The 72,089-nt window shown below is 41.7% G+C and overlaps 1 protein-coding gene across 1 annotated transcript; it reads right to left on the reverse strand.

Annotated features, from left to right (window-relative positions):
- Positions 1–6,431: 6,431 nt before the first annotated feature.
- Positions 6,432–42,723, reverse strand: kcnk9 (potassium channel, subfamily K, member 9). The gene is made up of 2 exons (XM_070984820.1): positions 42,117–42,723; positions 6,432–8,454 (listed from the first exon to the last, which is right to left on the reverse strand). Exons 1-2 carry the CDS (start codon positions 42,721–42,723, stop codon positions 7,571–7,573), a joined length of 1,491 nt encoding a protein of 496 aa, XP_070840921.1. The 3' UTR covers positions 6,432–7,570.
- Between the last annotated feature and the right edge of the window lie 29,366 nt (positions 42,724–72,089).

A 72,089-nucleotide genomic window follows, 5' to 3' on the forward strand; every position in this document is an offset into this window, starting at 1 on the left:
TGCATACACCGTTTGAGATGTTTAAGCCAAGTGATGAGATTCAACCAAGCTTTTGCATTTTATTGCCCTCACTTATTAAATCAAAACCAGCCACAAAGAGGGAGATATGAAGAGAAGCACAAGTGTTAGGATTTGTTACCTTCAAAGAGACTGAATAGGGGATAAAGGTGCTGCAACTCAATATCAGAGAGATGTCCTTAATGTTGTCAGCATTCACTGGAGTTAAACTTTGATCAAATTCTCCCGCAAGCCCCAGTGTTGGTAATAGTTTTCAGGGTAAATATCTTCAGACAAGCTAGATAAGACAATGATATGATGTGTGTTGCCTGCAGGAGTATCTGCAGATCTTAATCACTTTCAGACAGCAGCTTGTTTTAAATTTTAGCTCCATCGCTCCCCCGTCAGCCTCATTTATTATATTTAGAGACAGACTGTCGCAGAGTTTTCCTGCGATGGATGAGACTCCTATTAGCGGGCAGTTGTGCTTCCTACAGTAGATCCATTTTTCATCAGGCAGACAGACTCAATCATCATTGAAAATCCCCTCTTCTCTGTTGTCTCACTCTCTTGCCTCAGGCACCCAAAAAAAGCAGCATGTCAGCACCTGCTTATTGCAAAGCTTCATCATATCATTGGTATGGTGGAGACGGTCCCGCTGCAGAACAACTTGGCTGTGCTTACATGATCATTTAAGATGCAAAATTACAGGCTTGACACCAAGAGATAGCCTTAACGCCCCTCTGCCACTGTTCTTATTGTGTTGCCCTCTGCGTTGCCTGACGTTCACAGCTGACAGTATAATTACTGCGGTGTGGGAAGGGATAAAAAGGGATGCTGCCTGCTCATTCTCCCACCTACTGAACATCCAGCTGCACGGGCTGCTTGGAAAGAAGAAGAAGGCAACTGGACAGCAAAAATCCTTTATCGGCCAAATTCTGCCAGAATTAGTGATATGTAGCATTTTGTGCCATAAGGTTTCTCTGACATGGGTTTTTGAAGACCAATTTGCCGTTACTTGTATGTTGCAACCATGTTCAGCACTTTCTTAGACCCTGGATATTTTAAGGCCATGATTCAAGAACAATTAAATGAATTTTCCACTTGAGTTACATACTGATACTCTTTTACCGGTGGATGGATCTAAATATGACGGCATGTGAAAGGAAACAAATGTGAGTTCCACATTTTGGGAAAAAAAATTGTCAGATTGATGAGATGATTGATCACTCATATATACTTGCTAACACTCGTTTTTTCACTTTTACAAGTTGAATAAAGGAGATTCAATGTTTTATTTTGTGAGCTTTAAAGGGGTTTGAAAGCAGATATTGTTACCTTTGGACAGAGCCAGACAAGCGTTACAACCCAATTCCAGTCTTTATGCTAAGCTAAGCTAACTGACTGACTGATGGGGGTAGTGGTATCAATATTCTATTCTAATTCGCAGCAAGAAAGCCAAAAAGCATAGTCTATTGACCAAAATTGCAAATTATTCCAGAGACGTGAAAATAAAGGTTTGATAAACAAAACAGAATCATAGTGATGGTTTGCATAATATTATCTTTTTTTCTCTTGTGGCTAAGAGTTTAGCTCGCTTTGTATTCATCAGCAGATACCGTGGGCGGTCAGGCACCCTGAGCTAGAAATGTTATTAGGCCACACACAGCTCTGACTTTTAAAAAAACTCTTGCAATCTTGAGAAAATATTATTTTTGGAAATGAAATAAACCCCAAAAGGTACTTTGAATTACTTATTAAACTATGAGTTAATTCAAAGTTGATCTTGTTACCTTTTTTAACAATGTATGAAATATTTGTGAACTTGTGAATGAACTTCCCAGTGGAGCAGATTTTAGGAAGAAGACAGAGGTTTTCAGAAGGAGGCTCATCATTTTTATTCAAGGGTGTTATGGCTTCACCCAGGCCGTGTAAACCCAGTGAGTCATCCACACCAAATCATGCACACACACGCACCAAAAAAAAAAAAAAGAAAGAAAGAAAGTAAGAAAGGAAAAGAAAAAAACATAAAAATGTTATGTAAAATGTTCATTTCACTCTGAACAATTCTCAACAATCTCTTTTCTGGGTGTTGAAAAGAGAAGGGACCCATACTGGAGTGTACTGTACAGACATCAGTTTCAAAAATGTGACAGAAGACGTCGGTCGGTTCAACATGACCGTCAAACCACATGGATGTCAACAAGATGGGATATAATCTCCTGTAAGGAATATGGTACATGGTATTATTTGTTCATCAGACCTACAGAAGAACCTATTGCAAAGGATATTTCACAAATAGAAGTTATGGAACATAGCCTTTCTATTACATTGTATTACACAGATAGTAGTGCAATTTGTGTCTCCTTGTCCCTGTCATAGGAAAACATGGCACTATTGACAGAGAAATGGCCTGCACATACTGCCACATGCAGTAAATGACGCCTGGAAGCCAAGCACGGCTACGTGCGCAATGCCGAAAAACAAACGACAGCCAGTAACCATCAGAAATCAGTTCACCTTCGTGCTGTTTGATGCCATGTGGCAGGGAACCACGAAAAAAACAAAATGTCACACTCTTTGTCTGTTGAGGGCAATGGTGTGTGTGGCTGCTTCTCCGCGCCATCTGTGTTATAGAGTAACATTCAGTCAAGGACCATCAATATGACATGTGGCATGATGGCAGACAAATCTGAGTAATATGTGTGTGTGTGTGTGTGTGTGTGTGGGGGGGGGGGGGGGGGGGGGGGCTATGAAAAACTATCCAACTTGTAGCTCATGAAAAGCAAATGAGTCCATTTCTTTGCTGTTGCCTTTCAGAAAATATACACTATGGCTGATACATTCCCCAAAATGTTGCTTGAAAAAGTTTGACTGTGGATTGAAGAAGGCAAACAACACTCATCACCGTCAGTGACGCTGACTTTAAGTAGATATTCGCTCAACCCTATCAGTATTAGACATGTGTGAAAGGATGATTCCTTTACAACTTGGTTCTTATTTTTGCACATTTGGCCATCTTTCTTAATGGCTATGAAAACACTGTATTGACTAATGTAACAGCTGAGACCTGAGAACAGGGCGACACTACTAAAACTTAGTCCAGTGAGGCAGAAAATGAACAGCCACGTCATCAAGGAAGTGTAACAAGCCAATAGTTTACCCAGATTATCTAAATCACTGTTTTGGACGTCAAACCCAAAGTGCTATCATCCAAAAAGTGAGTGGTAATCTCATTGCACAGGAAAACTGTGTACACATCAAACTCTGGTCACTCAAAGCTGAACCAGGAAGTTGATCTGTAAACGGTGATAGATGTAAGTAAATTTGGCGAAACTGGAGGTTTATTCGAAGGACAACATTCTTCTATACTTTTCTTACTGTCAAACCCTATGACAAGACCAAACAAACAATTTGCTGGTCTGTTTGTAAAACCAATTTATTCCTACTGAAAATATAAATCTTTAAAGCTGCACAACTCAATATTTTTTTTCAAACAATGGATCAAATGATTACATGGAATGTGAACGGGATTGCAGTGATGTGTTTTTTAGTCTATTTTGAATAAATGTTTTGGTTTTATCGGCCCCCTCTCAGCAATCTCTCACCTTTTTCCTGTGAAAAAAAGCTCACATAACCCCACTGTATGCTACCTGCCCAGCACCAAACAGCATGCTGACAAGGTCAGCGACTAGCTATGAACAATAGCAACGCAACGGAGCAAGATCATTTTCTGGTAGAGACCAAAACAGAGGTAAAAATAGAGTGAATATTGGGCTTACATACATACGTAAGATCTCCAGATGCATGACTCCAAATAAAATGGAAATGTAAACTGTGTAAGATGATAATATGTCAGTGTTCACAGCTGGTTCTGCTGCCCTCAAGTGGCCAAAAAGAATCAATAGAAACCGCTTTAAAAACAGGTAGTGTAATGGCTAAGGGATTACCTAAAACAGCTGGGCTTCAAACAGAAGCATTTGTTTGGGACTATGAAGGGATTAATACACATAATTATCTTTAAACATGTCTAATGCTCTGCCTGCTTATGTTTGTTGCGCCCTCTGGCTTCTTATTAGCAATGTTGTGATGTTCCAAAATCTCAGCAATTACTTTTATGAGTATAATGTTATTATTACTGACAAGAATGATGGCCAAAACTAGAAGAAGAAAGAAGACCCAAGTTGCTATACACTGGAATAATATTTTAAGCTATTTGAAGATTATGCCTTTTAAAATTGAGTGATGCAGTCTGCTTTGGCGTTGGGTGTGTACGTGGTTACAGAGGGTAGGTTTAACATCAGATGTCGATTTTCCTCTCCTCATATGACTTTGTTTGTCAGGACTTAGATCTGTCAATACATTAACCACATCTGCTCTTTTATTAGCCCCACAGCCAGACCTCCATAATCGTCCATTAGGTTTGCTAAAGCACAAACAAATCTGCAGCCATCATATTTCAACGTGCCCATTCCGACAGAAACACTGACTACTGTTTCTTCAAGGCACGTATGCTAATGTGTAAAAATACATATGCATCTCAGCCATGAAAAGGCCTTTTTATTCCAAAGGTTGTTATAAACATATTGTACAGGATATTTAGATAAGCCGGTATAGTTCCAATAATGAAACAATGCTTTTAGGGCTTATCTCGGACTCCACGCCTGGTTATGTTTGTCACGACTGAATAGGATCCATGGCATTTCACCATTTGCCCAAACAGAGTGACATTCACCTTGTGAGGCATGCTCAGCTACGCAGGAAATTAATAGAAGCCTGTTAAACACTAGGCTGCAAAGAATACTGACGGTAATGTTTCCTGAAAGTCATGGTCCAGAAATTTGGTGCATGAATTGTTGGTTTCCAGAAATATTGATTGATTTTGAGGGATAGAACTTGCAAAGGGATTAAAATACCTCCCAGCCCTGTGTAACTTAAAAAAGCTCCCCTTTGCTGCAGTCTTTACAAATAATACATACTTAAATATACATTTACATCTTAAAAAGCATTTAGAAATGATGTTTATAGCTTTAATCCTGCTTAATTTAGGAGCTCAGTGTTAGTGAAAATGTTGTCGTTGACAGCTGTCAGGTCAGCTGTGGAAAAGTCGCATTGGGCTTTAAAACAGGCCTGTAAATAACACAAATATCCAGAATTGTTTAAAAATTTTCCAGCCTTGTGGCTCTCACAAATGTACCCTATAATGCAAACTGACTCCTGGTGTACACATCTGCATCTGCACAGGCCAATGAGATGATGCATCTCAGTTGCATTTCTCAGAAAATTCCTTCTATTTGGGAATGAAGATTTGATATGTACATTGTATTGTTTGGCCAATACACTTGCACTTCTGAGATTGTATTTGTTTTGGGAGAAAAAAAGGTGATTCATTCAAACATGAGAACACAGATTATTGTACAGTTTGAATGGAAAAGATTTTGGCAAAAGAAACAGCTTATGTTGTGAATCATTCTTAAAACTATTTTCCATTAAGACCCCTTTAAAGTTATTTTGAATGACTTCCCCAGTCATCATACAAAGTTCATGCACTTATCAGATCTTTCATAAAAAAAAGTCATCCCTGTCCCTTTTCTTCCTCTGATATTTTACAGAAACTGAAAGGATCATCCTGATGTTATTAAGTTTCTCTTATCTGTGATCTTCAGCTGTCCCCTCACATTAACTCATCCTCACTATTTCTGCTCGTTTCCGTGTTGGTGCGTTTATCAGGCTGTGTTTCCCTAATGGCTCCAAAGTGCATCCAAACCTCAAGAGTTGTCACTTTACATCAGCATGCTTTTCCGTCACAGCTCTCAGGGCTGCACAGTTAGATCTGAGCAGGGTTCGTCAGCAGAGTCAGGGTCATCTGCTACAGGCATGCATCACGTACTGTGCAGGACTTTGGAGCGAAATCATGCATGTCCCTTGATTAAAATTTTCACTGCTTATACAGCCAGCTGAAGTCATGTCATTGCACTTTGGAAGATGCTTTAAAGGAAAAATCCACCTTCTGATCCTCTTACACTGTCCTGTAGCATCAGACTATGATGCTCACTTCATTAATATGAGTCGTTTGATAATTTTCCAAGAACCTGTAAATTCACTTCCCTCCAAGCAGTTAATATGAGCTTCTTGAAAGATCTTGAGAGCTACCTGGCCATCATGTGTCAGTGATCACAGCCACAATACCACCCTAAAGGGGCACTCTAGCAATTATACACATGACATTCAGTTTACTTGTCATGGGAGTACTGCTCAGCCTGTGAAAACAGTTGTATAATGTTTCCGTTTGACAAAAGAGCCCTGGTGAAGTCAAAGTGATGTCATCAGGGTTATCTCAGGTTAGGCTTACAGTAAGTCTTGTGTTACTTAAACAAAGGTCTGAGTTACTGCAGGTGTAGGGATTGCAAAAAGAAGTGAGGGTCTAATGAAAGTTTCCATCAAGTTACATCATGGGAAGTGCACGATCCAATGTTTTTAGAGTTTGATCCATGCTAAAAGCCAGGACATCTCAGCCTCTGTTGCATCAATCTTGACCGTTCCTTTTAAAAATCTGTCTCTTGTGTGTCCCCCAATGTTATGAAATATTAAATCACTGACTGACCCCTGTGTTACATATCTTCAGCTGCATTGCATTCTGGTACATTAAAGTGAAGGAAAATTAAAAAAAACTGGTCTCTCTGCCTCTATGATTGCTGAATATTTGTGTAAAGTAGTTAATTTAGAGAGGAGTTCACTCTAATGATTGAACTGATTTGAATTTGAATGTCAATAGGATAAAACCAAATTTGGCATATGTGTTTAGCAGTGTAGCGTGGAGGGTGGATTTTCCTTTTGGTCCATTTTAACTCTCATTATGAAAAAGGCTTTGTGTGAATATGAATCTTTTGTGACCAGATCTGATTCTAGACTAGGGGATATCAGTAACAGCAGCATGATCCTTTGAATCCAAGACAAACAGACGCCCTTCATACAGTTGTTCTATAAACAGACTAAAGAATGTCACAAAACCATGGCACACTCATTAAATGACATCTAATGCACATGCTAACATTGGCAACAATATTTTGGCTTGATGTGTGGTGAAACCATTGCAATATATGATTGCTTATAGAAAACAATACCTGATGCTTTAAGTCATTTTAAAATCTCTGTCTGCAGTGAGGCAATGGAATAGTAGATAACGGTAAAAGTTTCTTCAAGTTAAGGTGAAACAAGCAAACTCCCTTTTGAAAAATAGCATTTCCCCAAGTGTGCATCATTTGGTATGTTACCAAAGTTAATATATCAATTTCGTACTGTAAATCTGAAATAAGGAAGGTCTTGTAGTTTGTGTAAATGGAGCAATCTCTTGAAAAAATAGACATCCATGCTTCATGCTTTGCATCCCATTGTGTCCACGCTTGCTGTTCTGCGCAGTGCTCTTCATCTGTCCCCAAGAATACTTTTTATATTACATACAACTAAAAGGGGAAAAAAAGTGCTGAAATAAGATTTGGTAAGGAGCAGCATTGGAAATGTTTGACCTTGTGTATAAAACATGGAAACTCATTTGTCCTGTCTATGTCAGGGTTTAGATGGATTTCCTTCTCCTCATGAGCTGGTGATTGTCTGTGAAGCTGTGAAGGCCCGGAGACACCGAGCTGATGGGCGAAGGGAAGAAGCTGTTTTTCAAGGTGCTGGGCGAGATCTCTTCAATCCTGTAGGAAACCGAGTGAAAGTACTGATTGGGATTCAGCTGTGAACTGAATGAGTTCTGATGGGAGAAGGCACAGCCCAGGCCTCCCATCCCTCCCCCAGAGCTGCCGAAGTCATGCGAGTGGTAGTGCATACAGGAGCAGACTGACTGCAAATCAGTCACTTCCGCCCGGTATGGCTCGCGTCGCCGCCGGCCCCGTGGCAGTGATTCGTCCTGGATATGGATGATCATGCTGTTCCGGTTGCCAGCCAGCGAGGCCCGTTCCTCGGCATCCCGCCGCTCGTCCTCGCTGTTCATAGTCAGGAAGCGGAGCACCACCAGGTTGAGGAAGGCCCCGATGACCGTCAGGCCCACCAGGATATACATGAAGCTAAAGGCCACATACAGGGGCTTCTTCTGGAGGGCCCGGTTCTTTTGTAGGGCCACAAAGTCCCCAAAGCCTATAGTTGTTAATGTGATGAAGCAGTAATAATATGACTGGAAGAAGCTCCAGTCCTCGTAATGGGAGAAGGCAGCAGCCCCGATGCACAGCGTGCCGACGCAGGAGAAGAACCCTACAGTCACCATGTTCTCCATGGACACGTCGGTGATGCTCATGCCGCAGCACTTCTTGATACGCTTCAGGAGGTACTTGACAAAAGTGTTCATCCTCTCACCCAGACTTTGAAACATGACAAGAGTCAGAGGGATTCCCAGGACGGCATAAAACATGCAAAAGGCCTTCCCTGCATCTGTCCCTGGTGCTGCATGCCCATAGCCTGAGAAGAGAGCAGACAAACAGCGGAAATTAGTAATGCAGAAATATTTTGCCTGGGTATTTGTGAAGCGGCGGTGGCGTCACAAGCGCTACCCGCTGCTCAAAAAGCCCCAGATCACCTTTTGTTTACAAATATGACCAAGCAAGAAATCTCTCTAAGAGTCTGCAAGCACTGCCAAAAGGGGTATTGAATAGGTGCATGCCACAGAAATGTGTCTGCTCATTAATCTTATTTGGGCTCAAAGATTATGGTGAGTGGGTCGTCCAATTAGTCAGAAGTTTCCGGTGAGGTAGAAGAGTTTGGAGGAGGGATTGGAAAGGAGTCATGGGGGAGCCAGTGAAGCTTTTAGCTTAATTAAACTTTATCTTTAGACCACAGGCTGCTGAATCACACATAAACAGACTTTTGAAAATCAACCTGTGGGGCTGACAATAGGGTTCAAACACGATGTTACATTCATTTTCAAATGCAGTATAAATGATTTGACATGCTTTGCAGGATATTTACAGTTTCTGAGGAGATTGCTGTATGAATGAAACCTGCTGCTTTTGAATATGCAAGGCTAAAAGAAGAGTGTCGTATTGATTATCTCTCCTCTACCACAGCCCATAACTGGGAGTATTAAATACCAAAATCATTGCCAAGAAACACCCACCATCAGTTGGCATGTATATCATTTCAACAACTGCCTTCCAAATGGAGACATAATATTTTTGGTGTACTGTATATCATTTTTTTATTTATTTATTTTGGATGTGTCCTGAGCAAGTTCTGTGTTTTGCGCTTTCAAATATTGATTCTGTGTTTTCCCATATGGCTTTCCACCCACTCGAGCATGTGTTTAGCTATGCACTTTAAAAACAAAACTCGACTCCAGCAATCTGATTTGCACTAGCAACCAGAGAACTTCGATTTGCATGTACAATGTGTGTTACTGAGGTTTCATCTGTGGAATTTAAAGAAGCGTACTGTTGGAGCAAGCACTACATTGTAAAGCTTTGAACGGCAGTTTTTTTTACTGACTTTGATATTAATTTATTTGTTAAATCAACTAAAACTTTGTTTACTTCAAGTTCCAGTGTTATTTTAAATGAATTCAAAGCTGTGCTATCATTACTTATCATATTAACAATGGGTCAAATGTGCAGGGGGTCACTTTTAAAGATGAACACACAGTGAATTAACACCCAATTCTTTAGTCCCTGGCTAATCTAGACATCTCTTTAGCTTCTTTTAGCTCATTGTTTTGGTTTTTCCACAAGCAAACTATTCTCTCCTTTCCCAAGCTCACTATGTACTCTCTGTTCATCACCAAATGGCAGACGGACAAAGCTGGTGAACATAGGCAGAGCAATTAGCAGCTAAAGAAGCATACATTTTCATCAAGAGCTGGTAGAGACCAAAACAAAGCTAAAAGGAAAGACAATTTAACAACTCACAGTCTCCAGAAGCATGACTCTAAATGAATGCTGATGTGTCTGTGTGTCTTTATCAGGTAATAATATGTCAATGCTGTGTTTTCAGCACATCCCAGTGCCCCCAATTGGATAATAAAAAATCAAGTATGCAGCTTTAAATTTCTCCAGGTAAGGTAAAATGATGTGAATGTAGAGGGACAAAATGGCCTCTGCAAAAACTAGTTGATCAGCAAATGTCCTGTTTTGTACTGAACTTTATTTGGGTTAAAGCTGTCCACAAACCCTGCTTTCTTCTTGTTTGATTAAAATTACCTGATACACAGTGTGTGTCATTTTACACAAGCAACTTAAAGTATAGATCTTTTCATTGATAAGATAAAAGCAATGGGAAACAGCATGAAGATTAGATCCACTTCAGCCTTGTTGATATCTGCTGCAAAAGAACAACAACAGAGTATATCTCAGACCAAGCTTTGGTGTCAAAGTGGCTAATTCAGAGTAAAATCTGTTGTCAAGATCTGACACTGACACTAATTCACGCCTGAAAGAACAAATGGTAGTGGAAGAAAAGTGCAAGCCTTATCTCCATGGCTAAACTCTTGTTGAAATATAATCTTGCTCATCCTATTTGCCCAGAACTTGATTGAACTTAACAGTCCAAAGTGTTACCAGTTGAAGCAATTTACATAGAGCTGTTAATGAGTTTAAGTAGCAGCTTCATCCATTCCACTAATCCTGCTTCCCCTGCCTGGTGTTGATCCTCCACAGCCTGTGCAGCAGTGATGTTACGTGACACATATACAACCACCTGTTGTCACATGACTGCAGTTTAGGTCACGTGATCACAACAGAGCAACCGCCATCTGCTGATGAAGAACATGAGATGCCTTAGAAATCTCCTGATGAAGTTTTTTTTTTTTTTTGGTCAAAAAACAAAAATGCTTCTTAGACAAAAACAAAGCAGAGAGGTGGATTATCTCCAGCACCTCAAGCTAGTTTCATTTTGAGCTCAAATGAGTCGGACGCAGTGGGCTGAATGGAGGGTGCACAGTAAAATCTAACCCACAATAGCATGCTCTGGAAAACAGAACGCACAAATGTTAAGTGTAGGTGTTTTTAAATGCGCTAAAACATGCAGAATCACTGACATTTGAGGTCTGTGCTAGAAGCTGAAGGATCAGCTGCAGGTCACCAGCAGCTCACTGTGTCGCTGGCGTGCGCTGACTCTAAATGAGCTGATTGAATTCCTTGACCAATGAGCGGCAACATGCACATTCTTTCCACATGCTCACACAAAGGGAGAGCGGCTTCAATAAAACAACATGAACAACCATGTTAGAAATATCTGAAACACATGAGTCATTGTTGCTCCTTCATACAATGCAGATAGGATATTAATAATAACTCCACCAAGCCAAATATAAGTAAATCTTTAACTCCTTTATCCTGATAGCAGATATGAGCAATTCATATAAATTGGCCTTCATGTTCCCACAGAATTTAATCTAATTCATGCAGGAGAAAAAAATATATATTTAAGAAGGTTTGCATATTGCTTGTGAAAAATCAATTTGGGTCAAAATAAACATTATGTGCAAGATGCAGCGAAATATGCTTATAGCATCCTAAAAAGTCTTAGTCAGTTATAATTACATCTCAGGACAGATTTGTGCTCTACCCAGACATCTGTCTTCTTCCCTCAAAATTAGCAAATTAATTGATATTGATTCTTATTGCTGAAATTTGTTCTCGCACGGTAATTAGGACATAATGAACTACAGTGGCAGCTGTGAAGAAATGACAGCTTTCATTTGATGTGTGCGGCCGTTCGACTGTGCAGACCACAGCTCTCCTCTGTAGATAATCATTCAACATGATGTTTTACACCCAAAGACAGTATATCAGCTAAAAAAAAGAAATATTTCTGCGCACATGAGTATTTTGAGGTTTAAATACAACTATTGCTGTTGACAGCCTCTCCTTGCTGCAGTCACACTGGAGTGTATTAGGTATCGATTCAACAGCCGCCACCCGCGGGGTCACCGCGCTTGTGTGTATTTCCTATTAGGTCTCGTCTTTTTAAGTTTAAAACTGGACAGTTGAGCGCCTAAGTGTCCGTGTGGTGACATTTGATAGCACTGCGATGTTCAAAGTCTGGATGTGTAAGTGATAACAGTGACAGAGGAATTCATGAAAGCATATTAAAAAGATAAAAAAAAACAGCCACAGTGATGTCATATCAGTTCGAGCTCTCATGCTTCAGCTCTAGCTCCCACATTGATTAGTGGCCTTACTTATTTCTGAGGTAATAAATACAGCATGATTAAGAGGGATTTACAGAGATGACCTGTCGACCTACAGAGCATCCTTGTGTGATCACTTGGAAAAGAAACCATCCGTGACATTTTTGTTTCAAATAATGTTAATTTGGCTGCTGTCTATCATCGACTGATAAAAGCCAGGAAAGCATTTCAGTTTGCTTTTCACTCTGAAAACTCTTCTTATTTTTTTAGACTAAACCTTCTGCTGCACAAGTTCTGATGCATTTCTCTTTTATGGAATGAATAACACACAGAAATGATTTCTTAGTCCTACATAAGTAAAAAGAAGACAGATTATTCAAGACTACAGCAAAAGTTGTTTGTTTTTCTCTTGAAGTATTTCTTTGATGTCGTTGATGGGATGTGTGGTTTTCTGTGGCAGAGCTGCGCTGTGTAATCTGTTTGTCCTGTTATAATGACTCTATTATCTGCTGTTGTCTTGGGAACAGACATATTTGCTCTGCCACACAGAGACCCGCCATGCACAGGTGCTTTTTGTGCTTATGTGTGCACAGGTGAACATGTGTGTTCAGTGCAGTGTGTAGTGCAGCAGAAAGAGAATCACACTCTTTAATGAACGATAAAAGCACAAGAAAGGCACGGCCACACAAATATTACATAAGAAGACACATTTTGAAAATGGGGGTTGTGTTCTGGACGTCCATGTAGGCATCCTGAGGGAGAGGAAGACATGGGACATATTTTCAATCTATATTCTCCTGCAAGCTGCAGCAGACATGATTTGTTTCCAAAAACACACCAGCCTTATCAGCCAGAAGCACAAAGTGTGTCTGCAACAGAGAGGAGTTGCGCAATCCCCTGATTGAGATGCTGTAAATTCACCAAAATTTAAATCTGATGCGGGGACACTGACAAAAAAAATCTTAGAGAAATTGTCTCTCAAACAGCTTTCTTGAGCAGACATTTTTTGGGCATATTAATATCCAGGGAAGTTGAATTGTAATAAACAAAGTAACAACTGTTTGTTTTAATGAAAAACTTATGTTATATAATAGCATCTGTAGTTAAAAATGCTTTGCAGTGCAGCATGCGCCCTGCATTTCAAAGCAGAATAAAACTAAATCTGCTGGCACATGCTGAAAAATAAACAGAAAATATAGTGAAACTTTAATTTGTGCACCATGAAATGAGCTTAAAAGAGCAGCACCTTGACCCGTTCAGTACAGCAGCTTGTCTCATTGAACTGTTCAATTTGAAGTTTTCTGTATCGCTGCACATCTGTTGAGTGACTCTTTAAATGTTGACTAAACTAAAACGGGAAGTGTGATCACACATTTACACAAAGGTGACTCATGAAAAAATGTTTCGTTTAGAGCGGGAAGAGCTAAAAACTGGAACTCGCCACATTTTTCTACCATCCTAGTTGCATGCTAGCAGCTCTGTAAGGCTGTACAGCTGTGCCTTGAGCTAAATGCTAATGTATCCGTACGCTAAAATGCTAATGTTCAGCAGGTGTAATGTTTACTTTGTTCACTGTCTTAGCTTAGTGTGTGAGCATGATAATATTTGCTAATTAGCACTGAACACAAAGCACAGCTGAGGCTGATGTAAGTGTCAATAGTTGTGCAGGTATTTTGTTATAAAACAAAGTACTGGACAAAGGGAACACTTTACATCATGATGAAAAGTCAAAGCTGTTGAGATGTTTGATTGGATAAGTGAAAAGTGAAAACTAGTCAGTGAATTTCCGCAGAGAAAGGATTGGTCATCTCTCAGCTTGACTGCTGTCGACGCCCTTCTGGCAGAGCTGCCCACATGCACAGGAAAGCCTCGACAAATGCTCCAAAATGCAGCAGCATGTCTGCTCTTCAACCAGTCAAACACAGCTCACTCCACTTTTCATTGCTCTGCAAATGTACCACTGTCCTACCGTCACTATGAGGGAGCACAAGGGAGAAGAGTTTGGATTGAGATTTCTGACCTACCTCTTCTTCAAGTACTTACTCACCTAAGAGGCTCTTTCTGTCTCTCTATCTCTCGATCCTTCTTTGCTCAGCTCATGTCAGGTGAAAGGCTGAGGCTTCTCTTTGATCTACCATTGCTTGTATTGTACCTCATTTGTAGCTTTAGATAAAAGCATCTGCTGAATTAATGTATATAAATGATTCATCTTCTAAGAACCATAATTATATCTTTATCACATAATGGAAATCAATCCACTAGCTGTCAAGGCCTGTTACTAAAAAACAAAAATGTCAGTCTCACGGTGGCTCTTGAGGAAAAGTCAGGGGAGCACCACAGACACTGTGAATTTATCCTTTGGGGACGATGAATGTCTGCACAATATTAGATGGCAATCTATCAAATAATGGTTGAGGCTCTCCAAAGTGCCTCTTGTGTTTTACACATTTATGAATATACCAACGCAGCTCTCATCATAAACTGCATGACTCAACCTGTGTTTGGCTCCAATCCACTTTACTATGACTTATTTTGAATGTCTGCCCACACCCACAATGTGAGCTCCACAGGTCCTCATGAGTGAGCGTGAATCATTGTTGCGCCAACTTTGAATTGACACAGCTGGCAGGCTAAATCCAATTATTATATAATTCTATTATTAAATCATTAATATTTATTTTTTTTTTCATAGTGAAAAAAGGAACATGTCACAGGCCTGTAATGGCTTAATGAATTAACCAACAGCCGACACCTTCAAAGAGTAAGAGACGTTAAGATCCAGCAGGCTCTCTCTGCACCTAGTGACTCAATCTTAATCATTAAAGCAAATTAAATCTATAAAGTGTGTCTCTGCAACATGAAATATTCATGACTAAATAAGACATCATCAAGCAAGAGTTTAGGAAGAGCATCCCTGGGTATTATTTCTAAAGATTTCAACACAGTTTAACAGAAAGCAACAACCTGAAAACTGTCAGCTAGTAAATGTGGCTACATCCTGATTGGTGCACACAGAACTTCACGTCTTCCAACAGGTCTCTGCCCCCGCTCAGTCCATTGAGAAAAGCACAGATAAAAGCAAAAAGAAAGAATTCCCTCATGTAAAGTAGCCGAAACGGTTCTAATTTTGTGATGTGTTCATGTAGGCGCCTATATACCAAGAAAATCGAGAACATGCGTTTTCAAGTCCTTTAACTATCACCACCACCTTATTGTTTTTTTAATGCTGCATTAATAATACTATTTTCAGTCAATTTGGGGCAGTGGAAAAAGCTATACCATGGGATCGACAGATCATTAGCTTCTGACATTGATATGACAAATGTGTTAGCAAACAGTTGCTTAATTGCTCATCCAGCAGACACGAAGCAACATTAGCACTGGGTGTAAGTCATTGATGTATTTGTGCTCTTTATAAGAAAACTGGAAATGTCACTTTCAATTTTATGTACTACAACTACACTTTAACTTTTCAATAAAAACTTTTGAAACAAAAATTGCTGCCTCATACCTGAAATTAGAGGGGGGAGGGTTATTGGACTGAGAACATAGATTGTTAATTTGGAAAGCAGTATATTGTTCCTTAACCATTTTGAGTGCATGCATGGTTTTGGTCTCTTTTGACATATAACACTGGAAATGAAATTGTATCCCCAGCAGTCACAATCAGACGGAGTTTGACCACACTGAAGTAAAAGGTTTTTATTTCCACCAGAATATTTTTATTTTTATTTATTTATGTATTTATTTTGGGGGGGGGGATAAGTATTTGTATTGAGACAATCTATATTTAGGACATCTCTATTCATATTGAGGGTATCTATACTTATATTAAGGCTATATATCTTTATATTGAGGCCATTTATTATATTCAGCATTTCAAACCCTGTGTGATATCCCCATTTGCACTGAATTATTCCTTGATTTCGCTGTGAATTACTCAATAGAACAGTATATCCTCATTCCTGGAATTTCCTTGGCGATACAAAGCACCAGTTATCTGCACAATTAGTTGCAACTGGCTCAATCTTTCCACAAAAGAGGAAAACGAGGCCCTTCTGCAGGTCCTTTTTTTGAGCACACGCTCATTGGCTCTTGTCGACAATATACTGAATATGAAATGGAAGATCCTAATTGGTCAAGTGAGGTGTCACTTGAAAGATCAGAGTATGGCGGCAATCTTGAAACCACTAAATCACTTATGTGTGTGTGCTTACTGGAGTTATAATGGGAAAACATGGAAGATTAGCACATCAGCCAGCTAATTTGAAATGATGCAACAATACATTATAGCAGCATAAAGTGTTTTGGGCAAAATATATTTACAGGGCTGGAACTTCTGGATCTTTGCCAATGCAACCGGACTATTTTGAGACTTCATTGGTGAGTTGCCTCAATTTTTTTTGTATTGTTTTTATATTTTTGTATTCAACTGAAAATAAGAATTGTCATCTGTTTGTTACCTTAGAATGAGCTCGTTATATCTACAGAAGGAGTGGGCCAACTTCAAATGAGTCCGTCATGTCCATGCCATGTTTCTACAGCAGCCCAGAACAGACAAATCAAAAACCAAACACTGGCTCTAGAGAAAGCCTTTGGGGTTTTTGGTTTTTTTTCGCAGCCCCCTTAGGTGAGGGTGAGATGTGGGGTGGTTTTGCTATCTGCAACCCCACCACCATATGTCACCACCTGAATCCTAAACACTGGACCTTTAACATATGAGACCATCATTTTGTCAGAGAGTACAGTAGAGCAGTGGATACCTCCCTTTGGTTTTCAATTACTTTCACACATTGCAGGTTATGTAATATGTATCATTCATTATTCATAAGACTATCAAGGTAGGCCCTCATTAGCACCCGCACACAGCCTTGTACTGTAGTTACTCTAGTCTCTAGTGTCGAGCAGTTGCTCAAACCAACACCTTTTTTGCTTGTTTGATCCGCAGGTTAATCTGTCTCATATTATTTCAGGTGCCCCAGTGGCATTAATTGCTACAGGCCATGGCATTTTAATGAAGGTCAAGAAGAGCAGCGAGCACAGAGGTGAGAACACCTTGTTCAGCTCTCTGCCTGAGTCTCCACCACGTCACCAACACGAGCTTAATGTGTCTGGGAAGCGGGAGCACCATGGTTACCTACTACAGACAGGGAACCTTTTGCAATCAGTGCTTTTGGAAACAAAGTCTGCCCACAATTCCACTTTGTTATGGTACTATAATGGTTATGGTCTTTCAGCTGCAAGTCATCTTAACTCTATTGTTAAGGGAAAAATGTCAAACATAAAATTCTATGCTGACAAAGAGGCAATTCCACCGATCTCAGAGATGCCTGCCAGCAGCTTGGAAAGATCACATTTACATTTTAAGTGTTTGTCCAATGCTCTTATCCAGGGATGTACCATAAGTTCAGGATTACATAGAGTAACATAAATTACAGACAAAGAGAAGATTCACCTCAAAGTCATCTGGCAGTATAGTTTTTTTTGCTGCTCTCAATGACCATTAGAAAAAAAAAACTACATTTATTGTGAGTGGAAGGATGTTCCAGAGAAAAATCCTTTGGCTAGGGAGAGGTTTCTTTAATGTTGCTGTTTATTAGGAACAAACAGAAGAAAAAATAAGTTAATGTGAAATGCCATCATGGGTGAGCACACAAAGAGTGCTACATGCAGTCAAGAAAGTCAAACTTAATCAATAGAAAAAGAAGAAAACATTTAGGAAAGGGGTTTTCATCACTGCTTTCATGTACTCATGATCTATTATAGTTTTGGATGCAGCAACTGGAGAAAATATTGTTCTTCTAATGGCAACTAGCCACTGACTGTGCTGAAAACACAACTTCCCTCTTGAAGTGAAAACTATTTATGTATGTAGGTCTCAAAACATCATGGATTCCAATGTGTGTCTTGGTGTTGGTTAAAGAATGCTATTACTATTCGGGATGAACAGGGTTAAGCTTGAGGACGTGTTCACTTTCATTGACAGACCTCAGCCACAGTCCTGGGCTGCACATTTCCAACAACTTCTCATTTCTAAACAAGAAAATAGATTCGATTCAAATTATAGAAATGATTTATAGGGAGCTGAGGGGGGCTGCAGCACTGCCTAAAACCAGACATTATGAAAACCATTAATTGATAAACAAAAAAAAAGTGTGACGCAGACTCAGAAAGAGAGAGAGCGTTCATGTGGACGAGCGAGAGAGGGAGAGTGAGAATATAGACAGAAGTGTCAATATGATATAAAAACCTAATTTAATCAGGAAGCCTAATGCTACTCTACAATTCTGTGGTTTATCAGAGACGTGTATGAACTACGCTGCAGACTGGAGTCTCTGTTAATGGAGACAAACAGACAGACAGATAAATCCGTGTTACGTACGCTCGTCTCCTCTATGAAAGGTCTGGATCCTCACTGTGCTGCATTATTTTAAACTATAATGAACTGGCCCTGGGTCACGTCTCCAGTCTGCGCCTGGGCGCTGTCTCTTCATCTCCTTGCAGTTCTCATGCATTAGATCCATGTTGTTGACTGTGTCGTGGCTGTGGCGGTCAAACGCTCTCAAATTAGTATTACTGAACTAACTAACTAACTAACTGAAGCACTTTTCCTTAGAATTTAGAGAATTCAATCAGCTCTCATCATGGCTGCCACTGAGATACTTCCAGGTCATTTCACTCAGTAGGAACTTTCCTTAGCAAAAAGACTATTCAACCACAACCATAGTTGTAGCAGCAGCAGCATTAACACATTGTTTGGCCACAGCATCCACATCTTGCCACTTCATTAAGTTGTTGTGATGAACATTTTAGGTTGTGTTTCTGTCCACCTGATGAATATAGGTCCAATATTCATTCTCCTCTTAACTCTATTTTGGTTTCCACCAACTCCTGAAAAAGATATCTGGCTGTTTAGCTGTTAGAGACTCTGCTATGTTCACCAGCTGGTGGCTATCTTTGCCTGTGCCGAGTAGCTTACGTACAGTGGGATTGTGAGAGGTTTTTTCCTTAAAACAGCTGTTGTCGGAAACATGGTTACGAACAGAGTGACTGAAGCTAAACAGTAATACTGCAGTCCATAAAATCAAAATATTCAGCTAAAGCCGCTGAAGTGCTCTGTAGAGCTGAGTGGAACTCAGTGCCAGTTTGACCCTATGAGTGACCCCTTCCACATTACACACAGTCATTTGAGTCACTCGTAATGTAAAAATATTGAGTAGTGCAGCTTTAAGGTTGAAATAAAATTGACTTCATGGTTAAAAGAAATCAATATTGGCTGGTATGAAACTGGATGTTAACTGCAGTCTCCTGAGTCAAAGACTTTGGTGACCAAAACAAAACAACCACTTTAACCTCCACCCTGACACATTCTGCAAAGCTACCTCTGTCATGTTAAGTCCACTTTTGCCTAGAGGACAACAGTTAATGTACAGTAGAATCAAAGGTCAGGTAACCTACATGTCTCCATTTGCTGGTTTCACCTTAGGTTCCACTGTGTCTCTCCCCTGTCTTTATTAAATTTGGATTATTAGTAAATATAACAATAAGTTGTACACCTCTTCCAAGGTTAAAAACTCCTTTATAGGCCTGTGAGTCATAGCCAACGCTAGACCCCATTCCCATACTAGACAGTATGCAATGAGAGGATTTGATTAGCCACTGCCAAACTGCTGTTTGCTGTCTGCTGCTGCTCCAACACATCAAAAGCTCACATTCCCTGCAACCTATTTACATATTTCCTGTTAAGGAAGTTAGAAGTTCTCAAGGTCACTGCATAAGTAAGTGTTGGACTGCCTGCGCTGGCAATTAAGGCTAAATAAACAGGAATACATTCTGTATGTGTAAGGTCATTTTGTTTTTGTGTGCAAAGCAGAAAATGTGATCTCAACTGGTTTAAGAAATACGAGTGGACCCTCGCAGAGTCAACTTACAATAAGGACAGTGCAGCTTTAAAACCGCAGTGGCTCACTTGTCTGTTTGCTCTTGTAGAGACAAGGTAGACAGTTTACAAAAGGGAGTCTGAGCTAGAAGCTGAGCTGCCTGAACGAAGAAGCTGGTAATCCTCTGTATTGCCTGTGGAAGCTTCGTGCTCTTCAGAATTTGAGATTCCTGAAATCATGAGGAGCCAATGTATGCTAGGTAGTATGTAATCCATCTCTCACGTAAGTCCTGTCATGTCAATCCTGACTGTAATTCTCTCAATGACACTTGCACCAGAGGATGCAGATCCATTTAGTCCATGAATGGTTATACTCTTATTTTGTGAAACAGGCTCTTCTGATGAGCGTGCTCCCCGATGAATCCGAGCAGCAGTGCAGGATTCAGCGGGAAGCGCAACAAACAACCCCCTAAGGCTACAAAGAACAGAAGCCAACAGACACACATCACTGAGATATGGGACATACCGAATGCACAAGGCGAGAGATGCCATCGCCAAGTATGGTAATGAGAGAGTAGAGAGGAAGGAGGTGGGATGGCAGAGGGAGAATCAGTTGAAAGAGCCAGACACAGCCCTGCGTAGCAGGCAGAAGTAACAAGCATGAGTGCCATGATGGGTGAGAGTGATAGATTGTCAGATTTTAAAAAGCACTTCGTCGCATTAGTGGGATAGAATTGGTGACCATCCAGTGAGCATATTCAGGGCAAAAGATGCCTAGACAGTTCAAACTTGGCTGGTACATATAACTTGGTTTAACAGCATTTCAGTAGATGTCATGTTGTTGAAACAGTGGTTACATGTAAGCCAAGCCCTGCCAGACCCGAAACAGAAGGTAGTGAAGCAGTCTACTGCCTGTTAGTACACAGCAGCTTTCACTCGAGGTTTTATGAGGTACAGGAAGTGTTGGTGCCATTTTAGTGTTGTGCAAGTAAAGCATGCGTGGCTGTTAGTCTGATCTGCTCCAAAAAAAAAAATTAAAAAAAAAAACCACACACACAACAGACATCATTCTAGCACATCATAACTTAGTTGGATGATTTTGAGTTGGCTATTGCCTTTACCTTCCACACATCTGGAATTACAAAGCCAGTGTCACTGCTTATGTCAGCCACCCTCCATTGCCAGTCAGGTTTCTACACAGGTACTAACCTTTATTAATATAAATGACAGTAATTCTGAGCCACTTGAATGGCTGTAGACTCTTAGTCTTGTTACTCTTCAGGAGAAGCAAAGCAACATACTGCATGCAGCATACCGTCGCATAATACTGCAGACTGTAAAATCATTGCTGCAGACACAAAATTGGGGGCTGAATTCAGAGGTGAAATTGAATTGTACTTAATTGAGATTTGCAATTCACTCAAGTCTCTTTACTTTCTGCTACATTTCAGAGGTATTTATACTGTATTTTTTTACTACAGCATAAATTTGACAGATAACCTTGCAAGTCACATGAAATATATGAGACACTCATGAAATATGATGGATTCCTTAACATTAAACTACCCACCAACCTTTGAGCAGATACACCAGCTTCAGCGTCTTACACAGAAAATGCTAATATTTCTGAATTTTCCTCCAGTAAAATTATTAAGAGCAGGACTTATACCTGTAGTGGAGTACTTGTACACTGTGCTATTCCTATTTTTATGTATATATAGGATCTAACATGCCTTCCACACTAGCAGACCTCAGATAGACACATCTGGAAACACATCTCCGCAACATGTTGATCTGGTTTACACATTGCACCTGTCTTTAGACAATGCTGTTTGATTTCATTGCCTCATATTTGTATGCTCTGTATCTAGGCAGCCAATGACATTTCCCATAGAGCATATGATAGCCATTTAAGCCAGTGGCATCTGGTCCAGGTCAGCCACAACTTTTTTGACCACCTAATAGGACTATAAGGTTATGGCAGTCTGCTCAGATTGATTACCAGTAGAACAACACAGGCTACATTTTCACTGCAGCCTGAACTACTGCTAATAAAGTAGTTAAGGTTTTGCCATTGTTGTTCTATTGAAGGATGCAGCATATATCTATAGAGCAACAGCATAAATGCCATCCATTTGTGCTCAGACCACATTTCAGTCATCATGTGCAGCTTCCAGTTTTGGCTGAATTATTTATCATTCCTTCCTTTGCTGTGTTTTACTGCTCTTGCTGCTGATTATGAGTCAGCCAAGCTGCCGCAGAGGCCCGAAACTTGACAACTGTCTTGGGTGTGTAGAGTATGTGGTGTAATATTACTTATTGTTGTGGCAAAATTCTACTTTAAGCACACTTAATGGACACATGCTGCAGGATCAGGAGGGATTAGTTCAGGATCACTGGACAAAAAGTATAATCTTTCATCCTCCATAAGGGAGATTATTCTAACACCCGTCTGTGTATGAACAAGTTTTGACTTCTGAAATGATACATGTAGCTTTGGTATCAGATTGTTAAACATTCTGGTTGTGATGACAATGGTGATAAGATACAATAAAAGAGCAAATTGGTATGGTTTGAAATCATAGTGGTGCTGCCTACTCAAATTCACTGCTATAATTTTCGATCTTTCCAATTCTTTCTCATCTGCATTCAGTCACACACACAGACATACTTTCACAAAGGCGACTTAGAGGCCTACCTATTGCCTGAAAACTACCAATCAACAATGAGTCACCCAACACCTTATCAGATAGTCATTGTGGCACCGCTCCTCAATCATCTGTTTTTCACTTCAGTTCCTTGCACAATGCTGCCTGGGAGCAATTTCAGTGATAAAACACCACAGGGGATATGAGTATTAACAAAGGTGACTCATGCTTCTGCAACCTTCAAGGCAAATCATAATTCCATATTTCATTTGAAAGGATGTTTCAACTAATTTTGTCCTTTTTAAATGAATGCTGTGAGCTGTCTTTGAAGTCTCCCCCTTGAAGACTGTTTGTGTCAGTCCTCTGCCAGTGATCTCAGACTGTGTGAGCTACTACAGAGGCTCCAGTGATAAACAAGACGAGAGGAGTTTACTATGGGATGTTGAGCTGTCAGCGGCACACCGCAGCGATCGTGTGACTTTCACAGCAGGGAACCAAGAGCGGACTGATTTGGGAGATTGCTCAGGTCAAAAATGTGTGGTTTGTTTTGACAATGTGAATTAATGAGTAAAACCTGTATTAACCCTCAGGGGGTTGAATCCACATAAAGCACACGGCATGGCTTGTTTTTAGATTGACATCTGGTTTCATGACATATGCTTCATTAGCCCTGATGATAATTAAAACCACACCAGGTCACATTTTTGAAAACAAAAACAAAACAAAACAAAACAAAAAAGCTCACTCACAGTGGAAAATGTATCATTCGGTATAAAAGATGTACACAAGGAAGCTTGAAAGGATATCACAACTTGTGTCTTATATTTTAGCCATGAAGTCACAATGTACACAACTATTGTTGGGCAGTAAATTACACCAGCAGTCACATCAATAGTAAAGTATTGTAGTTTGAATTTTGGATTTGCATTGCAGTTACTAATCCAAGAAACACTTGGAGAAATACAACTCTTAGTTGTGTTACTTGTTTTGTGTTCTTAGCTGGCTTGCTCGTTCGCCACTGATAGGTTCGGAGTTTGTTCAAAGTTGGAGGGTGTTGGAAATTGGCTAATGTTGAACCAATGTTAAGGATTAAGGAGACTAATGTTAAGTGGGACTGATCATAGTTCCGATGGCCCATTATTCTGAAGCCCCAATAGTCTGATAAATGTCCCATTGGACCTAAAGCCATGTGTGCAACAGCCTGTTACACCGAAAACAGAAGCCCGCTACTAAGTTATTGATACCAGAGTGTGAAAGAATAATGGGTTTTTGAAGCAGTGGCCTTTTTTATTTATTTATTTATTTTTTAATAAGGGGCTGTTGGTGAAATGGGCTTTTTTATTTTGCTTACAGGTTATTGGAACAATGGATCATCAAAACAAAGACATGTGTCAATGTTATACTAGCTGATGGTCAGTAAAAACGTCATGACGGAAGGCAGCATACCCAAGTCCATGCTTTAAAAAAATATTGAACTTTTGAGTATTTTGAACTTGCAAATATTGGGTGTTATGAACCTTGCAGGACGTAAGAGTGCAGGGCATTCTCGCAGGTAGAGTGCAACTAAATCATTTTATTCATTACAATTATCGTTTCATCATTCATAATAAAATATGCAGGCCACACAAAGCAGATAACTTATGAAACAAAAAGTGTTTTACTTAACTTACTGTGATAATTGTGTTAATCCATCCATCCATTATCTATACCGCCTATCCCTTTCGGGGTTGCGGGGGGCTGGAGCCTATCCCAGCTACAATGGGCGAGAGGCGGGGTACACCCTGAACCGGTCGCCAGCCGATTGCAGGGCCACATGTAAGGACAAACAAACATTCACACTCACACTCACACCTAGGGACAATTTAGAGTCACCAATTAACCTAATGAGCATGTTTTTGGTCTGTGGGAGGAAGCCGGAGTACCCGGAGAGAACCCACGCACGCACGGGAAGAACATGCAAACTTCACAAAGAAAGGCCCCGTCTGACCCGGGGATTGAACCAGCAACCTTCTTGCTGTGAGGCACGTGCACTACCTGGTGCGCCACCGTGCAGCCCATAATTGTGTTAATGCTACGCATATATTGTTTTTACAGTAAATATGCAAAAATCTCCAAACTGATGTTTAGTTTACATCATGACAGTAGCTGAAATAAGAAATGACAAATGTATTCAACTCAACATGCAATTATCAAAGTAACAGTATCAACCAAACGGAATGAAACGTACCTACATGCTAACAGGCTAACAAACTCTACTTAATGAGGTACATGATTCAGTAGCCTAAAGCCCTGAGGTGCTCTGTTCTGTATTCTTGTGCATACAGGCAGCAGTTTAGCATGTACAGAAGTGTCAAGGTCAGTGTGCATGGATGAGAACTGGTAGCAGCAGCAGCAGCAGCAGCTACCATGAGTAGCAGTCACACAGTACTCTAGGGAGTTTGGAAGACTGTTTAAGGCTGGCATGCCTCTGTTTTGATTGCCAGCAGTTAGAAAAAGATAACATATAAAAGGCAAGTAAGCAGTTAAAAAAGGAAAAGAATTGGTCTTAAATATTATTCATTGTTTGCCATCAGTTACACAAGTTAAATGTACATAATATGACTTGTGGTTGTGATGGCTGAGGAGTTAAAGCACCTTTGATGGATGTGCTGAGAAACAAAAGTAATGCAACTGATTACATTTGCTGTTAATTGTTCAAGAAGAAGAATTTCTTTATTCGTCACATTTTTACACACAACATGCAGATCGTGTCATCCTGGTCATCCTTCCTCCGCAGCAGACCAGGAGCGGTCAAAAAGCAGGAAAGAATTTCACAGATGCACCATTGGTCAGGTGGTGATCTTCTTGCATGTTTTTAGTGGGCGTATTTTTATGGAGGATACCAGGTGAGCACACAGAAGGGCTCCTCAAGCGGCAGGCACTGAAGGCATGGTGGAGGACACGCCCAGCGCCCACAGCAGGATTCGAACTGGGGACCTTCTAGCTGTGAGGTGACAGTGTTACCACCGAGCCACCGTGCCACCAATGGCATCAATAGCTAATTTATCAATTAGATATGGGTAATTGGTTGGTTCCGATGATCAGACAGGTTGTAAATGACCTCCCAAGGTTTCCCGCCTCATTTTGAGGACAAAACAAGGTCAAATGGTAAAAATAGTACCAAAATCGTGTGAACACACCTGCAACAGTGGTGGGCACACATTCCTGTGCAATGAGAAGTGACTACCAACATTTAGTTTTAGCTGTACCTCCTCGTGCACAGTGTTCCAGATCTCAGTCGTTTTCTGAGTAGAGTTTGTTAAAAAACTGAATTATCCAGTAAGTTAACATTCAGTTCACCACAGTTGATGATGGACCACACTGACGATATGGTTCCTGGGATTCATGTCATAAGACCCCATCCGCTTTTCCCCTGAATCATTTCAGTCTATGATAAAACATATTACCTTCTTCCATGACGTTTAGCAGAGAAAGCTGCCAGATTACTCAGACAGAAAGCAATTGAAAGAAAAACCAATTTCCAGCTACTCCAGCTTTAAAGTTATTTCACCAATAAGCAGTCATGGAAAATGTCGATGGACTGTCAATAATGCAAAGGCCAGTAATTAGTGTTGTGCAGGGGAGGCTTACTTGTTCTTAGCTGACAATTATGGGCCAGAGCCCCATATGGATTTCTGCTTCATCACCAAAGAGTAAGCTTCTACACCATGTTGCACCACACAGTTTGTACCTGATTTAACAGCCTGAAACTCAATTTGCAGCTATTTCTCTGTCACTGAGACACTCCTGGAACACATCGTACACACAGTTATGCACAAGGTTACAAGATTATTGTCATACCTGCAACTCACCTAGGCTAACCTAAGTTAAACTAAGACTTTGTCTACATTGTTCAGTTCATTTTAAATTTGAATATGTGTTTAGAAGTACTTCTACTAAATCAGTGTTTGTCAATTCCGGTCCTCGGGCCCCACTGCCCTGCATGTTTTAGATGTTTCCTGCTCCACCACACCTGATTCAGATGATCAGCTCGTCATCAAGCTCTGCAGTGGCCTGATAACGAGCCGCTCATTTGAATCAGGTGTGTTGGAGCAGGAAACATCTAAAACATGCAGGGCAGTGGGGCCCGAGGACCGGAATTGACAAACGCTGTACTAAATGGTCATGTCTTTATATTGTCTTTTTTTACTTTTAAGGTTCAGACTATAAACTCACAGCTCCTTGATGTCCAGTGTCACATCTGTTCACATCAGTTGAATGTACTACTGCTGCTTGTATGAGTGCAAAAAAAAAAAAAAAAAAGAATAAATGAGTAGAAATTAAATCTAAAAAATAACTGAATAGTATTGCTCTGTTGATAGAGATACAAGCCCAAAAAAAATTAGCTCTGGGCAAGATTAATTGTAGCGTTATGTTCTACCAGATGAGCCAGACGAATCAGGGGAAACCTGGAGCACAGTAACAGCATCAGCTCTGCTCCGTGTTGATAACTGTCATTAACTTCAAAGCATAATCTCCTCGCGCTTCCAATAAAATGCCAATTAGACCACTGTAGAGAACATTACACTGGCTGCATTTTACGGCAGCTGTAGCTCAGTGTGGTCAATCATTAGAATGTCTTCAGATATAAGTCACGTCACATTCACATCCTGCAGCCCACTCCTGGCAGGACTCTGAGCTGTCCCAGGTGTCACTCCATATCCCCTGTTAGGCTTCACCTAATGAAGCTCATTGCGCAGTGTTGGGAAATACGGCTTTTGAGTGCTGCTAAGCAACAGGCACTCTCGCTGTTCCCACTAAAATCACCTCCCCCGAGAAACTGATACCACTTGGCCTGGTGTGCCCTGCTGCCTCTCTGCCAGCTGACTTTTAACAGGGATATGTTTCGCTGTAGTCAGAAGGTCATCTCAAACTGATGTCTCTGGTATTTTTTTGCAAGATGGAGACATGCGATGTTAGTCCCAGCAGGTCTGTGATTATGTTGACCCACAGCAGCCAGGCAGCTTTCACTAATGGTCAGCTAGTCGCCTCTTGGCTCCATGCTACAGCTTGTTTGTCATCATGGCCTCTGGAGGCTGAAGACGGCCAAACAGAAAAGACTGCAAACTGGCTTTCCTGTTTTTCACCTTGCTTTTGTTCAGTAGACCTCACGGTGCTTGTCATGGCAATTAAATCTGCAGCAGATCAGCATTTATAATACACATGCAATGACTTGAAACTAATTAAGCTTTTTATTTACATAAATCATCATATATTTCATGATTACTTTGCACAAACGGAACACCTGCATGCCTAATGCTGCAGCAATCACGCAAACTGGGAGCCTCAAAAAGCACGTTGCATATCGTGTTTCATAATAATAATTCAGCTGCACGTTATATTCCTTTCATTTTCCATGAATTAATAACCACACAATTAGGAAGAAAATATGTCAACAGGCACTCAGCAATGCCACGCAAACCGAAGGTGCTGTGAGAATTATAGCCCTCATCCTGCTGGTTTATTTGTTTTTTTCCAACCTATGTAATTCTACTGTCACTGTGCTATCACACTGTATTTGTTTTCCACCCTCCGGGGGTACTGCATTTAGTATCAGACACACTACTCGTGTATCAAAAACACTAGCGGACCACACACTGTGCACTAGCCGCCAACGCTGATTTCATGCTGCTGTTCTGTTGCAATAACTCATACAGGAGACCACACACTCCCACTCTTTCTACAGATGGAATAAAGTGGTTGTGATAAGACCGTGTGGGAGAGCATTACAGTGCAGAGCTACAGAGGGAAGATGATTGTCAGGGTCCAACCAGAGAGAATTAACAGCAGGTGGTAGTCATGGAGTAGCATTGGTCATCTGCACTCTTCCTGTACCCACTGGCAAATTACATAAAGTTCCCTGGAATAATATGTGCAGGTTCTTTAAGGGAATAACATGTCAGAGGGGGGAATGAGCAGAATGTGTGACTCCAGGAGCACAGCGTATGAACAAAACAATAGGATGAAATCCGTGTTGTGCCTGAGCTGCAAGGAGGAACAGCCAGCAGTTTGGCAACTGGGTACTGTGTCATGCTGACTCACAGCCTGGGGCGGCCAGAGTGGATCAAAATGCGACTAGCAGCCAAAGGATGACGTGAGGTAAATGTCAGAACTTGTGTTGCAGTGCCCACTTGATTCCCAGCCTGCTGTTAGATTCAGGTGACACAGTTCAATGGTTCAGCTTCGACCCTGACAGAACAATAGATATCCTCCCAGTGCAAGATACTTAAAGGATGGTATTATCTACAATTTCTTATTGTCAGCAAATTCAGTGGAAAAAGAATGCTGTAGTCTGCCTCTCAGTACTTTCAGACTTCCCAGCCAAGCCAATTTCCTGCTACTAAAGACATGAAGTAAAGCAATGACATTTTTCAAAATATCCGTATTAGCGTTCTTGCTGAGTTTTAGATGGCAGGATCAATCCCACTCTCATATCTGTCCATTAAATCCATTAGCCTGGCATAAAGACTGGATGCAGGGGGAAACAGCCGCCTCTCTCCAAGGTTAACTAACCTGCTCTCAATTAACACGTTGCCTCTTGTTTCTTCTAAAAGAAAATGCTGCAGTGCGTGCTTTCGTTACACCAATACTGAAAAAGAGCAACGCAGACCCATCTGTGAGAAGCAACTACAGAACAATATCCAATACGCTTGTCTTAGTAAAGTGTATGAAAAGGTTGTCTAGAAACAGCTGCATAGTTACCCACAGTCTGAATGATGTGCATCAATCAGGACTAACCACAGTACTGCAAACAAACCCTTCATTTTAGAATAACTAGACCTAACAGCAACTATTACAGCAACTGATACTGTTACATTATAGTATATATAATGTATACTAATATTTATATTGCTCCTGTGCTTACGTCATTTCACTGACCTCTGATAAAATGAAGAAATAATTGCTGTCTGACCTGCTCACTGCTCATAAACCCCTCAGAGCTCTCAGGTCATCAGACACTGGGCTCCCAACTGTACCCTTCATCAGAAGTGAATGTGGTGAGGGTACATTTCTTAAATTTGACTTGACTTGACCAAAGGATGTCGATGTGTCTTAGAATGTGCGAGTTCATGGTTTTTCTGGAAAAATGCTGAAAGAAATGAGAGATTGCATTACAGAGGCTAGCAGAGCAGAGGCTCGCCTGAACATGACTTCCTGATCAGTGGCCCATCAATGAATTCCTTGAGTCTCATTATCACATGTTTGTGAGGCAACCTGCAGAGGCTAGTTGTTCCTCTGCGCTTCCAGCCATGATGCTGAGCACTAATGACCTCCTGCCTTCCAGCTCCATAGCAAACACAAGAATGGTGTTGATCTTCTTCATCTTCTTCAAAAATGTCTAACTATTTACTCCAGTAAAGGGCACATATATGTAGTTTCAATTTTCTAGGAAAGGCTCAGTAATTTTCTTAAACAATTGGGCAGTGTAGTTTTTAGAAAGCATTATTTATAAACCGGTGGAAATAGTGCATTTGTCTAAAGCACTTTATTTTGGAAGTATAAACTGAAAGCGAGTGCACGAGAAATTTTGGTTATAATATGCAATTCATTATAAACTGTGATGGATGTTCAAAATCTGTTTGGGTAATGATTTTATCATTTGCCACATTTTTTCTTCCATATAATTTGGGCTAACCTGTGGCTTTGTCTCACGTTGCTGCTGCTTGTGTTTCTTGCCCCATCTGACTTTTTTTGAGCAACCCCAGCAATTAGGTTGGTAAATGTTATCCTAACCTATAATAATGATGGCTTAGCTGTTCAAATAATGCTCAACTCAATGCTTCGACTTCAATTTTCTTCCAAGTAAATGCAAATGCTCACATGCTGGAGTCCTTTGTATCTCTCTTGTGGACTAGTAAGGTTTATCTCATCTTTTTGCTTCATCTCATCTAAAGATGTAATAAACAAGAATTATGAAATAAGCTTCTTTCCTCATGAGCCCAGCATGCATGTCATAAGGTTGTATATCAATATTTCATTGAAATAGCTGCATTAATATTTTTGTATAATTGATAAGCAGAGGCCTTTGCAGTCAGTGTCTGTCATCATATTTTTATTATCATGTAAAGCCAGGAGAGTCATGTTAGATACAGTATAAAACTTGCATGTCAGGGTCTCAGTATCAAGTAATTACTGCACTGCAGTTTGTTGGTATAAACCTTTGTCTATCTGGATCACTGTTTCTATCAAATCTGACATTTATATTGGCATTCAGTACTAGTACATTGTGCCAGGATGGTAAAAGGTGTGCTTGTTTTATTAACTGCAAAGTGCAGGAGTTCACTGTGTGCAACATTTGTTCAGCTGGTGAAGCAGGTGCACTGATATCCTATGTTATTCTTATATTTTGACATTTATTACGAACCAGCAAGAGCAGAGATTCTGAAAGCCACAGTGACCACATGAGCACCGTGTACATATGTGATGGGAAAGTAAAATCTTTTCCTTTAAATCTCAACAAAGCTTTATTCATTACCATTTCTGCCTCCACACTCTTCTCTCTTGCCAAAGTCGACCTCCATTTTCCTCCTCAGTGTTCAGCCAACATGGTTCCTCTCTGCCGGCTGCATAAGAAGGACACCGCCTGAACCCTGGCCCCCTGACTACAAAGAGGCACTAGGTATCATCAGGCAACAGCTCACCAAACCCACTCCTCAATCACTCTGGCCCAGTTGAGCCTGGATGAGCCCACTGTGCTCGCCGCTGTACTCTGTGTCATCTGCGCAGGAGTGGAACAGCCATTCGCCACCACTTGAATCCTCTAAGAAACTCTGAGGGTGAGAGGAAGCCTCTCGCTGGCCTGTGGCCATCTGAACACATTTATCTCTATGACAGAGGCTCCGCTCGTCACACACATGAGAAGACTCTCAACAAATGCCGACCACGAGCCACTCATATTGTTGTGATGGATGAAATTAGCGGCACAGTGCGGAGAGGCAGCACCAACAACAATGGAGGGAAGCAGTGAAGCTAAATATGCTGCACATTTTTCCAAATTCCAATTTATTCAGCATGTTTATTTCAGATTTCACCTGCGTTGTCTAGTGGTTGCTTCATCTCTGTGTGTAGCTCTATGATTAATGCTTACCTCAGCCTCAGGCTAGTTGCTGTTTCAAGGTAGATAGCTCTGCGACATGACTGACAAGTGTTGAGCCGGGAATCAGACCAACTTGAGGGGAGCACAGCAAGATTTACGCATGCTCTGCCTAAAGGTAAGGAGTTAGATTCAGAAGCTTTAAGGGTCCTGTCTCCAGGTGAGATGTGTGGCTTATCTTGGCTGCTATGGATGGGTGCCTACACATTATTCTTCATTGCACCCTCACCTTTTTAGAACAGCCTTAAGAGCATCGCCCTGCATTTTACAGCACATTTTATAAGCATGCAATAAATGGAATGTATGAATTTTGCATCTTAAAACCTAACTGCACCTGAAACGTCTGTGACGCGGGCTCATTGCATGGGAAAAACCGTTAACACGCTAATGGCGAATGTGCTGGGTCAGAGCTGAACCAGGAAGTCAGTCTGTAAAAACTGTGATGGATGTTTACGACAGATAGTTTGGCACTAGAGGAAACGTCAGGGGATCACCAAAGATCTCCTGGCATTTTATCCTGACTTTTATCTGCTCAAGCGCCAAAAACACTAGATTCTACATGTCCCATAATGCACCTTGACAGCATCTGTAGAACTGTGTTTTTCGTAAATGCCCATATCCATCACACTCCAAACTGCCTCTCAAGTTGCCTCTAAGCCTGAGCTGACATAACCCCTGATGATGTAATCAAAAAATAACCCCTGATGACATCATCAAGGTTATTTTCTCAGACTTTGTAGAACTCCCTTCAGAGCCACAGACGACACCATACAACTCTTCTCACAGGGTGAGTCGCACTTCTAAAGACGAGTAAACTGACGTGTAAAATCGAAAGAGTGTCCATTAGAAACGAGGAGAGTTGGACGTACTACAGTCCCTTATATCTCTCTTTCTGACAAACAATAGCTTGGACCATTTGCTTCTTTAAGGCAAAGCCACAGGGGCAAACAGTGCTGCAGCAAGGGACCTTGTGAGCTCAGTTTACCTTCTGTGAAGTGAAAATAGACCAGTCGGCTCCAGAGCCAGTGACTCCGGCAGCGAGCATCAGCACCACAGGAACCCATTTCCATCGATCTGTGTAGAGACCTCCATCAAGCTCCCGGTAGGACACCCCAGCAAAGTGAAAATAATCTACTGGCTACAAAGTGCAACTAGTGTGAACGCCTCAAATCATTTTTCAATAAGCAGCAGTCAGATGATATATTAACAACTCTGACGTTTGGAGAAGTAAGGCGAGTACAAATTCATCCAGCATTATAAGGAATCACTGCAGGCTGCCAAGATGTTCATTTACAGCACAGATTTGATCTCACAAACTGGGGACATGGAAATATAATCTCAAGTGAACAAAACCGCAACAGTCTATTAATCATTGATAGATCTTGTTAAATACGTCCAGGTAATATAGCACCAGTGTTGAGGGGATAACAATAGAGGAATCTTTGATATTTAGCAAAAAGGCCTACTAGTCGTTTTATTCAAAGCTCCCTCTTTAAAGTGACTCAACTGCAAAAAAAAAAAGAGAAAAACACCAGAATTCAAAATTCATGGAAATACTGATGTAAAGCCTTTCAATGAAAGCAGCATAGTTATAGTTATACCGCAGCACATTCATGCAGCTCATACTGACCAACCACTGAGCTTATGACTGGTTAAACAAATCAAAATGAACATGATAACATTTTGAATATATGTTTATCCAAAACTTGTCAACCTTGTGATGGCTCTAGAGGAAAAGTCAGGGGATCAGGATCACCACAATCCATAAGTCATCTTTTGCAGACCAAGAATATCTGAACAAAATTCATCTCAGCCCATAATAGTAGCTGAGTTTTTTCAGTCGAGATCAAAGCGGTAGACCGTCCCTGAAGTGCCTCTAAAAAGCTAAAATATGGTTATCGTCTTTTAAAACAGAATCAGACCACAAACACCTATTTTCTGACTTACTACCTCTGACACCAGCCTCTGAAAGCTGTGCCTCCACTCCAACAAAATAGAGATATATGGCCACCTGAAATTGTTGTCTTTTCAAGAGCCATGTCCTGCTCACTTCACTGTCAACATTTTCTTCACAGGGACTATTTCTTTGATAAACAGATGTTCCTCGAAACAGCTGAAAACACATTCTGTGGACTATGTAATGAGTAATGGGGACAGACGCTGTTTTGTGTTTGTGCTTTGTGTGTGGTACGGTGAGAGCTAAGTGAGTTTTTTGTCATTTTGGTTCGACTAATCCTTGCAGAATAACCATATGTTTTGGCATAAATGCCTGGAAGCTAAATGTGTCTCAAAAAAGACTGAGGGAGATTTAATGGTGCACTGCAGCAGAACAGGTTGCTGTGTGATTTCAGGGAGGTAAATCTGAGAAATGTGCTTTATAGAAAATTTGTTTTGCTTGGATAACTGCAAAAGATTGCCAAAAACAACATACAGCTGGTGAAAAAAGGCCTTCATGTACAAATTGTCACTTTATTCTGAAAATGTCTTCCTGTCATCACATGGACACCATAAAAAGCATAACATAAGCCTTTAATCATTATATAAACACCTGTTATGAAACTCAGTGTCATGCATAATAAATGAGCAAATCACCTGGATTTCAAATATGCTCAATCATTTTATTGACTGCTGCTCGAGAAAATAAGTCATGAAATCCGATGTCCTTGATGTATTGGAGATTTACATAATCCATACTAAGTAATGGGAAACCTGGGGTATTACAGCCCATATGTCATCAAGAAAATTCAGATGAGTAAGCGGGTTTATTGGCCCTCCTCGTGGTTGTGCCTTTTGATGTTTGCCTGAGAGCATGAACAAAGGACACCAACACAGCTGGAGAACCGTCAACAAGTTCACTTTGGGAATGAAGGAACCACACTCGGGAAAATGCCCCTGACACCGTACACCCACCTCTCCAATCAGTCCTCGTCAGGATGCAGCATAGATGGGCAATCTGCGCGTTCCCCTGAACACGCCACCCTCCAGCCCACCTTTACTCATGTTCACACACACTTTAACACACAGCAATCACGGTGCACATGCTCTGCATCTTTAGGACTCCACCAAACAATCCCTGTCAAGATTACAGTGTGTATTATCAAGCAGAAGATGACAGCTGAGTGGATGCATAGTGCTGTTTCTAGCAGCTTTGTCTATGTGGAGAGTCAGACCAATCACAGGGCAGAATAACCTCACACTCATATGCACCATATTACCAGATGTGTTTCATATGCTGCATCTAAATCATATGAAATGCTTTCATGTTGTTACAAAATTACAAATTATTATTATTGTTATCAATGTTGGTCTACTCTATGATGGCTTTTTTGAATGGGTAGCTTGACAATGCACCCAGTTTTAGTGGACTCATCCCGGTGCAATAACATGTGAGTGTAAGTCAAGACATCCTGCAGGCAGACGTGTTGGTGGCAGTTGCTGTGCGGCGTAATGGAAACTGCGACTGGCACAACAGGTCCAGCGAAGACGCGTCATCTGACTCATCTTCACAGAGCGGTTTTATTAGAGAGGACAGGTGATTAATTTACCTGTGAGGATGATATAACACTAGAAAAGAGTTTAACTTGACCATTATAGAATACTGTCTTTTACAGTAAAGCTGCACTAATCAATATTTTCACATTAACACAATGGATTAGATCAGTGTGTAATCTGAAAGGCGTCACTCATAGAGACAAATCCACAGCTGATTATCATCCAACGCTGCACTTCCCCTTAACTTTTCAGAGTGGGTTCAGCATTTAGCCTTCTTTTCATTCTCTAGCCCACAAACTCCACACACAGAAACCCTGAAGGACGAATCTGAACGCAGCAGACCAGTGCATCACATCATCATCATCATCATCATCATCATCATCATGCACCACACGGCTAGCTCTCCTCCTCTAGTATAGTAGCCGAGCATTAGCTTGCTAACTACTGAACGCTGAGCGTCAGTTAATGCAGCTTTTATATACTAAGATCACATTTTAAGTAGAGTTCTTAAACATAGGTGCACGCTACTTTTTATAGTTCTATTAACTTTTAAACCATAATGCTGCTGTTGCTTGTTTCTCACTTTGTTCCTTCCTCGTTATCGGTATCAGGATTTTTTTTTAATCAAATGCAAAAGGTGAAAAGGCTCATTGTTGTCTTTGCACTGCCCTTCCCGGATCTCGCTTAGCAGTCAAACATTGTGTTCAGCAGTCTGACACTTTCTGTCATTTTACTGCTCATGCCTGCCAAACACTGCTATTGCTAATATGTTACTCTATCATCATTTTTGCATTGACGCAGGGCACACATTGTATCTGTTTACCATCACATTTGTCTGGCATTGGCCTTTTATTAAAAATGACATCTTGGCCAGTTTTAGCATTAGGGAACAATCTGACGGACACTCCAACAGCAACAGCCTGTAAAATCTGCAATTAATTTCAATTCTCTGAACACATTTTTCATTTAATTATTGTCTGTAGCAAATATATTCTTCATTTAAAAGCAATTATGTTTTTGTCTGCCATTTAATAATGCCTTAAAGAGCCGCTCACCCTGATTAAACTTCATTAGTCTGGCTTGCAAGAGGAGTTTTTTTTCTGATGTTTTGGTGACGGTGTTGATGCTTTTTCAGAGGCTTCCTGTGTGGAGCAAGTCAAAAAGGAAGCAAACACTAAATTGTTTAGAGACCAGAATTTTGATACAATTTGAGCCATTGTTAAAAAATGTGATCGGTCATATCAGTCAAACCCTAAGCTGCCTATCTGCTGTATATTCCAGGAAGTAGCAGAGATGATTTTCACCTTTTAGCTATCTTTAATCTCCCATGAGCGACTCAACCCTGTGAGAGAGGCGGGTATATACACGCACTGCTGCTTTCTGCTGGTGCTTTTCTCCCTCCGAGCAGAGTTGAGAACACCTTGCGCTCACCACATGCTGTCATCACTAAGTGTCACATACGGTGCAATTAGTCACAGGAATAAATAGAGTCAGCCTGCAGGGTCAGACTGGATGGAGGGGTGCTGGGGAGGGCTCTTACAGCCTGATCAGGGCGACCAACAAGACAGGCTCCTCAAGACAGCTGGTCTGACATGTGCTAACAGGATCACAGCTGGGCTTCACTTTCGGACCGTTTTTTCTTTTGATCACGCAGTTTATGGAGGTGTGATGATAATGATGATGAGCATCTGAGCATGGATTACCACCAGAAGTTCCCTGAAACTGCAGATTTGACTGTGTTTAGTCTATTATCAATAGAGCACAGTCAGATGAGGCCTCCAGCAGTAGATTACACAGTTTTTTAATCCTCCATGAGTAAGCGTGCAGCCTCAGATCCTCAATTTAAAGTGCAGCCATGAGAATCAGCCTCTTTCATACTGCAACTACTACTGTTATTACCATAACTACTACTGCTGACACTTCAGCTGCCATTACTACAACTACTAATGCTGCTGTCACATGTACTATTAGATGTTTGAATGACACTGGGATTATACTGGATCTAAATTCAAAGATAAAAACTTTGGAACAACCTTCTGCTACCGCTGCTCTCATGATTATTACTGTACCAAAAGGTCTCCTTCACTCTTTAAGGAGGCTGATGTGTTGAGCATCAACAGGAATCGCTTGTGTTGCAATAGAAGCGCTATTAAAATTAAGCTTTCAGTAAAGTTTAAATAAAAACTTTGTTGTCAAACCCAAAACGACATATATGGTTATTAAACCAAATTTAAACCAAACCATATGTTATATTTCACTTATCTAAAAGTGGAAGATCTGTAGTTGCACAGTTTGGTGGTGCTGGTATTCTTCTTCTGGTTACTGAATTACTGTAAATGTAAAAAAAAGTACTTAAGGGGGATGACAGGTTTTGTGAGCTGTGTGATTTGGGAGGAGTGGAGACGGAGTGCCATTTGTTTCCCTTGTGCTGAGCAGACTGTCGTGATTTAACAGTTTCATTTCTCCAAGAAATGGCTCAACAAAACCCCAAACCACCAGATATCATTTTAATATGGACAAGTGTGCTAACTTTCTCTAAAAGCCTGAAAAAGAAGACATGACTGGTCTGTTTAATCATTACTGTTGTGAATTCCACAGTATAATCACTGTGTACACATGGACTTGTGTTGTTCTGTTGCTGACATGTAGGCCTGACATATATAACTGTGAAAACCATTTGAATTAATTTCCTTTCTTTTATCCTTTACTTTGTATTATTGTCTGAAAAAAAAATGTATATGTCTGTCCGATGACTAATACTTATAGTCCTACTATTTACTATTTTTATTACTGAAGCTGCTGGGATTACCAAAACTGCCAATACTACTACCACTACACTATTATTATTATGGCTGCTGCAGCTACTACAAGTATTACTGCTACTGTTATACTACCTCTGCTTCCAGTATATCATACTACTTCTTCTACTGCTGCTACCACTAGTACTGCTAATACAGCTACCACTACTACTATTGTTACCGCTGCTAATACTGCCTCTACTGCCACTATTACTACAACTAAACCTTCTTGTAGTACTTTTTCTCCTACTTCTACAAGGATATCTGCTACTACCGCTGCCATTGATATAAGCACTGGTCTTATGGCAGCTCTGGAGACTTTCCTAAGCTGGCCAAACAACTCTACTTTTGCTTCTTCTTTGACATTGTATTATTTGCTTTCCCATGCATTTTTTATCACACATTACTTTCTTGTCAGAATTGGTCTTTTTTTATTTTGTGAAAATAAGATTTCCGTATCATTGTTATTTACAATAACAGTGACAAATAATGCAGTGCAGAAGATAATAGAAGACAGAGTGAGACAGAGCAGACGAGGCTGCTGTGAAGCCAACGTTCTGCGTGTGCATGATACCATACGTACAGATGGGATGGCTGTTTTGATGATGCAGTGGAGAACGCTGTCCAACACATTGCTTTGACTTTTTCAGATTCATATTTCACATTTATCAAACAGCCAGGGTGACCTCTTCACTCTCTGTATCTCCACTTTTTATGTTTCTCTGTCCATTTATTGAGGTTTTTCCTGTGTTACACTCTATTCATCTTATCCTGCTAACACATCACAATGTCCAGTTAATTACAGTGATGGAGAATTCCATAATAATACTGAAAAAATAGTCTTGAAAATAAAGCACAGCTCTTCATATATTCAGTGAGCAGATGTGGTGTGCATGTGCAGGACCTGCTGGCTCTTACAGCGTTGTGGTGAGCTGGATTGTTACATTTCTCCAGGGGTATTTGGCCTTTCTTATGATCTATCCTGGTGTAAATGTACACAGCTGGCAGTGAGCGCATGGCCACACATATCTTAATAGACATCTTTGTATCGTTTTGACTGTCCCACATGATGACACCACATTTAATTAGTTTCCACAAACAGCTCATAGTTGACACAGTCCAGATTGTTTCCTTATCTTTGCAGCGGATTTTTGCACAAAGCTACTTTCAGCTCTTTCACTTTCTGTGGTCAAAAAGAAATTTTGAAAAATCTGTTGATACAGCGCAGAGGAATAAATCCAGTTTCATTATTTCTAAGAGGAAAATTTCCTTCAAAGGCATTATCAGGTGAGAGTTTGAGATGATAGATCTCAAACTGTGAGCTGAACGGTATATTTGAGTACTGTCTTCCAATCACTGAGTGAACTCATCAAATCAAAGCTCCACTGCCTAAAGACATGGATGGCTGGGTCAAATACCACCTGCAAATAGTTCTTAGCTTTGGATTTAACCTATTTGGAGTGCCAGATGAAATAGGTCTGCCTTATGAAGTCTGGATAGTTGAGCAAATTACAAAAAAAAAAGATATCAAACTGACATCAAGACACTTTCCTGTGATTGTCTTAAACTTCATGGTCTGAGGCATCAAGGAAACTCGATCTGTCCCAAACTTCCAGTGATATTGCTCAGACTGAACATATTGTACCAGCAAAGATATGACCTGATGCCCATTTTGTCCATTCTTAGCTCCTCTTTTATGCAGAAAGTCACCTCTCATAGAGCAGGCCATTGCTCCAATGTGCACTGTTGAACATTCAGCATTGAACAATATAGTTAATGATGGGCCTGAAACATCCAAAAACAGCAACGTGTTCGTCCGTCTCTCAATACCTTCCTACTTCCACAGCTTGTGTTTTGTTCTCTGTCACCACTGAAGATGTAAATCTTTAAGAATGGGTCACAGATGTATTGTTTCATTTTCAAAATGAGACTGAATGACTCCTGTTTAGTGGAACTCTATGACAGAGAGGAAAAATATATATCAAACAATATTAGTTAGTGGGGTCATTTAGTTGTTGGTTTATGGTTTGTTCATGGGGTTTGGTGACAATTAGAAAAATACAGAATGTCACACAAAATGGCACATAAAATAGTCAAACTGCTGTTCAGTGCAATGAAAATTGTTCTGCTGTTGTTTGAGACATTTACGTGTATGTGTGAAACAACCCCTTCAGAAACTCATGTTGTTAGTTTTTCAGTGTGATTTGGCAGAAATCATCTGTTTAGGCAGCAAATTGTGTACAATTATAACACAATGTGGTCATACTAGGTGTGTTTCTGTTTGTAACAGGATAGTAATTTGACAATAACATGGATTTCTTGCAATCTGCAAGAAAACAATCATTTGTTCTGGCAGAGTTTTCTCTTCCTTTGCACTTATCTAAACAACTTCTTCTTCACAGCTGGACGTATGAACACAGGCAGTCAAATAAGGTCATTTCTGCACTTTTTGCAGGAAAGCTCTGAATGTCCCCTGAACTGTTACTGTTACTGTTACTATTGTTAAGAGTGTGTTAATGCATAAAAGCGGCCTGTTTCGTACAGAGGAGACACCGTCCGCTGCAGTAAATGTAGCCACTTCACAGAACATGAATATTACAATGGCTCTCTTTGCTGTAACCTAGAAACAACAGTGGATCCACCTTCGCTGCTCTGTGCAGTTGTCCCTTTTAAGTGTTGCCTGGCAAACTGGAGGACAGGCCTGGTGCATTAGTTTCCCTCAGCTAAAAGTCCTCATCTTGAATAACAGTATCTGACTTCCATAATGGAGGAAGCGCGTCTGTGACCTCTGCGTAAAGGGGAGTTCATTTAAAACGCTGTGCCTACCACATGATGTGCACTCATGACTGATTGGAAAGGTTGGATTTTAACTTGTGCCTCGTACATTTGAACTCATTAAATGAACTCCGACTCAGTCCACTGAGGCTTCACCCAGTATTGTGCCGATTTAAATGCAGAAGGAATGTGGTTTGATTGCGGAGCGTAAACAAAGAGAAACTCGGTGGACCCCTCCTTCACAGCTTGAAATAAATCTTTATGACGCAAATGCATCATCACGAGTCGCGTCAAACTGATGTAATCCATGTTTCCTTTTCGGGGGAATCATATCAATTAAATGCATTAATGAAAACTGCATGGATTTGTCCTCACGCGCTCATGGCTCACTCCTCTTCATTTACATTCACTTGTTGTAGTAAAGCAGTGTTTAAATAGCTCTTTGAACACGCGCGCGCGCGCGTGTGTGTGTGTGTGTGTGTGGAAAGCTCCCTGCGCGACCCTGTTATGTAGCGCCGATCTAACCTCAGGAATAAACACTGAAAGTAAACCCGGATCAGTCGAGGGGCGTCAGATGAGAGTTGCTGAACTCTCGTCCTGCCTGCGGCTGAACTCGGAGGAGCTGTCCGTTCAGCACCACAACACCGCCTGCCGCTTCTCCTCCAGCCGCGCTCAATCTGTCCCGCTCTCAAAGCCTCGTTATCCTCCTGTACAGCCCCGCGTCTCCTCTCCCCAAGCTTTAAAAAGACATCTCGGCACGTCTTACACCCTGAAGTCCTCACACTCTGTCATGCTCTGCGTTGCATCCTGATGACGCACCGCCAAAGTTGAATCATAACGTACTACAGCTGCACCAAAGGAAATCATATGTATGTGTGAACAGTCTTCTGAGGGCGCTACGTCATTCTTCAAAGTCATCTGGCCTAAATGTGATTTGTAAACTGTAAATCCAAATAGCCTCATGTTGTCACACCGCCGTGGCACAAAGCTGAATCCTCGCACTACAGCTCCCTTCGGATCAACTAGTACACTGCAACATGTTACTTCAAAACTTTATCTTAATACTTGTACAGTATCAATGTCTGCGATCAGGTCGGACTGTTTGTGACTCCTCTGAATATGAACAGGTGCTTTCGCGTACTTGCTCCCGTTTAACTACCTTTAAAATGTAATTGTCCCTATCATAAATTAGGTCCTGTTGCGCAACAGTGAGACGCACCTGTAATGCTTATGAGGGCTCGGTTATACGCGTTTTAGAGCTGGGACTGAGACTTACCTATGGTGGTGATAACCGTGATGGCAAAGTAAAATGACCCTGCGAATTTCCACTGCACCCCGGCTCTGTGGGGCTCTGCCTCCATGATGATGGTCTCCAGTTTGCGGTAATCATCCTCGCTGATGTTATATTTCCCCTGGAGACGCTTCTCTTCGGCTTCCAGCTGCTCTTTTTCCCGCATCTCGAAGTCGGACTCCAGGGCGTCAAAGACAGCGGCCCCGACGAGCAGGTATGTAAACGTGCAAATGATCAGGGACAAGGTCCGCACGTTTTGCCGCTTCATGGCCAACAGGAACCGGCGACCGAGGGGCTCATGTCCCCTCGGATTCCCCGGGAAGGCGCAGCAAGCGTGGGGGAAGCCGTGTGGACAGCGCCTGGAGGCGGAGGCGCATAAAGGTGCGCTCCGGTGACGGTGGCCGCGGTGGACGCTGGAGCAGCGGTGGAAAGCCCCCGCCTTGTGGTGATCCCGGAGACAGAACCCCAGATCCTGCTCCTGGTTTGCGGAGAGACACAAGAGACTACTCGATCGCCTGGACCAGGAGCCCTGCAGCCGAAAGACCCTGCGCAAGACCTGCCCAAACCAAGTCCTCCCGGTGCGCAGTGCCATCAACAAGCTGCTTCCAAGATCGCCTGTTGGTCTCTTTTCTCCTCCAGTGAACTATGCTGATCTGAATAAAATTTTTTCCTGGCAAATAAAAGATCTTTGGCGGATCCCCTTTGCTTCCTTTTCTTTGATGCTTCACTCTCACTTTGTCTGTGGTGTGATTCACAATGTCCTAGAACTGAGCATCTTTCCGCTTGTCTCTAACTTTCAGCTAAACACCAACCTGTTCATTGTAACATCGTCAGCGTTCAGGCTATATTCAGCAGCCATTCCCCCCACACACAAAACCACATTTCTGTGAAATCCTTAAATCTTCCTCGCAAACAGAAGACATCCTCATCAGAAATGTGCTGAGTCGTCGATAAGACGGGAGGGTCACAGAGTATCGCAGAGGAACATCAAGTTAGGAAATGTTACTCTCACAGTGCGCAGATCATCACATCAGACATTTCGCAGCATTATTCCTCATTTCAGCTGCCTTGTTCCTGGATCAACTCACCACTTGTTATAGGAATAACAAAAAGAAACATTCCAAGCACGCAGCAGATCACCACCGACAACAGATTCCATCGCAAAGAAGAGTTTCCCCAAATCTCTGTCTTTTTTCAGCATGTGGAGAGGATGGAGCGCGTTAGAAAGAAGATACTTTGAAGCAGGAACACACAACATTCAGAAAAGGCTACAGCGCGCTCTGTGCCCGCAGCGGCACTCATGCTCCGTTGCGCACATCCAAGCCCCCTCTCCCGCACTGTCTGCTGATCACTTTTAAGCTGCTTTTAGAAAAAGAAAGGGGGGAAAGGAAAAATGCATGTGCAGTCCCTCGTCGTGCGGGGGCCTCTGAGTTTAACCATGCGTGTCACGAACTGCCCGTATTTTGAAGGCTCCACATTTTATGTCTCCACACACTCCAGACTCTAATCGGTGGGCGTTGCTCCTCCTGTCTCTGTGCTTTTCTCTTTCCAAGTGTCACGAATCATCCACATTCTGGCCTGATGTATCTTGTTTACTCTGAGAAGCTTTCTCTCAGGGAAAAATCTGCTGGGGTACAACTGACTACCTCCCCGCGTCTCCACGGCGCGCGACCCCTCCCCTGATGACCACTCCTACTCATTACATGGACAGAGAGGGTTTACTTCCACTCAGATGCTCACATTAGTGCTTTTTGCACTCCTGCAGCGGCGGGAGATCAGAGCTCCAGTCCGGGTTCAGCTGCACAGGCTGCTGCGCTGTCCAAGGTGCTGAAGGCTGACAGACTGATGCTGCACGATACGCTCCAACTCACTGCGCACGCACACACACGCACATACACACACTTTGAGGAATCATAGAGACGCATCTTATGCAACAAGGACGAGTAAACATAAAGAGATTGCTAGAGACAACAAGGGTGGACCTGGGTAGAGCAGGCCGGACCCTCGAGGGGCCCACAGACTCCAGGCTGACAGTGTAGCTAATACCTTGTTGTCACATGATTAACTGTTAAATTATTTGTTAGTAAGTGATAAGGGCCTTAATGTGACCAATGATTATGACCCGACAATGAGGCCCCTTCCTGCAGTGACCACAAAATGTACGTCTACGACCTTCATGCTTTCAGTTCACACTGAGGAATGTTTAACAAAGCCGCTGCTCATGCAAAATATGCAGTTCCAACGGTTTAAAATGATTTATCTGTTATACGTTTCTGTAGTCTAAGAGTTTTGATTTGAGAGTTTTTGAAGTGTTGTTCTTGATCTGAACTAAATGACACTGGTGGAGGAGGAAAACTGTTGAGCGTTCATGCTGGACTGAATTTTTGTTTGTATGAGTTTATGTTGTAGAGTACCACAGCGGTTATGTGTGTATTCCTCGTTGGTGTTACTGTGATTCATTATGAGTTCTACAATGTTTCCACAGTTCTATCAGTGTTGTAAAATGAGATCAAATGCGCTTAGACTGATGGTGTGTGTTAGTGGCTTGAAAATGAAAGATTAGGTACAACATGCAACAAAGGTCCTGACCAGATCAAAGCAGGAGTGTTATGGTTTGTGCATTAACCTCTGAAGTACCAGGGCCTCCCAGCTCGTCCCGTTGTCTTTAGAGAGGACAGTGAACCTCGGTGGGCTCTTGATCTGCAGGCCAGAGCTTGTAAATCATGATAATACAACACTGCGCTCTTACATACTACTTGATCACATCACAATTAAGAGAGAGGGACTGATCTGTTACAGTATGATATTACTGTTGATATTTTTAAAAGAAGGTTAAAGACACACCTTTTTAATCAGGCTTTTAACTGACCTTTTAATTCTTCTGATGTTCTTATCAGGTTTTATCTTATGTTGATGCCTTTTATTTTGCTGTTTTATATTTTGTATTATTTCATCCTATTTTATATACTTTACTTATTATCTGATGTATTTCTCTTCTTTTAACTGTTTAATTTATTTTACTCATCTTATAAGATGTCTTTTACTCTGTCTTATGCTCTTTTTTTCTTTTTAATTCCAGTGTTTCCTCAGGGGGGTCCTCCACACTGAGAGCTGTGTCTGGTCTGCTGCTGGGTTTGCTGTCCTTGGGTCCCTTCAGCCTGTCTGGTGGGGGGGCTTCCCACCTTGGTGTGGGGGTTCACCTGACTGTCAGGGTCGGGGGGGGGCTGGTTACCGGCGCCCCCTGTGCTCATAGTCTGTGACGACTCCTCTCAATGTGGACGGCCCCAAAGGTGGCGTTTTCCTCGATCCTCAGTGCCTTGCAATGTCTCACTACTGTCTGTGGTGAGAATGTCCGTGTGTGTGTGTGTGTGTGTGTGTGTGTGTGTGTGTGTGTGTGTGTGTGTGCTCTCCCATGCCATCACATGTGGGGACAAAAAGGAGTTAGCCCACCAATCTCATGGGGACCACTTCACTTGTGGGGACCAAAATTCGGGTCCCACAAGTTTTTTTCTTTAAATCAACTCAAGAACACCTCCAGAATGCTCCAGCAAAATTTCAGAGGGGGTTCCATATGTCACGATTTGGCAGATTTGTGTGTATCAAGTGTGTATGTCTGCTCCCTCTAGTGACAAGAGTTTGCCATTACACTTTGATACACACTTACGGAAGTGTGTATGACTAGCACCGCCCCTCCGCCCATCCAGCCAATGCGAATCGTTCTACTGCAGCCGTCAGTCCGGACTTAAACTTTTCGCGGACTTAAATGGAAAAGTTCATGGTTACTACAGGTAAGCACATTTTATCAATTATTTTGTCATTAAATGCATTCATAAAGCACGAGTGCCTACTACCATTAGTCCTGTGCTAACATTGCTGATACTTTGAACTGTTTACTGCTAAATGTTAACAAACGGAATAGTGGCAGAAGTAACGATTACGTGTGATGTGTTACCAGTGATGTTGCTAATTTTAGCCTTACTTAGCCACGTCCAATATGCAAGTTATTTTCAAAAGGACAAATTAAATTAACCACTGTGTGTCAAGAGGATGCAGCAATGTTTTTGCTAAATCAAACGCTACGTTTATGCCGACAATAAACGTGTTGACATTGAATTAAAAAATATGATCTTGTGCAAAAGGGGATGCTAAACTAGGAAACCGAAACACCGGGCTGTCGGGCTTATTAAGCTCCGGCTTCCTTTCATGAATAACATTGTAGGCATGTGGCATACCCACAGAAAGCTCAGAAACGCAACTAGAAGCTAATATAAACCATGACCATGACCATCAAAAGAACACTGAACGATCAAAATAGCAGGGGCCGAAAACACCGCAACGGCGTACATTAGATACACAGAAAAGCGACCAGCACTACAGCTGTTGCGCGCAGACAGCAAACCAGCATGGGTACAATCAGTGATAGCATGGGACAGTAACACACTCATGAAACCGCTCTGTCAGCGTTAATCATATGGTATCTGAGGTGAGTCGTGTTTGTGTTTCGTGTGTTTTCCAAATAGTAGAAGACGAAATGACGTGACTTACACAGCCTGGAGTTAGCCGTTAGTTGCCACCGATCCCTGCTGTTTGTTGCCAGTGACAAATTCATGATGCCGTAGTCACCGTTAAAATAATACGCCGACGATTTGGGAGTTATGCCCTCTCTCCATCATTTTCATAGCGAGACAACATGATCGATATCTTTTTAGTGCTTGCACGTTAAGTGGCTGGGTCTCAACCGTTAGCATTGTGGCTTAATACATTGAAGTCTATGGACGTCCGTAGCCTACTCGTAAAAGTAAATAAATAAACGTTCCAGAAACCCCGAAGTTGGTATTCCTACATGTGCATATAAGATAAACATGTTTAGATGTTAATTAGAAAAACGACGGTCCTTTTTAGTCGTTTTAGAAGACGTTTGATACACGGAACTATAGTGTGTTTACGTTCCGCGCGGAGGGATACACCGGTGAACAACAGCTGCAGCTGGCTCTGGGACAGGTACGCTAGGTCTCTCGGTAAAAGTAAATAGACGACACCGACGATCAAACCTCGAAAATATATTGTTGCAACTTGCAGAAATATTCAAGGCAAAACTACAGGGAGTCGTTGGATGTTTCAACAGTTTCCAGCCCGCAACCCGGAGCAATTTCGAAAACCGAGTAGGATACTGATCCCCATAGACTTCGATGTATTAAGCTAAGCTAAGCTGCAATGCTAACGACTGAGACCCAGCCACTGGTACAGATACAAAAAGATATTTATTATGTTGTCTCACTATCAAAATGATAGAGAAAGGGCATAAGTCTCAAATCGTTTATTTTAATGATATACCATCTGATATGAATGATAATTGAATGATAATTATAACCACATAAGGTTAAGTACAAGTTGAATTGTATCTTGTGTTTTTTTTTGTTTTTTTTTTAAAGCATTTTATTGGGGACTCATATAACTTATCTGGGGCTCCTCTGGTGAGATCACCTGTGAGTCCCAGGACCCACAATGTTGAAAACCTAGCAACATCACTGGAGAATAATCATTTAAAAAATTGTGGAGTAATCAGTGTAATTATAAAATGGTTGAATCGATCCTCAGTAAGCCGTGTTTTAATTTGGACAACATTTTTTTCATAAAGGTCCAGAGGATGAGAGGATGACAGGAAGAGAGAAGAGACGGAGGGTCAATCCAAAAGCGGATGCAATATCTCACATTAAGGACAAGTCTGACAAGTTGGACAGCCTTGAAGCACTGTACATTAATGATGAAAAAGGTGAGTAATCTGACATGTCACAAAAGCCAGTAACAGAGAAAACAGTGTTTGACCCAAAAACTGACCAAAAATCTGCCAAACCAAAATTTCCCAACTTAATTTTTATGTTGTTATGGCTGGAGGTATAATGATAATGATGATAATGATGATGATGATCCTTATGTATACAGCACTTTTCATACATAGAGTGCAGTTCAAATGGCTTTACACTAAAAGAAAGACCACAGAAACGAGAAGATAAAACAGAAAACGCTAACTGCCGCAATTTGGCAATGTTTCTTTCGTGATAAAAAAAGACTTGTTATATTTTTGAGTCTCTAGGTTTAAATCTGAGTCCAATATTACTATTATATCAATAGTATACCAATCAATGAGCCTCACCAATGATACTGAAGTCAGGGAGCCAGGTCATATTATTTTTTCCCCTGACCCCTGCATAAACTTTTCCACTTTTGTTACAGGGCGTGGAGTATTCGCCAAAAGACCCTTCAATCAAGGTGACTTTATCCTTGAGTATAGAGGCGACCTTATCTCTGACACAGAAGCACAGAGGAGGAGAGAGGTGTACACACCTACTCAACGTGTTTTCATGTTCGACCTCGCTGGAAAGTCTCTGTGGTAGGTTTACTTCTCACTCCACCAGGAAAAAAAGGAAAATTTTGGCTGCAAGTTCTCAACTTATATTTCATAATAGTGGGTTCATAATTTATTTCATAACGTGCCCATCTTAAATCCACTGTTTTGTTTTAGTGTTGATGGTGCCAAAGAAGATGGATCTCTTGGTAGGCTCGTAAACGACGACCACAAGAACCCAAATAGTAGGATGAGGCTAGTGGAGGTTGATAAGAAGATTCACATTTGCCTCTTTGCTATCAAGCCCATAAGTATAGGCGAAGAAATTTCCTATGATTATGGAGGGAAAGACTGGCCATGGCGAAAGGTATGTATCAGTTTGTGCAAGCTAATATACTATGTTTTTGCAATGATTTCTCAGATGTGCAAGGTTAAGTGGTTCGTGCAGTTCTTAGGCAGCAAGTGAACAATTAGTGTTTGGCTTTGTTTCCCTTCTTGTTCAGGCAGAAACTTGTTTACTCTCACAGGGCAGTGTCATAACTAGTGGGGACCACATGCTTTTGTATTGTGTTTGCAGAAGCCAGCAGAGCTTCTGCCACGACCCCAGTGTGACGTGGTCGCTGGCCCAACTACAGAGTCTGCTCTGAGCACTCCTCCAGCCACTGTTGGAGGCGTCTCATCTTGCCCAGAGCTCTGTGACAAGGTGGGACATGGATTCAAGGTCTCAGCCGCTATGCAGGATTCTTGTCATTTTTGATAGATTTAAGACTTTCTGGATCAGGGCCCACTCTCCTAACTATTGGGGAACACATGTTTTTGTATTTGCTTTACAGAAGTCAGCAGAGGGTCTGTCAAGAACCTCACCTGACAGTCCAGTGGTGGACAAGGTCCCTGTGCCTATTGAACAGCCTGTGGAGTCTCCTCTGAGCACTCCTCCAGCCACTGTTGGAGGCGTCTTATCTTGCCCAGAGCCCCATGACAAGGTGGGACATGGATTCAATGACTCAATCGCTATGTATAACTCCGGTATTTTTTGTTAGATTGAAGATATATTCGGAACATGGCGTACTTTGAAATCTCAAAAGCTTTTGCAGACCTTGTGTTAAGTGGGTTATATAGGTAGGTCTCAGTTATTTTCCAAGGATGTTAATTTTGATGATTGGATATTTCATAAAGGCACAGCTTAAGAGCCCCAGTTTGTGATTTCGCCACCAAGTCTGTGATACCACAGCAAAACCAGAATATAGGTTTAGAATGATAATGCCTAAACAACATACAGTAGTTCTGCACTGTGGTAGTTATTTAGGAATCACCATGCGCTCCTCACATGCTCCGACAAATCACAGATTGTGACCTGGCTTAAGAAGAACTTTCAGTCATGAGTTTCTCTTTCTTTGTTTTACCCCTTGCAGAAGAGCATGGACAAAAAGGCGACAGAACAGACAAAACGGAAGAGATTAGGAGAGCACCAGAACATTAAAAAGAAACAGAAGGATGTACATCCTTTGGAGGTTGAGTATGAAATTCACAAATTTATTCAGTAAAGCCTACTTTATACTCAGTATGCAAAGCAGTCTCACACAGACAACAAGCAACCTGCAAGCCCACAGCGACACGTGGTGGGGTTGTAGGTCAAAACTCGCACGGGAGTATGAATCGAGCTGAAGCCTCCCAACTTGAAATCAGAGTTTTAGGTTAACATTCAATCTAATGCAGAGGCCTATCAACTGATATGACTGCTATTCCTTTTCTTAGATCAGCACATGGCGATTCCAACATGCATGTGAATTGACTTGATTGATAGTCCAGTTAAAATCCACTTCAAAGAAGCCCACTTGGTTAGTGCATAAAAGTAGAGTCCAGACTCTACACAGTTCAGTTTCAAGTGTTCCACATACATCTACTGATTGTGCAAGGCATGTATCAGTTTGTGCAAGCTAATATACTATGTTTTTGCAATGATTTCTCAGATGTGCAAGGTTAAGTGGTTCGTGCAGTTCTTAGGCAGCAAGTGAACAATTAGTGTTTGGCTTTGTCTCCCTTCTTGTTCAGGCAGAAACTTGTTTACTCTCACAGGGCAGTGTCATAACTAGTGGGGACCACATGCTTTTGTATTGTGTTTGCAGAAGCCAGCAGAGCTTCTGCCACGACCCCAGTGTGACGTGGTCGCTGGTCCAACTACAGAGTCTGCTCTGAGCACTCCTCCAGCCACTGTTGGAGGCGTCTCATCTTGCCCAGAGCTCTGTGACAAGGTGGGACATGGATTCAAGGTCTCAGCCGCTATGCAGGATTCTTGTCATTTTTGATAGATTTAAGACTTTCTGGATCAGGGCCCACTCTTTTAACTATTGGGGAACACATGTTTTTGTATTTTGCTTTACAGAAGTCAGCAGAGGGTCTGTCAAGAACCTCGCCTGACAGTCCAGTGGTGGACAAGGTCCCTGTGCCTATTGAACAGCCTGTGGAGTCTCCTCTGAGCACTCCTCCAGCCACTGTTGGAGGCGTCTTATCTTGCCCAGAGCCCCATGACAAGGTGGGACATGGATTCAATGACTCAATCGCTATGTATAACTCCGGTATTTTTTGTTAGATTGAAGATATATTCGGAACATGGCGTACTTTGAAATCTCAAAAGCTTTTGCAGACCTTGTGTTAAGTGGGTTATATAGGTAGGTCTCAGTTATTTTCCAAGGATGTTAATTTTGATGATTGGATATTTCATAAAGGCACAGCTTAAGAGCCCCAGTTTGTGATTTCGCCACCAAGTCTGTGAGACTCTACACAGTTCAGTTTCAAGTGTTCCACATACATCTACTGATTGTGCAAGGCATGTATCAGTTTGTGCAAGCTAATATACTATGTTTTTGCAATGTTTTCTCAGATGTGCAAGGTTAAGTGGTTCGTGCAGTTCTTAGGCAGCAAGTGAACACTTAGTGTTTGGCTTTCTGTTTTCCTTCTTGTTCAGCAGCCTATTTCTGTTAGGTAGAAACTTGTTTACTCTCACAGGGCAGTGTCATAACTAGTGGGGACCACATGCTTTTGTATTGTGTTTGCAGAAGCCAGCAGAGGTTCTGAGAACCCAGTGCGACAGTGCGGCTGGTCTCAGCACTCCACTCACAGCAGAACACACAAGACGGAAGACAGGACAGCACCGGCTGCAAACCAAAAAAAAGCAAGATGAGTTCGCAGTTGATCGTTCTTCAGACAAGTTGGAGTTGGATGGCACAGTGGATCAGTTGAGTGATGAATCAGAATGGGATTCCTCCAGCGTAGACATGGGAGATGAATATATACCTCCTAAAGGTGAATGTGAGGACAGCACAGATGATTCTGATGACATGATTGATCTGATATCCAAACAGAAGGCTAAAGAAAATAGGACCACTAAGAAAGGCCATACAGTGTCATCACAGAGCAGAGCCCCAGGTTTATGGAAAACAAGAAGCAGCATCCCTACCACATCAGAAAGTCCTCCTGGTACAGAAGATGGTGATACAACACTGTCTCCTCCATCTGTGTCTGTTCCTGCAGTCTCCAAAAAGTCAGATGGGAAAAGGGTGTATGACAAAAAGCAGTACTGCCACTATTGTGAAACTTCAGTAACTAAATATGCAAGACATCTGGAGCGTCATCACAGAAATCTGGCCGAAGTTGCCAAGGCTTTCAGTTACAAGAAGGGGTCAAAGGAAAGAAAACGTCATTTGGATTTTCTAAGAAGTAGCGGCAACTTTCAGCACAATGCATCTGTACTCAAGAGTGGACAAGGGAGCCTCATCGCAAAGAAGCGACCCAGAACACACAGTTCGGAGAAAGAATATGTGCACTGTTCCCACTGTCTTGGACTTTTTGCAAGGAAACTGTTGTGGAAACATCTTAGAAAATGCGACAAACGACCATCTGAAGAAGGGGCACAGAAGACGTTTTCTAAAACTCGAGTGCTGGCCACCTGCTCTATTGAACAACCTTCACCTTCAGACACATCTGAAATGTTTAACGATCTGACCAAGACCATGCGTCAAGATGATGTCACTGATATTGTCAAAACCGATCCAGCGATCCGGGGTTTTGGCTGCCATTTAATGAACAAGGTCATGGGTAGTAGTACTGACATAGTTGGCAATAAGAAGACTGTCACACAGCAGCTAAGGAGTCTTGGTAGGATGATAAAGGCAGCAAGAGAGATAACGACTATGAAGACAATCCAAGACCTAGTGAGCCCTGAGAATTTCAAAGAGACAATTAAAGTTGCACGTCATGTGGTCGGTTTCAACGAAAAGACTTCAAGGTCTGAAATTCCAAGTCTTAATGGTAAATTGGGTACTGGATTGAACAACGTGGCAAAGTACTTAAGAGCTGAAGCACTGCAGAACTTGGATCATGCAGAAGCAGAGCAGTACCATGCATTTTCCACTATTTATGATAGTCACTGGGCCGTGTACATGTCAGGCCATGGCAGGAGGGACCTCAGGGAGGCCAAATTTAATGCTCCCAAGCTCTTACCATTTACAGAAGATGTTAGACTTCTTCATGCTCATCTAGATAAAGAGGTAACCGAAGGCATCAAGGAATTGAAAAAGGTGGTTTCAGCAGCTAACTGGAAACGGCTGTGTGAGGCTACTTTGACAAATGTCATACTGTTCAACCGCCGAAGGGAAGGTGAAGTCTCTAAGATGGAGTTGAAGTTCTTTCATTCAAGAAAGAAATCAGCACCTATTGAAGAAGTCAGACAGCACCTCACAGCCAACGAGATGAGTATGTTCTCACATTTCACTCGGATTGAACTGCCAGGAAAACATAGCCAAGGTGTTCCTTTACTACTGACTCCACAGACTGAAGAAGCACTTGAACTGCTGTGCAATAAACGAGAGGAGTGTGCCATTAAAAAAAATAACATCTATTTGTTTGCACGTCCGGAAAAAGACACCTATCTCAGAGGTTCTGATTGTATTCGAAAATATTCAAATGAATGTGGTGCCAAAAACCCAGAAGCCCTTCGCTCCACAGAGCTGCGGAAACAAATTGCAACGTTGTCGAGTGTACTGAATCTCAAAGATGCAGACCGTGATCAATTGGCAAGGTACCTCGGCCACAATATTAGGATCCATGAAGACTTCTACAGGCTCAAGCTGGACACCCTTCAAATTGCCAAAGTCAGCAAGCTGTTACTTGCTATGCAGCAGGGGCGGATTGGAGACTATATAGGGATGAATCTTGACGAGATAGACATCTCCCCAGACGGTATATACACAGCATTTCTATGCATGACCCAATTGTTTATTAATTCTCTGAAATAGACTGTTATAGGAATGTGCAGCATTTACCAATTTGAATAACATTGGAATACCATTGGAATTGTGTACATTTAATAGTGCTATTTTTTTTTTTTTGCTTAAAAAAACAAAACAAAACTTTTTTCTTAAAGGGTTAAAGTTCTATAATGTGATGGCAATCATTACTATAGAGTGTTTGATCAGAACAGAGGGCTCTCCAGCTCCAGAAAGTACATTGTATACCTGAAAGTACACCTGAATAAAATTAATTTTCGTTTAGTAAAGAGCTGCAGAGATATCAAGACCCCTGAACACAGTATAGAAATATAACACAGTATAGTGCTATTTATTTAACACTTACATTAACAAAACAGATTCACTTATATTACCCTCAATTTTGCTTAATCCCATAGAGTCTGTACCAACACTGATGCCTGACAAGGAAGAGGTGCAAGGAGAAGACGAGATGGGGGAAGAAGACATTGAGATCAGGGGAGGAGAAGACAGCGAGACAGAGGGCATGTCAGGTATGTGTTGTCAGTAGTGATGGGTAGATGAGGCATCATGAAGCATTTCGACACATTGCCAAACTGTATTGATACTATGTCGATATTGTGTCACTGAATACTGACAGCTGCTGGGCTGGAGTGCAGAGAAATTGTAAGGAAAGCCGGAAGAGGTTTGGATAGATTGTCTTTTGGTTGTCCCAGTATCTCATAGGATCCTGGGACCAGGCAATATTACCCTCTGCCAGGTATCTCTGCATCCCGTTGACAGATGCGCTTCCTTATAAACACAGTTTGGCGCGTCAGTGTCAGTTAGAAACAGTTACTGCATCGGTCACGTGACTTTCTCAAAGCGATACGCACACCGACACGAGGGTTTGCTCTATGAGCTCGACGCGTGCGCCGACGCATCAGTGTTGCCGGACCCATCACTAGTTGTCAGGTATATGTGACTCTTATAAGTAATGCAGATGTGGGTGAGATGTGGCTATTCCTACAGTGACTAACTTAGCCTAAATACGCTAGCTGCTCCTAACAGCTGTTCACATAATGTATTTGAGCAAATGTTGCAAGCCCTGATGGTATCACCTGCGAAGCGTCAAATGTGACACATTGTGATTTTTCTGATGTGCGACATATTCTTACCACAAGTATGACTTATGAATCAGAATCGGAAAACTTTATCATCACATCACAGGTTAACAGCAGTAAAACAATGTGCAAAATTGTTCAACTCCATTTACTCTGCCATTGTAATTGTCATGAAATATAGTAGTGTACAGGTGATATTATATTACATTATACTTTACAATATATTATAGCAGCAATACCAGCACTGAAAAGTGTACAATGGAATAAAGTGTCCAATAGAATAAAAGTTAAAAAGTAAATTTTAGTTATAGTCTACTTCAAAGTAATCCACTTGGTTAAAGTAAAGTCAGTCCAGTTATTGTCCACTTCAAAGTGGTTCATTTGGTTAATGAAAAGCATGAACGACACAGAATGCATGATATTCCCCATCTAAGTGGTGTTTCTCTGCATAGTGTGTGGAGACCCAGGGGTCTTTGTGGAGTGTAACTGACGTTTTACTTGGTTTATTTTGTATCCCCCCACAGTCAAAATTAACAGGGTCCCATAATGATTAATGCTTGGGCCCTTAACATTGATAAGGTTGAGAGCTGCTTTTTCTAAAGGGCTAGGCACTCACCGCACTACGTGGGCTTAACTTACTTTAAATTAATGCATCCACAATAACAATAGAGTATGATGCTTCTCAGACAGCCCCCTTTGTCTGGTGGCTTCGGAGGAAAGGAGAGAAAGGAAGTGCTGAGATTTGAGGCGGGCTTACATCACCTCAGGAGGTGGAGACGGGCGGTTCCAACAGTTTGGAATCAGGTCTCTTGTGATTTTCAACAGTAAGGAATTGTTAAGTAGATGACAGCGTAAATTTATTATTTTCTTAGTACTGACCTTTTAAATGTTTTTTATTTGTAGAGACCAGACCGAGCAACACCCTGCCCCTGGAAATCCCAACCCAAATGGAGGTCTCATCCAGTGGTATCATTTCTTCTAAAAAAGGTGAGGAAATATTCAAAACAAGGTTTTGATCAAATCAGGTAATGGGGTTGTAGGTCTCAAGGCGCATTTAACTGTTTTATTGTGGCTGTCTCATCTCAAACTCTACCACTATTTCTTCAACCCACAAAGGCTAGTCAAGTGTACTGACATTTCATTTTAATGTATTTGTGTATTTGGGAGGGACAGCATGTGTTTATAGACAATACACACATGATGTGCTGTAGCTGAATGGGATCATTTACTGCAGGGGTCTCAAACTCATTCCACAAAGGGCCGGTGTGGCTGCGGGTTTTTGTTCCAACCATGCAGCAGCACACCAGACCTGACTCAGTTAATCAACTGACCTCAGTCTTCAGACAGCTGACTGGAGCCACGAATCCCTTTGTGGAATGAGTTTAAACAGCTGGGCTTGGTACTGGAACTCAAATTATAGACATAGATAGACAGGTAGAAATAATTTAAATGGTTCTCATTTCCATATAGATCGCCGCCCAACAATGAAGAAGCCTTGGACCAAAGAAGAAACATCAGCTGTTGATGGAAGCATGGGCCAAAAATTCATTAAGAAGTTTGTAGTGCCAGGAAAAAATGACTGCGTTGCTTGCATCAATGCAAACCCGGAAGCATTAAAAGAGCGTGACTGGAGAGCAGTCAAATTCCATGTAAAGAACAAGATCACAGCTCTCAAGAGAAAAGCCTTTAGCCATTGACCCTGTCTCGGGGGCTTCGGTGGTATTTACTGGTCTGTGGCAGACTGTTCATGTTTACTTTCCAGTCATCTGGGACAGACTGTTTGTGTTTTTGAGTTTAATTTTTAGTCGTCTGTCTAATTTTTATTTGTTTTATTTATTTTGATTTTTGCACAATAACCAAAGGAGTGTTGGTAGGAGCCACAGATTAAACTAAAAAGTTCAATTTTGGTTGTTCAGCAACAAAAGAAACCAAACAAAATGTAATGTTCTTGTACAGCAAAAGAAATAAACCATGTTCTAGTTGATATCTCATGTTTGGATGTGAATTTATTTTTAATATACACATTCTAACCAGCGTATTACTATTGGTGTAAATGTTGAGCGTTTTTTCTGTAGGTTTCCACCTGATGAATTATAATCTGTTTATAACACTGAAATTGCAATTATAAGCACTAACTACTCATCATAAAGCATTTTATAATAACAATAAGGTCATGTATAAATGTTTTGCATCGGCTTATAACACTGTATAATTGCAGTTAGATGCAACAGGTAGGAAGAAAGCCCCTACTCCCAGGCGAACAAGAAGTGTGATCCTGTGATGTACCTAGTTAGAATTATAACTGGCTCATCAACTGCTTTCATTGAGACAAACCCATTACAAACTACTCAACCAAGCAATGCCTTTGAACAAAGAGAGAGAGTTACACTTGATGTGGGGGACGCAGCCCAACTTCCCTGGGTGGAGAGGAGGGAGAGAGTCCAGGTGAGTAACAAACATTACTAACTTTCCACATGGTTCCATAGTGGTGTGGGGTTCATCTAAGTTAATCAAGAGGTTCTCAACAAGCAGCAGGTTCTGCCTTGAGCCCCAACCCCGTCCCAAAGCACACACTGGCAGTCAGGCTCACAGTTTCCTTGCGCAACAGTTCCAGCTGCAGACAGAGCAGAGAGGAGACCCTCACCAATCTCTGGTTAACCTGAGGACAAGACCTCTTCTGCCAGACACCTCTTGACCTTTGACACTTCTGAAGATCGATCGGGTCCGAAACTCAGCACACGCGTCACACTCCTAGTCACGATGCACATACTAAACTTTCAGCCCTCTGGCTCTAAGTGTTTATGAAATATTAAAGAAAAGCGGTTTTCCCTCCATTTTTGGAGAGGGTGAATCCCATTTCTCTTTTCTACCCCTACCCCTTAGCCCTACCCCTTGTCCCTTGCCCCTTGAAACGGAGTGCCAAGGGGTAGGGCCGAAAGTCAACCCCTCCGAATTGGGACACCCCTTCGACAATCGCGCACGTCATCAGTAGTCGCCGCTGCCTCTTACGTAGGCAGATGCGACAAGCTAATGCTACCGTCACATTCGATTTGTGTATGACATTCCTGCATGTTGTATCCTACAACGCTGTCAATGTAACTGAATACCAGCAGCGAGGTTGCCAAAGTTATTATTGATAACGTTATCACTGCAGATTATCAGGCTGCCCACAGAGCACCGCTAGTGGCATTCAGCCTGGCAACGGTAACCACGTAACTGAAGCCTTGACTACTATCGATTTTTTTCGGGGGGTTTTTTTACGAGGAAAATGACCACTACACATTGAAACGTTAAAATAGACAATAAAGTGGTTTTCGTACATTTTAAAACTTCGTTCATGGAGAAAATACCGGTCTTGCGAGGCATTTTGAGAAATCTGTCGTACCCCTCCGTTTGGAGTGTGCCTCGGAAAAAGCTCCGTTTGGAGGGGTACATAGCCCTACCACTTCCCCCTACCCCTCTGTCATAATGGGAATTGGGACACCCCTACCCCTCCACGTGAACGCGCAAAACGGAGGGGTAGGGCCAAGGGGGAGGGCCAAGGGGTGAAATGGGATTCAGCCTAAGTGTTTATGAGATATTAAAGAAAAAGCGGTTTTCCCTCCATTTTTGCCAACTGTAGCCAACGACTTTCTTGCTAAATCTGGCGACTTTCCAAATCTTCTTAGCGACTTTTTCTGGTGTTTTGGAGACTGACATAAAAACCTCTGTCACTCTGCAGTTACTGTTCTCAACATGCAGCAGGTTCTGCCTTGAGCCCCTCCCCCGCTCCACAGCACACGCAGGCAGTCCCAGCTGCAGACAGGGCAGAGAGGAGACCCACACCAGTCCATGGTTTTAACCTCAGGATAAGGCCTCTCCTGCCAGACACACCATGACCCCCTGACTTTTGACACTTCTGAAGGTCGATCGGGTCCGAAACTCAGCACACGCGTCACACTCCTAGTCACAATGCACATACTAAACTTTCAGCCCTCTGGCTCAAAGCGTTTGTGAAATATTAAAGAAAAGCGGTTTTCCCTCCATTTTTGGAGATTTGTGACTTATGGGGACCTGTTCAGTCCCCTGTCATCCTAGAGACCCCAGATTCAGCACAGAGGATGCCATTGGGCTCCTATACAAGACTACAAGAAATAAACCCCTCAGGTCATTTAGTTTTCTTAACTGGATGTCTCACAAAGTCAAATTTAAGAGGGTGTCAGGTGTATACACTCTAACAGCCTCTTCCACTTCTGGCCAGTTTGAAGCAAATGCTTTTCTAATGGTCATGGAACTCTGATTTTTTTATATGTCGTTCAGTGGCCTGGAATGAGCAGAAAGGTGTCAGTTTGGTGCTGCTCTGACCTGTACTTTATGATGGGCGGGCCTTCAAGTTATCGCCTTTTGGAAATTTCAAGTACTTGCCATTTGCACAAAAATGGACCAAATGACTTGAAACGTGGTGTGTGAATTTCATTTTGGACATAGATTTATGACCTTGAGTCTCAAGCCGGTAGACCTTTTGGAAAGCTAAGTAGCTTTACAGTGGTCATATTGCAACGGGACCAAAGAATCCACGCATGAAACCCTTTGTTATGCATCATATTAAAGAGTGGTCAGGGTTAGGGTGAGGTCAAGGGTTAAACGGTTAACCTCAGGATAAGGCCTCTCCTGCCAGACACACCATGACCCCCTGACTTTTGACACTTCTGAAGGTCGATCGGGTCCGAAACTCAGCACACGCGTCACACTCCTAGTCACAATGCACATACTAAACTTTCAGCCCTCTGGCTCAAAGCGTTTGTGAAATATTAAAGAAAAGCGGTTTTCCCTCCATTTTTGGAGATTTGTGACTTATGGGGACCTGTTCAGTCCCCTGTCATCCTAGAGACCCCAGATTCAGCACAGAGGATGCCATTGGGCTCCTATACAAGACTACAAGAAATAAACCCCTCAGGTCATTTAGTTTTCTTAACTGGATGTCTCACAAAGTCAAATTTAAGAGGGTGTCAGGTGTATACACTCTAACAGCCTCTTCCACTTCTGGCCAGTTTGAAGCAAATGCTTTTCTAATGGTCATGGAACTCTGATTTTTTTATATGTCGTTCAGTGGTCTGGAATGAGCAGAAAGGTGTCAGTTTGGTGCTGCTCTGACCTGTACTTTATGATGGGCGGGCCTTCAAGTTATCGCCTTTTGGAAATTTCAAGTACTTGCCATTTGCACAAAAATGGACCAAATGACTTGAAACGTGGTGTGTGAATTTCATTTTGGACATAGATTTATGACCTTGAGTCTCAAGCCGGTAGACCTTTTGGAAAGCTAAGTAGCTTTACAGTGGTCATATTGCAACGGGACCAAAGAATCCACGCATGAAACCCTTTGTTATGCATCATATTAAAGAGTGGTCAGGGTTAGGGTGAGGTCAAGGGTTAAACGGTTAACCTCAGGATAAGGCCTCTCCTGCCAGACACACCATGACCCCCTGACTTTTGACACTTCTGAAGGTCGATCGGGTCCGAAACTCAGCACACGCGTCACACTCCTAGTCACAATGCACATACTAAACTTTCACCCCTCTGGCTCAAAGCGTTTGTGAAATATTAAAGAAAAGCGGTTTTCCCTCCATTTTTGGAGATTTGTGACTTATGGGGCCTGTCATCCTAGAGACCCCAGATTCAGCACAGAGGATGCCATTGGGCTCCTATACAAGACTACAAGAAATAAACCCCTCAGGTCATTTAGTTTTCTTAACTGGATGTCTCACAAAGTCAAATTTAAGAGGGTGTCAGGTGTATACACTCTAACAGCCTCTTCCACTTCTGGCCAGTTTGAAGCAAATGCTTTTCTAATGGTCATGGAACTCTGATTTTTTTATATGTCGTTCAGTGGCCTGGAATGAGCAGAAAGGTGTCAGTTTGGTGCTGCTCTGACCTGTACTTTATGATGGGCGGGCCTTCAAGTTATTGCCTTTTGGAAATTTCAAGTACTTGCCATTTGCACAAAAATGGACCAAATGACTTGAAACGTGGTGTGTGAATTTCATTTTGGACATAGATTTATGACCTTGAGTCTCAAGCCGGTAGACCTTTTGGAAAGCTAAGTAGCTTTACAGTGGTCATATTGCAACGGGACCAAAGAATCCACGCATGAAACCCTTTGTTATGCATCATATTAAAGAGTGGTCAGGGTTAGGGTGAGGTCAAGGGTTAAACGGTTAACCTCAGGATAAGGCCTCTCCTGCCAGACACACCATGACCCCCTGACTTTTGACACTTCTGAAGGTCGATCGGGTCCGAAACTCAGCACACGCGTCACACTCCTAGTCACGATGCACATACTAAACTTTCAGCCCTCTGGCTCTAAGTGTTTATGAAATATTAAAGAAAAGCGGTTTTCCCTCCATTTTTGGAGATTTGTGACTTATGGGGACCTGTTCAGTCCCCTGTCATCCTAGAGACCCCACACAGTGTTGCCAACTGTAGCCAACGACTTTCTTGCTAAATCTGGCGACTTTCCAAATCTTCTTAGCGACTTTTTCTGGTGTTTTGGAGACTGACATAAAAACCTCTGTCACTCTGCAGTTACTGTTCTCAACATGCAGCAGGTTCTGCCTTGAGCCCCTCCCCCGCTCCACAGCACACGCAGGCAGTCCCAGCTGCAGACAGGGCAGAGAGGAGACCCACACCAGTCCATGGTTTTAACCTCAGGATAAGGCCTCTCCTGCCAGACACACCATGACCCCCTGACTTTTGACACTTCTGAAGGTCGATCGGGTCCGAAACTCAGCACACGCGTCACACTCCTAGTCATGATGCACATACTAAACTTTCAGCCCTCTGGCTCTAAGTGTTTATGAGATATTAAAGAAAAAGCGGTTTTCCCTCCATTTTTGCCAACTGTAGCCAACGACTTTCTTGCTAAATCTGGCGACTTTCCAAATCCTCTTAGCGACTTTTTCTGGTGTTTTGGAGACTGACATAAAAACCTCTGTCACTCTGCAGTTACTGTTCTCAACATGCAGCAGGTTCTGCCTTGAGCCCCTCCCCCGCTCCACAGCACACGCAGGCAGTCAGACTCAGTTGCCTCACGCGGCAGTCCCAGCTGCAGACAGGGCAGAGAGGAGACCCACACCAGTCCATGGTTTTAACCTCAGGATAAGGCCTCTCCTGCCAGACACACCATGACCCCCTGACTTTTGACACTTCTGAAGATCGATCGGGTCCGAAACTCAGCACACGTGTCACACTCCTAGTCACAATGCACATACTAAACTTTCAGCCCTCTGGCTCTAAGTGTTAATGAAATATTAAAGAAAAGCGGTTTTCCCTCCATTTTTGGAGATTTGTGACTTATGGGGACCTGTTCAGTCCCCTGTCATCCTAGAGACCCCACACAGTGTTGCCAACTGTAGCCAACGACTTTCTTGCTAAATCTGGCGACTTTCCAAATCTTCTTAGCGACTTTTTCTGGTGTTTTGGAGACTGACATAAAAACCTCTGTCACTCTGCAGTTACTGTTCTCAACATGCAGCAGGTTCTGCCTTGAGCCCCTCCCCCGCTCCACAGCTTACACAGGTAGTCAGACTCACAGCTGCCTCAAGCAGCAGTCCCAGCTGCAGACAGAGCAGAGAGGAGACCCACACCACCCCACGGTTGATGTCAGGATTAGGCCTCTCCTGCCCCCTGAACCCCAGACCTTTAACACTTCTGAAGGTCACTCAGGTTTGAAACTCAGCACACGCGTCACACTCCTGGTCACAATGCACATACTACATTTTCAGCCTTCTGGCTCTAAGTGTTGAAATATTAAAGAAAAGTTTTTCTGCACCATTTTTTATCATGACAGCACAATATCATGATTGCATAGTGTTTAGGCTACACTCAACGCAACTGGGAAGCTGCGCCATGCTGTTGAACAGAGCTGAGCAAATGAGTGACAGACATGCAAATGATCCATGTCAGGACCTATGTGGCAGGCATTTATGCATGGTAAATGTATAATCCCATTAATACATGACATCAATTTGAGTGCAACATCATAATTTGTAAAACAAGGGAAAGGCAAGCCAAGGCAAGGCAATCTTTGCCTTGCCCCGTTTATCGCGGGGTTACATTCTAAAAATAACCCGCAATAAGCAAAATCCGCGAAGTAGTCCGCTTTAGTGCCTCACAGCAACAAGGTTGCCAGTTCAATTCCCGGGTCGGGCCTTTCTGTGTGAAGTTTGCATGTTCTTCCCGTGCAGGCGTGGGTTTTCTCCTGGCACTCCGGCTTCCTCCCACAGACCAAAAACATGCTCATTAGATTAATTGGTGACTCTAAAATTGCCCTCAGGTGTGAGTGTGAGTTGTTTGTGCCCTGCAATCTGCTGGCGACCGGTCCAGGGTGTACCCCGCCTCTCGCCCATTGATGGCTGGGATAGGCTCCAGCACCCCTGCAACCCCGAAAGGGATAGGCGGTATAGAAAATGGATGGATGGATGGATGTATATATACATATATATATATATATTAAGGCTGTAAAACCCCTCACCATACAGTTTATACACTTTTCTCAGACAGGCATTAACATTTTCTCACATTTCTCTCTTGTTTAAACACGCTCCAAGTTCAAACCTTCTTAAGAAAAATAATTACAATATTATAGAATGAAACCTAAGATCAGGAGACACGGCACGGAGGAGATTGATTGACATTGGTCTACAGTCCCTTAGCCAATCAGGACGCAGATCACAACTCATGGGTTCTCCCTTAGTCAATCAGGACGCAGATCACAATGCGCATTCATGCGCTGTTAAAAAAAAAAAAAAAAAAAGCATGTAAAATTGCACTAAAGAAATCCGCGAAACAGCGAGGCCATGAAAGATGAATCGCGTTATAGCGAGGGATCACTGTATAGCCCGTCTTTTTTTTTTTAAACAAACAGTTTTTCTCGGCAGCAGGTGCGTTTTCTTCAGCCAATGACAGCGTTGCAGGGTCAGTGGGGACACGTCACATCTGAACTGCTGCTTGCGGGTATATAACTACACAGCTTGAAGAATAAAGGTGGAGGCTGTCTGAGGAGCAAATAACGTTATAGACCTACTAGGCTCTCCACTAAATCCGGAGATGTTTACGGACGGGAGGAGTTAATATGTTTGTTTCTTTTTTTTACTTTTTGGATCCAACAACATGTACGCTACATAGCAGCTACCCGCTAGCATGTTGCTACTGGAGGAAAAAACACAAACTGGGCCACCGCGCCAACTTATCTGGGCAGTAGGAGTTCTCTCGGAGCTGTTTACGGGCGAAAGGCGTTTATTTTTTGAATTTGTTGGATCGACAACCTAATGTCAGCCGGAGCTAACCTGGAGTCACAGACCCTCAGCTCAGGAGTCACACTCAGCTGCTGCTGAAATGCCGGTGGCGGTGAGTTAACCATAAAATTATGCAGTGTGTAGGTATTTATACATGTAAATAATAATGTCGCTGTCATATTTATACCTTTAGATGACGTTGTTTTGAGTGCGGATGGAGCAGCTAAATTGATAGTCCTGACCGATCTGAATTCCATTCAGTGAACAAGTATTATTAAAGGTGTTTTGCTTGTAGACATGCTGACTGCTCAGACAAAGTATTAATTCAGACTTTTTACGAATCGGCATCATGATGTATGTACAGTAACTTAGCCTTTGCGTGTACAGTATGTCTGCTCTCCTATGCCATCACTTGTGGGGACGATAAGGCATAAGCCCACTCTTGTCGTGGGGCCCATTGACTTGTGGGTGTGTATGTGTTTGTAACATGGAGAAAAAGAGATACGGTTGTGGCAGTAACCATATGCGTTACTACTACCTTTATTCATTAAGGTCGGGCCTTTTAAACTACAGTATTTCACCATCAATGAGAAATCAATGCTTACGTGTGTGCTGTATGAACAAGGAAGAGGCAAAATCAAGTTTAGAAACTTTAATTTCTGTTTCACCAATAAAAGAAAGCTCTCTCCCAGCTCAGTCCGCTTCTCTGTAAGCCTGCAAGAGACAGAAAAGACGATATAAGCACATAACTTAAAGAAACAATCAAGTCACTTCATCGCCGTCTTTTTTTTTTTTTTTTTTAGAATTATAATTAGCTTTTAGCCAGATTGAAGGCTTTGGGTCTGTTACTACGCTTAATTTAAGGTTAAGACGGTTAAATAACGGCAGCTGTTTGTTTCGGAGAGTGTCCTGATTACCCAGCTATTAACAAAACTGCGCGTATGAGGTCTACAGATTCGAAACTAACGTTAGCAACAGAGTCGGTCTATCTTGGTCTGTGTCACAGCTAATGAATGTAAACAACACCCATGACCCCACGCTACTCGTGACGTCATCGTGCTCTTACTGAAGCGACAAGAGACCCCGTACGTTTTTAATATATAATTTGTATTTATGATTATCTTTGATACATATGTTTTTCTATATTATTTGTCCAGTTTAATTTCTTTTTAAATGTGCTGTTGTCTGTCCATGTGTACCTGGTTAGTTTGTACATTTGTATTCTTCAATTTAAAAAAATGACAGAGACCTCTAGTAACACAAATTGGTACTGTGCACTGCAGTGTATCAAGCAATTCTGTCCCCTTGCTTGAGATTATGATCTGATTAAAATGGGAAAAATATAATGAAAAGTGTCCCTGTTACTGAGAAAGCAAGTCCAAGTTGAAACCAACAGTATTTAAAGCATGTGTCAGATGCACAGAATTCATTTTAGAGGAAAATGACAACAGGCTGAGTACACACGTGGAGAAAAACCACAAATTGATGCCACAGTAGGACAGCAAAGTAACCAATGGCCCTGGACTGTTGAGTTTTGTTAAATTTTACTGGAGTGTGCCATCGCTGAAAGTGACAAACTGACACCTGATGCTCTCTCCCTCTCACTCTCTGTGTGTGGCTTACACAGTCTCACTTCATGAGGTGAATGGTTGTACAGATGTTGCTAACAGCTGTATTTGAGGATATTTTGCAGATGGACCAAACTCTGCACCATGGCAATGATATAAATACATAGAAAAGTTGCTCCTTTCCTGCTGTGTGTCTCTTGCTACAGTTATTAATAATTGCTTTTTGCTGTTGTGAATATCAGAATATACTCCATGCACCTTCTTAACTACTGCTCCCTTCTCATTGACTTCCTTTATGTTTGGCTTCTATATGGGTGCTGTAAAGTAAAATGCTTCTTACTTGAGTCACAGATATAAAAATGTGTTAGCATGCCAGGGTGCTTTTTTCTGTTGTGTTGTGTATAGAAGAACATTTAAAGAACTAAATGGTTGGCTCTGTTCTAAGTACTAGTACTAATAACAATGATAATAATGATAGCAGCAGCAGCAGCACCAGCATTATCTGTACATAAATCAACTTCTACTGGCATGAATTAAAAAAAAATGGATGTTTTGGTCCTCAGTTTGGCACAAATCACATACTTTGGCTGACAAAGTACTTTCACCGAAAACCAATTGAGGAACCCTGCCCTGGATTTTCATGTTCAAATAATCTTAATACTGTGATTTATATTAGCTAAACTAGCTAATGTTAATGCTATCGAGATGTGTAAGATAGCTGTTAGGGACCTGTGCTGGTAACTTGCACCGAGTTGTGCCACTCACCAGAAACATTTATATGTCACAGAATAAACGAAATACCTATTTTCTGGAAATTTATCTCGTAGCTTACCTGAAACCCACTGTGACGAAACGTCCTGCTTCGGCGGTGAAATGAACTGATGTCTCGCCTACTGTGGCTACTTCCGTATGTGGCCAGGTATGGGGCTGACCCAAAGCCGACGTAAAAAAAAATACATTTGACGAGCTGAGACAAATTTGAAGATATTTGCCCATGTGGCTGATGCTTGTCAGACATTATAAATTAAGGGCTGATGTGTTGTTCTTAGGCCAACATCAGCCATGCTATGTGGGCATGTTGACCCTAGAAGGTTGCCGTTCGTCAGTGTGAGTTTGTTAAGGCGTACTGGGTGCTGTCACATGTTAAATGGCTGTGAAGGGACTGTCATGGGGTGAGCACCTGGGTTCTTGAAACCACAGCCTGTAGCGGCCAAGCATGTCACTCGAATAGGTGGCGAAATTTCATGACCAGCTTAATTGTGGCACAGTTCGATTTTGTTTCAATGAGAAATCAATGCTTACGTGTGTGCTGTATGAACAAGGAAGAGGCAAAATCAAGTTTAGAAACTTTAATTTCTGTTTCACCAATAAAAGAAAGCTCTCTCCCAGCTCAGTCCGCTTCTCTGTAAGCCTGCAAGAGACAGAAAAGACGATATAAGCACATAACTTAAAGAAACAATCAAGTCACTTCATCGCCGTCTTTTTTTTTTTTTTTTTTAGAATTATAATTAGCTTTTAGCCAGATTGAAGGCTTTGGGTCTGTTACTACGCTTAATTTAAGGTTAAGACGGTTAAATAACGGCAGCTGTTTGTTTCGGAGAGTGTCCTGATTACCCAGCTATTAACAAAACTGCGCGTATGAGGTCTACAGATTCGAAACTAACGTTAGCAACAGAGTCGGTCTATCTTGGTCTGTGTCACAGCTAATGAATGTAAACAACACCCATGACCCCACGCTACTCGTGACGTCATCGTGCTCTTACTGAAGCGACAAGAGACCCCGTACGTTTTTAATATATAATTTGTATTTATGATTATCTTTGATACATATGTTTTTCTATATTATTTGTCCAGTTTAATTTCTTTTTAAATGTGCTGTTGTCTGTCCATGTGTACCTGGTTAGTTTGTACATTTGTATTCTTCAATTTAAAAAAATGACAGAGACCTCTAGTAACACAAATTGGTACTGTGCACTGCAGTGTATCAAGCAATTCTGTCCCCTTGCTTGAGATTATGATCTGATTAAAATGGGAAAAATATAATGAAAAGTGTCCCTGTTACTGAGAAAGCAAGTCCAAGTTGAAACCAACAGTATTTAAAGCATGTGTCAGATGCACAGAATTCATTTTAGAGGAAAATGACAACAGGCTGAGTACACACGTGGAGAAAAACCACAAATTGATGCCACAGTAGGACAGCAAAGTAACCAATGGCCCTGGACTGTTGAGTTTTGTTAAATTTTACTGGAGTGTGCCATCGCTGAAAGTGACAAACTGACACCTGATGCTCTCTCCCTCTCACTCTCTGTGTGTGGCTTACACAGTCTCACTTCATGAGGTGAATGGTTGTACAGATGTTGCTAACAGCTGTATTTGAGGATATTTTGCAGATGGACCAAACTCTGCACCATGGCAATGATATAAATACATAGAAAAGTTGCTCCTTTCCTGCTGTGTGTCTCTTGCTACAGTTATTAATAATTGCTTTTTGCTGTTGTGAATATCAGAATATACTCCATGCACCTTCTTAACTACTGCTCCCTTCTCATTGACTTCCTTTATGTTTGGCTTCTATATGGGTGCTGTAAAGTAAAATGCTTCTTACTTGAGTCACAGATATAAAAATGTGTTAGCATGCCAGGGTGCTTTTTTCTGTTGTGTTGTGTATAGAAGAACATTTAAAGAACTAAATGGTTGGCTCTGTTCTAAGTACTAGTACTAATAACAATGATAATAATGATAGCAGCAGCAGCAGCACCAGCATTATCTGTACATAAATCAACTTCTACTGGCATGAATTAAAAAAAAATGGATGTTTTGGTCCTCAGTTTGGCACAAATCACATACTTTGGCTGACAAAGTACTTTCACCGAAAACCAATTGAGGAACCCTGCCCTGGATTTTCATGTTCAAATAATCTTAATACTGTGATTTATATTAGCTAAACTAGCTAATGTTAATGCTATCGAGATGTGTAAGATAGCTGTTAGGGACCTGTGCTGGTAACTTGCACCGAGTTGTGCCACTCACCAGAAACATTTATATGTCACAGAATAAACGAAATACCTATTTTCTGGAAATTTATCTCGTAGCTTACCTGAAACCCACTGTGACGAAACGTCCTGCTTCGGCGGTGAAATGAACTGATGTCTCGCCTACTGTGGCTACTTCCGTATGTGGCCAGGTATGGGGCTGACCCAAAGCCGACGTAAAAAAAAATACATTTGACGAGCTGAGACAAATTTGAAGATATTTGCCCATGTGGCTGATGCTTGTCAGACATTATAAATTAAGGGCTGATGTGTTGTTCTTAGGCCAACATCAGCCATGCTATGTGGGCATGTTGACCCTAGAAGGTTGCCGTTCGTCAGTGTGAGTTTGTTAAGGCGTACTGGGTGCTGTCACATGTTAAATGGCTGTGAAGGGACTGTCATGGGGTGAGCACCTGGGTTCTTGAAACCACAGCCTGTAGCGGCCAAGCATGTCACTCGAATAGGTGGCGAAATTTCATGACCAGCTTAATTGTGGCACAGTTCGATTTTGTTTCAATGAGAAATCAATGCTTACGTGTGTGCTGTATGAACAAGGAAGAGGCAAAATCAAGTTTAGAAACTTTAATTTCTGTTTCACCAATAAAAGAAAGCTCTCTCCCAGCTCAGTCCGCTTCTCTGTAAGCCTGCAAGAGACAGAAAAGACGATATAAGCACATAACTTAAAGAAACAATCAAGTCACTTCATCGCCGTCTTTTTTTTTTTTTTTTTTAGAATTATAATTAGCTTTTAGCCAGATTGAAGGCTTTGGGTCTGTTACTACGCTTAATTTAAGGTTAAGACGGTTAAATAACGGCAGCTGTTTGTTTCGGAGAGTGTCCTGATTACCCAGCTATTAACAAAACTGCGCGTATGAGGTCTACAGATTCGAAACTAACGTTAGCAACAGAGTCGGTCTATCTTGGTCTGTGTCACAGCTAATGAATGTAAACAACACCCATGACCCCACGCTACTCGTGACGTCATCGTGCTCTTACTGAAGCGACAAGAGACCCCGTACGTTTTTAATATATAATTTGTATTTATGATTATCTTTGATACATATGTTTTTCTATATTATTTGTCCAGTTTAATTTCTTTTTAAATGTGCTGTTGTCTGTCCATGTGTACCTGGTTAGTTTGTACATTTGTATTCTTCAATTTAAAAAAATGACAGAGACCTCTAGTAACACAAATTGGTACTGTGCACTGCAGTGTATCAAGCAATTCTGTCCCCTTGCTTGAGATTATGATCTGATTAAAATGGGAAAAATATAATGAAAAGTGTCCCTGTTACTGAGAAAGCAAGTCCAAGTTGAAACCAACAGTATTTAAAGCATGTGTCAGATGCACAGAATTCATTTTAGAGGAAAATGACAACAGGCTGAGTACACACGTGGAGAAAAACCACAAATTGATGCCACAGTAGGACAGCAAAGTAACCAATGGCCCTGGACTGTTGAGTTTTGTTAAATTTTACTGGAGTGTGCCATCGCTGAAAGTGACAAACTGACACCTGATGCTCTCTCCCTCTCACTCTCTGTGTGTGGCTTACACAGTCTCACTTCATGAGGTGAATGGTTGTACAGATGTTGCTAACAGCTGTATTTGAGGATATTTTGCAGATGGACCAAACTCTGCACCATGGCAATGATATAAATACATAGAAAAGTTGCTCCTTTCCTGCTGTGTGTCTCTTGCTACAGTTATTAATAATTGCTTTTTGCTGTTGTGAATATCAGAATATACTCCATGCACCTTCTTAACTACTGCTCCCTTCTCATTGACTTCCTTTATGTTTGGCTTCTATATGGGTGCTGTAAAGTAAAATGCTTCTTACTTGAGTCACAGATATAAAAATGTGTTAGCATGCCAGGGTGCTTTTTTCTGTTGTGTTGTGTATAGAAGAACATTTAAAGAACTAAATGGTTGGCTCTGTTCTAAGTACTAGTACTAATAACAATGATAATAATGATAGCAGCAGCAGCAGCACCAGCATTATCTGTACATAAATCAACTTCTACTGGCATGAATTAAAAAAAAATGGATGTTTTGGTCCTCAGTTTGGCACAAATCACATACTTTGGCTGACAAAGTACTTTCACCGAAAACCAATTGAGGAACCCTGCCCTGGATTTTCATGTTCAAATAATCTTAATACTGTGATTTATATTAGCTAAACTAGCTAATGTTAATGCTATCGAGATGTGTAAGATAGCTGTTAGGGACCTGTGCTGGTAACTTGCACCGAGTTGTGCCACTCACCAGAAACATTTATATGTCACAGAATAAACGAAATACCTATTTTCTGGAAATTTATCTCGTAGCTTACCTGAAACCCACTGTGACGAAACGTCCTGCTTCGGCGGTGAAATGAACTGATGTCTCGCCTACTGTGGCTACTTCCGTATGTGGCCAGGTATGGGGCTGACCCAAAGCCGACGTAAAAAAAAATACATTTGACGAGCTGAGACAAATTTGAAGATATTTGCCCATGTGGCTGATGCTTGTCAGACATTATAAATTAAGGGCTGATGTGTTGTTCTTAGGCCAACATCAGCCATGCTATGTGGGCATGTTGACCCTAGAAGGTTGCCGTTCGTCAGTGTGAGTTTGTTAAGGCGTACTGGGTGCTGTCACATGTTAAATGGCTGTGAAGGGACTGTCATGGGGTGAGCACCTGGGTTCTTGAAACCACAGCCTGTAGCGGCCAAGCATGTCACTCGAATAGGTGGCGAAATTTCATGACCAGCTTAATTGTGGCACAGTTCGATTTTGTTTCCATCTGATTTCATTTTGCTATGGCTGGCTCTGTGCTGTGGTGGAATTGAGTCAGTATTATTTAAAGTGTGTGTTGTTCCTTCTTCATCTTGTTCAGACATTTACAACCAGGCTTTAAAATCACACATCAAACATGTGTTTATCTCCATAAATAGGACTTGGATCTCATGTCAATTTGGGATTTTTGCAGACATGAAACAGATCATCAGGCTGTCTTTTTTTGCTTTTCCTGCATATTAATTTTGGTGTGATTTTGCCTGTAACTTTTGCCAAGGTAACTTGCTTCCTTAACTTGCTTTTTTTCTATCCTCAGTAAGAATTACACCACTATCTTAAAACTTAATTCTTAAGTATCATTCTGCACTAGCCCAAAAATCTAATGATTATTAATTGGAGGTATTAATAGCATAGTGTCCACAAGTGATAGTTAGAGAAGTGTATAACAATATGGGTCCAATAAGTGACATAGAGAAGTGTGTAAAATGGGTGCAACAAGTGACAGAATTAGAGAGGTGTGTAACAATATGGGTCCAATAAGTGACATAGAGAAGTGTGTAAAATGGGTGCAACAAGTGACAGAATTAGAGAGGTGTG

The sequence above is a fragment of the Chaetodon trifascialis genome, chromosome 17 (genome assembly GCF_039877785.1).
Source record: "Chaetodon trifascialis isolate fChaTrf1 chromosome 17, fChaTrf1.hap1, whole genome shotgun sequence".
Taxonomy (NCBI): Eukaryota; Metazoa; Chordata; class Actinopteri; order Chaetodontiformes; family Chaetodontidae; genus Chaetodon; species Chaetodon trifascialis.

Excerpts from the sequence above, each read along its gene's own strand:
- kcnk9 (XM_070984820.1), bottom strand. The coding sequence starts at position 42,723 with ATGGCACTGCGCACCGGGAGGACTTGGTTTGGGCAGGTCTTGCGCAGG. Across the intron at positions 8,455-42,116 it reads CACGGTTATCACCACCATAG|GCTATGGGCATGCAGCACCA; the intron begins GTAAGTCTCAGT and ends CTCTCTTCTCAG.